Source organism: Canis lupus, chromosome 26, assembly GCF_011100685.1.
Source record: "Canis lupus familiaris isolate Mischka breed German Shepherd chromosome 26, alternate assembly UU_Cfam_GSD_1.0, whole genome shotgun sequence".
Classification (NCBI taxonomy): domain Eukaryota; kingdom Metazoa; phylum Chordata; class Mammalia; order Carnivora; family Canidae; genus Canis; species Canis lupus.
The window spans coordinates 29120715-29182978 of record NC_049247.1 but is presented as its reverse complement, the minus strand read 5'-3'; the positions used below and the strand labels follow the sequence as shown (position 1 = coordinate 29182978).

Below are 62264 nucleotides of genomic sequence, written 5' to 3'. Positions count from 1 at the left end.
TTCATTCAGTGACATAGACATAGCAGAAGAGCATAAAAATGCTGCGACACATTTTTCTATTATTTCAAATGTACAAATTTAAATGTATCAAGTCCATCACCATAGTATAACCATGGAAGTCAAGATGCATTTCTAACTGACATCTGTGCCCCCATGTTCGTGACAGCAGTCTTCCTAAGAGCTAGAGATAGATACAACCCCCAAATCCAGCATGTGATGAAAGGACATGTAAAATGTGATATGCACATTGGATGGAATGTTACTCAGCCATAAGAAGAACCCAAATGTTTCAATATGCTGCAGAATGGATAGACCTTGAATAACCAATAGTTTTTTGAAAGAAGGCATGCACAGAAAGATATAAATTCTTCAATTCCACTCATAGGAGGAAATTAGAGTAGGCAAATTCATAGAGCCAGAAAGTAGACACTTGGATGGCTGGAGGCAGGGGGTCGGGGGAGGAGGAACAGTCATCTCTTCATGGGTACAGAGATTCCTTAGGATGAAAAGGTTTGGATGTAGATGGTAGTGATAAGTACACGGCATAATGAATGTAAACAGGGCCGCTGAGCATATACTTACTTATTAATAAAAGCATGAAGCCATAAAAACCTAACAATCTGAAGGAATAGAGGACACATACATAGCAGCATGTATGAAGGCATGGAAGCTGAACTGGTCCTGTAACAGCTGAAGAAGTGGGAATGTGGCTGGCCTTTACAATGGGCAGGACAACTCAGGGGACTCAGTCATGAAATGCAAGGTGCATTGAATTTTTCCCATTTTGAGACTGATGATTTCCCACTGATTGGATCCCTTTAGCTTGAAAGCAAAGGCCCTGATTCCTTTTCCTTCCTGCTCCTCTCCTTTGTATTTCTTTGTCCACCAAGGAGGTTGGCTCAGCAGCTTGCTCACTGTTCACACCCGTGCACTGTGTCCCCGTGTCCACATCAAGCAAAACTCCCCAAGTAATTCCTGGGCAACCAACCAATGTCCTGACAGCTACTCTATCTTCTTAGATCCCATGGAGGGACCAGCTGAGGACCTTTCCAGGGACTGGGCAGAGGAAGGCACCTCATCTCTGCCTGAGGTAAGCTCGCCTCTCTTTCTCTGAGATAGAGATGTTGCTTCACTGGTTTCTTCTCCAATGAATGCAGAACAAAATTCTGATAATACACCTTAGGGATGACACAAGTATTCTCCTTTGTGGGGGGAATGAAAGTTTGTTACCAATGACAGTGGACACAAAAAGGGGGACGTAACAGGGCAGCCTCACTTAAAAAGTGTGTGGGATCCAACACCTTCGCCAGGAGAACATATTTGTCGTTCAAAAAGAATTTTGGATCTGTTGATCCGAATGGACTTCAGAGATCCGCCATGAAAAGCTCATGCATCTTTAAAAGCGTCCTCTTTCACTGGAGTGGGGGAACATTGACTCAACCCCTGTACTCCATCCAGTTTCCTGAAGGCCTCACCAAACAAAAGAGCTGTACAAACAGTATACAGGATGGTGTGACCCAGACTGTGTTTTCTTTTCTCCAATCGCAGTGGCTGCTGGGACCAACAAAAACTGTATGTATTTAAGAGTAATATCCATGGTGTTGCAATCTAGGGTAAAAAGATGTCTACCACATGATTCTTGGTTCCACCTGGGAATGAGGGGTGGGGTATAGTGAGAAGAGATTGTCCACTAAAGCACTGAGAGTTTGTTATACAAGGCCTGGAGGCACTATGGCAAGAAGGAGGTGTTGGTGTGTGTGCATGTGGGTCGAAGAGCACCTGCGCCCACTCGAGCGTGTGTGTGTGTGTGTGTGTGTGTGTCTGTGTTGTGAATGTGAATGTCGATGTGTGTATTTCCCAGGAGGTATTCCCACACTTGCAGCACAATAAAGGTGTCACCTTTCCAAAGTCATCTCATCATTGTGACACCATTACCTGCTCATCCTTCCCTCACCACAGCTGTACCTGGAGGATGTTTCCATTTCCTTTCATTAGAAGGCAATGGTGCAGAGATGAATGACCCAAACCCTTGACCCCCTACATGGACAGCCAAGGTGTGAACCCAGGTGTCGGTTCGAATGTAGCTATAGGTTCTTGACCTGCACTAATCGCTCAGTCATGGGGTCATTATCTACAAATAGCTAGTCAGCAAAGCAGAGCCAGCATCTGGGTCCATACCTTAATATACTAGATTCTACCAAAGTCCCCTACATGGCCCAACATTACACAGTGGCCTCCACGGTCACGTAAACCAGGGCAGCTATAGGTGCACATATCAATGATTTTGTCCTGTCACTGGTGTGAAGTGCACATAGGAAAGGCCATGTATTCCTGGTCAGCCCACAGATTCTGGAAAATGTGAGTCCCCATCGAGGATAGCGCAGAGCAACATCTGTCATGGCTGAGGTTATTGTGTATACATAACCAATAGCAGATAAGAAACAAGGAGGTAATTTAGTCCACTTGATCACATAGGAACTGAATGTTAAACTTGGTTGTTAGCTTTGTGCCCAACACTCCCATTGCAAATCTCAGGCACGGCTGGGTTAGAGAGTGCCAGCTCTCACCCCAGGCCTCCTCTGTGTAAGGAACTTCCCATTTGTCTGATGGCCCCAGGCTAGCCTGACTCAATGGATACACACACATAGAGCCCAAGAAAGGTGGAAGGAATGTATCAAGCTGACTGGTTATTTTGAAAAGATACGACGGCAGTAGTTTCAGGTCTTGTTTCCTTAGGACAGATGATTAGTAAAGAATCATATGAGGAAAAAAAAAAAAAGAATCATATGAGGATACTTTCCCTAGGGTTGAATTCAGCCCCACAATTAAGGCTGCTTTTCATCAAGCACAAAATCTTACAAAGACATGATGAATACAGTAGCAGTATATGGGGATCCTGGGGCAAGAACTGATTTCCAAAGAAGAAGAGAGGGACGGCTTAGCAAAACTTCAGTCAAGAGAGGTTATGGGACCGGGTCATCACATATAAGCCACTTTAGTGTTTAAACACTTTCCATGGACTATTTCACCTTGATCAGTCTCACTTAGCTACAAAGACAGCCCCTGTTCTCATTTATTTCCTGCTCCTCTCTCATTCCTTCCTCTGTCCACCAAGGAGGATGCCCAGCAGCAGTCTGTAACTTCCTAGCCAACCGCCAGTACACACTCAACTCATGTCCTCATCCATCTAAACTCCCTGATGAGTTCCCGGGCAGCCCCACCAGCATCCTCAAAGTGGCGCTGTGTCCTCGTAGCTCCCCTCAAGGGCCTGACTCAAGAACTTCTCAGTTCAAGGCGGAGAAAGAAACCCCAGCCCTCCCTCAGGTAAAGTCATTTTCTGTGTTAAATGCAACTGATGCTTTATTTTCATATTCATGGATTTAAGACATGAACTTCCAAGCATGTGCATCCCAGAAGGTATATACAATTTCCTTGGTGCTGACAGTGGCCCTGAGTTTCAATCACCAACTGACACCATATTTAGAGGGGCTTTAAGAACACCGGTTACACAACAAATGGTAGCAAGCATTTTCCAGGAAATAATCTTCCTCCATAGTTTTGTGTTTGCTGATCAAACTGGACCTGTGAGATCTGACATTTAAAGTTTCTGCAGGTCACATTGAGCTTTTTTTTTTTTTTTTTTTTTGTGATCACTGACTCAATGACTAGATCTCTGCTGCCTTACTAATGTCACCAAGAGAACAAAGGATATGTGCAGATGATGTGCACAGGGTGATGTGATCCTTATAGTGTTTCCCTCTCTCTAACTGCAGCAGGAGGCAGCCCAAGATGGTGGCTTTATGTATTCCAACATCTGTCACTTCTCAAGGAACAATCTAGCTTATGAACAAGGTGGGTCTTTCCCCTCTGCTTTGCTCTGGAGAGCTTCCCTGATCCTGGGTTCCTACTGGGAATGGAGGGTGTGGTTGTGAGAAAAAATGATTGTCCAGCTCTACAGACTCTGGAAGCAAGTAGGTCATTTAGGAGATACAGGTTGTCTATAGGAGGCTGGGTTTGTTCCTGTGTGACTGGATGTGATGTGATTGTATGAGTGGGTGCGTTGAGTGTGTGTGTTCCATCAGAAGACATTCTCACTTAGGCAAATCAATGCAAGTGTCAAATTTCTAAAAGTAAACCTCACCCCCACCAGGCACACCGCTTAGGACCCCACATTCCTCTCTCACCACAGCTGCACCTGGAGGTTTGCTTAGTATTCACTTTCCACAGACAGGGTTGGGGCAGAAATCAAGATCAGACATCTGTCCTGGCTGGGGATGTGTCTCATGCAGGGTCAAAGCAGAGAAGAATCAGGAGGATATTTCCATCTATTTCATAGCAGCATCATTAGCCTTAAAAATAATGAGTGAGAAAAAAAATAATGAGTGAAAATATCAGTGAGGGTGACAAAACATAAGAGACACCTAACTCTGGGAAATGAACAAGGGATAGTGGAAAGGGAGGTGGGCAGGGGGTTGGGGTGACTGGGTGATGGGCACTGAGGGGGGCACTTGGCGGGATGAGCACTGAGTGTTAAGCTCTATGTTGGCAAATTGAACTCCAATAAAAAAAAAATAATACTCAACATTTGTAAGCACACACTGAAGAGCGAGTGTCAAATAGGAGCTCAAAGTAAAGCTTTGCCATTAGCTTGGTGCCCACCACCCTACACGACCAGGGCCAGGGCCAGGTTAAACAGTGTCAGTGCTCACATAAGGCGCCCCTCTCCAAGTCCAGAACTTGCCACTTGCTGGTGGGCTCCTGGGAGAATGGGTCCCCACTGATGTGACAGACACCCACACATTGCACAGAAAAGGATGGATGGAAAGAAATAGCACTTTGTTGATGGTGGCCTTGTTGAAATGCAGGGACATCAGTATGTTGAAATCTTGTTAATAGCATTTTACTTATGATGATTAGTGAACAATTATAAAACCATAGGATAGTTTTTCTAGAATTGAATCAGCCTGCAGCACAGTGTTCTTGAAAGAGATGAGACACAGGTTGGAGCAGTGCCTGTTTATCCTGAGTCTTGAAGATGTCCACAATACAGTGGCAGCTTTGGTGAACTTCAAAGTGTCAGTAGGGCTCACCAGACTCTGTCAGTAACAGGTAGCATGCATTTTAGGGTTTAGCCTCATTTAGATTGACTATTTCATATGGATTCGATTCCCTGTAGGAAAGCGTCAGAGGCAGTGTTTCTATGTACTTTCCTGCTCCTCTCCTTGACCTTCCTTCATCCAGCAAGGATGGCCAGGCCTGGCAATCGGTCCATACTGATTGCCTACCCACCTAATAACATACAAAGACCCAAATTATCCACATCCTCAGCAACATTAGTAGTAGGTTTGGGTTTTGGGATTGAGTCCTCACCGTTCTAACAGATGAAATGATACTCATCGTCCTTTGGACTTGCATTTCCCCTCATGATGTGTTATGTTGTGCTTTTCGTAGGTCTGTTGGCCACTGATTTTTTTCCCTTAGGGCAATGTCTACTCAAGCCTTCTTATTGTTCTCCAATTTGGTATAAGTGTCTTTTTATTGTTTTTTTTTTAATTTTTTATTTATTTATGATAGGCACACAGTGAGAGAGAGAGAGAGGCAGAGACATAGGCAGAGGGAGAAGCAGGCTCCATGCACCGGAAGCCCGACGTGGGATTCGATCCCGGGTCTCCAGGATCGCGCCCTGGGCCAAAGGCAGGCGCCAAACCGCTGCGCCACCCAGGGATCCCCTATTGTTTTTTTTTTTCCATTTTGAAAAGGAACACCTTTTCTGATATAAGGGTTGCAAATATCTTCTCCAATATGTAGGATGCCTTTTCATTCTGCTCATTATTTTTTTTTTTTTTATCATTCTGCTCATTATTGAAGAGGATAAACTTTTCCCATCATGTGGTCTCCTCAAGGATCAATATGGCATGAATGAGTGCATTTATTTTGGGGCTCTCTATTCTGCTGCAGTGTGTCCTTACTTTTATGCCAGGACAAGCTGCTTGCCTAGTGTGGCTGTCTAATGTACTTGGAAGTCAGCAACTACCGAGCCATCACCTTGTTCTTCATTCTCAACAATGTTTTGGTACCTGTATTCCTTTGTGGTTCCATCTGTATTTTAGCAGCTTTTAGATTTCTATAATATGACATTGTGATTGAAGAGCTGCTACATTGACCCTGTGGCCATTTATCCAAGAACGGGGTGTTCACCTCATTCTCTTAGTGTGCAAAGGCCTCCAATAGTGCCTGGCATGTGTGGGTGATCCCAGGAACAACCTACATGTGAATGGTCATATCAGGCCAGCAATTAATGTAATAGGAATGAGCAGGGGTTATGTCTTGCTCATTGTTGGACGCTAGTGCTCTGCAGTCCAAGGAGAGTCTGTCTATAGTCCATTTGACACAATCATTAACTCGATAATTACACTAAAATCATAAAAGAAAATAAACCCTCCAATTGCTCACTCACATTAGCCACATGTCAGGGGTCTCCATAACTGCTGGAATTTCACATGCCACATTTGGAGAGGAACACTGTAAAGGGCGAGTAGAATGGACATGATGAAGTGGATTCCTATAGCATCTCGGTCTCACTAGAAGGTTTGAAACTGTGATCCCTGTCATGTTGAAGGTCTCTGACTCCCCCAAGTCCAGTGCACATCTGAGAACACACCAGAAAGGTCAGGCAGGTAGATGCCTCACGACCCACAGAGAACTCAACTAGAGTAGGATGAATGGGTGAGACCCTCCCTCCAATAACAGGATTGCTCATGCTTGTGTTCCTACAGATTTGTGTGTGGAGAGCATAGACGACTCCAGTGGTGGGGAGGAAGTCTCGGCAGGTAGGGAACAGGGCTCAGGTAGGGAACAGTGGCAGAGGGCTCCTGGGACCCTGGGGGTGCATCTCCTACTCCGGAGAATGGAGAAGGTGGGCAAGAAATCAAAAATGAAAGGGAAATACTGGCTAGCAATCTGATGCGTTCATCTCCTATTTTACTGACGTCATAGGACCAGAAATTGTGTCCAGGCGCCTTCCGTGTGTGCCGCATTTCTAATCCCCCTCCCTGGGTTTGCTGTTTTATTATTATTTTTTTAATAATAAATTTATTTTTATTGGTGTTCAATTTGCCAACATACAGAATAACACCCAGTGCTCATCCCGTCAAGTGCCCCCCTCAGTGCCTGTCACCCATTCACCCCCAAACCCCGCCCTCCTCCCCTTCCACCACCCCTAGTTCCTTTCCCAATGTTAGGAGTCTTCATGTTCTATCTCTTTTTCTGATATTTCCTACCCATTTCTTCTCTCTTCCCTTCTATTCCCTTAAAGAAGATGTGGTTTATGTATACAATGGAATATTCCTCAGCCATTAGAAATGACAAATACCCACCATTTGCTTCGACATGGATGGAACTGGAGGGTATCACGCTGAGTGAAATAAGTCAATCGGAGAAGGACAAACATTATATGGGTTTGCTGTTTTAATGATCTAGCCCATACAATGTGTACTTCCTACCCTTCTCTGCTGCCAAACATCAAAGCTTGGTTTTGTTGCCCAGCACCACTCAGCAGTCGTGTGGCAGAGATTGGGTATCGTTCTTGTCATTGCCCTATGATGGACATGACCTGGGTGCCAGAGCAACACTCTCCCAAATCTGAGAACCAGGAAACTAAGTTGTCATGTGAGCTGGGAGGTGGATGAGAAGGAAACTCTGAAACCACAATGAGATACTACCTCACACCAGTGAGAATGGGGAAAATTAAGAAGGCAGGAAACCACAAATGTTGGAGAGGATGCAGAGAAAAGGGAACCCTCTTGCACTGTTGGTGGGAATGTGAAATGGTGCAGCCACTCTGGAAAACTGTGTGGAGGTTCCTCAAAGAGTTAAAAATAGATCTGCCCTATGACTCAGCAATTGCACTGCTGGGGATTTACCCCAAAGATGCTGATGTAATGAAATGCCGGGACACCTGCACCCTGATGTTTATAGCAGCAATGTCCACAATAGCCAAACTGGAAGGAGCCTCGGTGTCCATCGAAAGATGGATGGATAAAGAAGATGTGGTCTATGTATGCAATGGAATATTCCTCAGCCATTAGAAGTGACAAAAACCCACCATTTGCTTCAAGGTGGATGGAACTGGAGGGTATTATGCTGAGTGAAGTAAGTCAACCGGAGAAGGACAAACATTATATGGTCTCATTCATTTAGAGAATATAAATAATAGTGAAAGGGAATAGAAGGGAAGGGAGAAGAAATGGGTAGGATATATCAGAAAGGGAGACAGAACATAAAGACTCCTAACTCTGGGAAACGAACTAGGGGTGGTGGAAGGGGAGGAGGGCGGGAGGTGGGGGTGAATGGATGACAGGCACTGAGGGGGGCACTTGACGGGATGGGCACTGGGTGTTATTCTGTATGTTGGCAAATTGAACACCAATAAAAATAAGTTTATTATTAAAAAAATAAAATGGCAAAAAAAAAAAAAGAGAAGGAAACTCTGTCCCGCGTAAGATACATGACGTGTAATAGACTTTCAGGCTCCTGACCCATTTCCCACACCTTTAAGTCAACTCCCAGCATTGGGGATGTTAAGGGACATCTCCTCTGTGGTCACTTAGGTAATGCCAGCTTCACCACACAAACCAGTCTGTCATAAACATGCTTCCATGAGCGAGAGGCCACATACTGAAGACCTGGAGACGCTCCTTGGCCACAGGGGACCTAGAGACCTGTGTGAAGGTGTGGCTGGGCCTGCTTCACACACACACACACACACATACACACATACACACACAACTTTTGACCAAGCATCCCGTGGACCTGTCACCAGGCATGGCCTAGACCTAGGGCAGAACATCTGCTAGCAGGGCTACAGGGTCACTGTTCCTTTCACAATCCAATTCTCCAGCCTCACAGCATAGGCCTTGTCCCCCTACACCCTACTTATGCCCACCCCATCACCTGTCCTCAGACCTGCCCAGGGCCCTACCACCCTGACCTCCCTGTAAGGTTCAGCACCAGCCCTGGCAGGCACCATGTATTCAGTGGGCTACCCTGTTTGATATTTTCCAGTACTTCACTTGAAAATTCAGGGGGAATTTGGACAACTGACTACCCTATCATTTCCACTTCTGCTCTATAACACTTCTGGGAACAGATGAGGTTGTTTAAGGCTGGCTCGTGTGCCAAGGAAGATCATCACGTCCCAAGAGCAAACACTGGATATGTGGACATGTGTGGCACCGTCTCATTCAAGTTCCCCAGCCATCCCAGACCAAGATAGCTTCTCCTCACACAGAGGGTTCAGGGGATTGACTGAGTGGGTGCCAGTATATCTCCTGCCAGTCCTTGGCTATCCAATATATTTTTTTTTAATTTTATTTATTTATTTATTTACGATAGTCACAGAGAGAGAGAGAGAGGCAGAGACACAGGCAGAGAGAGAAGCAGGCTCCATGCACCGGGAGCCCGACGTGGGATTCGATCCCCGGTCTCCAGGATCGCGCCCTGAGCCAAAGGCAGGCGCCAAACCGCTGCGCCACCCAGGGATCCCCGGCTATCCAATATTTAAGAACAATATGATTGGTGGAGGATGGAAAGGGGAAGGAAATGGAGAGTTGTTAGGAGAGGAGGAAGGGGAGTAGGGAGAGAGAAAGGTCAAGTCCTGGTCACACAGTCACAGGGACAGTGACCTCCCAGGGACAGTGACCTCCCAGAGGAGGGACAGGATGACACAGACATCATTCCTAGGTATGGAGAGAACCCAAGGGTGGGACAGGCAGCTGGGAGATGAGAGACCCACTTCCACCCTGTAGAGATGAAGGGACTAAGGGCAGAGAGGCCCCAGAGCTGAGGACCCATCATCTTGAGGTCAGAGTCCCTCATCCCAAGAGGAGCAAGCCATGGGTTCTCATCCCCACTAACTTTCCATTTCCTTTCTCATGGCCACGCCAACCTCATTGCTGCCCTGCCCACTGGAAGATGACTCCACGGATAGCAGGGATTCAGATGAAAGGAGCAACATTGTGCCTGTAATTAATTCATTTCCTCCTCTGTCTCTTGTACTTCCTCTCTCTGCTGCCCATAAGCACCTCTTCCTAGATATTCCCCAGATCCATCCTCTACGATGTCCCCACTGAAGACCTTTGGCTCCTGCAGGCACTTAGTCTTGGCACCTGCAGTGTCTATGGAATCACTCTACAGACCTCTTCCCCCCTCTTTCAGCATCACCCTCACCCGTCACCACTGAGTCTGGGATCAGCTCTGAACAGCCAAGGAGGGAGTGGGCCTGGGGTCAGCAGGGCGGAGCCCACCCAGGTGGGTAGGAATCAGGAAGGGGACCTGCTGTGTGACCCCAGCAAGTGCCCCCACTCCCTGGTTTGGTATCTGTAGTCATGCCTGATTTTGCTCTTCCTTTCAGCTCTCAAGAAGCATTGCTTCCACTGATATAAGGGAGGAAGCAACAGAAGAAATCGGTCACTCAGGAGAAAAAGAGGAACTAGGAAGAAGGTGAGTTTGGCAGAAAGAGAGGAAGCAACACAGACACATGTTCTCCACACCTCCCTGACATACTTGTTGGCAGCGCAGGAAAATCAACCAAAAAGCTGGGGTGCTGCTCTTCAGGGCTGAGAACGCAAGAGGAAGGTCATGATCCCTACAGGTCCTGAAGGATGCCCTGAGTACATCTCACAGGGAACAGGACCCAAACCCATAGGAGGCCCTGAGGGGGCTATTGTATGTCCTCCAGCTGCTGATGAATGTAGAGGGAGGGGACCAGAGAAGGCCTGTGCACTGTACTCCTCTGGCAGAGGGCCCCTGGAGTTGTGCACCCCCTCGCTCTGCAGGACCCAGCCCTGCCCTCCTAACTACTGATGGAAGCTGACATCTCACCCCAGAACATTATCAGTTGGGGAGGTGGCCTGAACCTCCACTTTAGATGTCTGAGGAATGAGTGACATCATACAGACCCCGAGGCCCATGCGAGCAGCACAGCTCACCTCATCCAGTGGTGCATCCCTGGGGCACAGAGTAGACCCCGGCACCATCGGGACACATAGATTGTCCCTCAATTGGGAGTTTCCCATCTCCTGGGGTCCCCTGAGCCTCAATGAAGCCTGTGGGACATGGGGGGGTGGTCACCTCATGGCACATTTCTTGGTGTGAGTGTGAGGCTCTACTGTTCTGCTCAATCTGCAGGCCAGGCCATCAGGGGGTAGGCCGCGCCATCTGCTCCCAACTTACCCATGTCCATCCCTCAGTGTGAGTGTCATGCAAAGTCACTTCCTGTGCGAGACCAGAGCACATCATCCCTGCCAGGCTGCCTGCAATGCCCATGGCCACAAAGTTTCCTCCACAGAATAGGGCAGGTTGAGGGCTCCCAGAGTGGGCCACAGTCAGGGAAGGGGCCTCCGGGACACTGGGGATATAGCCTTCATTTAGCCCCGGGGGCCTGGAGGCTTTACTTTGCTCATGCCACACATGCGTCCTGCGGGCAACCTCCACCCCAAAGCCTCAGAAGGCAGGTCCAACAAGAAACCCTAGACTCCTAGTTAGAGCTGCCCCCAAACAACACAGCGCTCCATCTCCTACAACTGCCTCTGATGTTTTCTGCAGCGGCACAGCAGGACAGTCTGACCTCGTCCCAGAAGCTCCAGATTCTCCTGAGGTCCTCAGAGACGGTGAGCCACGAGATGCCTCGGCCTTGGTCTGCAGCTTCGGTGGGGACTCAGAGGATGGAAAGGCGTGAACTGGATGCACCTGGACACGAGGAGAAGCAACACGCCTGGAGGATCTGTTCCCCCGGACGTGACATGGCAGGCCTCCCCAACAAAAGACCTTTGTGCTTCTCACAAGCAGAATGGATGCCAGAGGACATGACAAAAGGATCCTCTGTGATGGACACCACACCCAGAGTGGGGGTTCCTCATGACTGCTGATTATGGACACACTGAAAAGGAAGCAATGATACAGGCTGTCAGGCATGCATTTTTGGGGTGAGACTGGCCACCTGGGACTGCGTTCAGCAAGCAGCCCTCCTGGCTTTCCGCCTGTCTGCTGGAGGGGATGCTCCTCCTCCAGTTCTCCCCCCACTCACCAGCAGAAATACAGCTTACCAGAGGTGCAGGAAGAAGCAGGACTGCCAGGACCCCAAGGCCACCCTGGAATGTGCTGGAGGGGCAAGCTGGCTGCATCCTTTCTGGAACAGGACACACGGCTCACCTGGGGCCCCACTCTCCCTGTCAGAGCCCCTTCCAGTTACGTCCTCATATTCACTCTCCTCAGCCCCTTCCACCCAGCTCACCCCTGCTTACTCCCCAGTATCAGGCTGGACTAATCATTGGGTCCCCAAGCAGCTGCCTCTGCCCTCTGGCCCACACCAGGCAGGGAGTCTGCAGGAGAAGCCCCACCCTCGGAAGGCCAGCTCCCAAACTCTACAGTCCCTTTCCTCTCCCATGTTAAAGGCAGATGCCGGTTCCGCCTTTCCTGCTACCGCCATACAACCCTCATGGAACCCCCACGTGATGTGCCCATGGTCTCCCGTCTTGCCCTAGCACAGCTCCGCTCCCACCAGGTTCCTGCTGAACCTCCCTCTGCAAGCCTGCCACTCATTTCTGCAGGCTCTTCCAGCTCTTCCAACAACACCCCTGCAGGCTGGGACCTCACTGAGGGGGGCACTTGACGGGATGAGCACTGGGTGTTATTCTGTATGTTGGCAAATTGAACACCAATAAAAAATAAATTATAAAAAAAAACCGGATTCAAGTGCAATCATTGTTGAAAAAGAAAAACTATAAGTTCCTCTATTTAAAATAGTGGGGACTGTGTGCCCGGTTGTCATGTTTACTATAAATGTCTGATTTTCAGGAGCAGGTAATGAATATCAGGTTGAGGTGACTGTATTTCATTTGTATTCTCTTAGTCTTGAATCATTAGCATGGTGCTAGACTTATTTTTGCTTCTGTAAAAAAGCAAAGGAACTAACTAAATAACAAAGAAGAAACCCTTATAGCTTCAAAATACTTTTATTTCTCTACTTTTGCCTTACTTCACCAGCTCACACGCTTGTGGGAATTTAATTCTTTATTAGTCAAAGAAATGTGTGCTTCCTCATCATGGCTTGTTTAAAACAGTGCTCTAGAAGCTATTATCTACATACAACATAAGGAGAATATGCTCCCAACCTCTATGAAAACTTTGAATTAATGGTAGTGTTACAACGAAACCACACTGCAGATTTGCGAAGTTATTTTATTTTAGATATACCATAAACATGTGGTTTGATGTCTTCTTATCGCATTTGATTACTTATCTTGTGCAGCACGGCTGTGGCCCCTGCAACCTATGCCACCTGGCTTTGAAATATGAAAGCCAGCCCCATGGCTTCACCCCAGCTCACATACATGAATTCCCCTCTATTTCTGGCCTCTGGCTATTTCCATTTATGCCTTAAGACACTTTTGGACCTAAGAGTCAGTCTCTGTGATATTGTTCATTTCCAACTGTTTAGACTGCATCAGAAAGACTGTAGGCAAGGTTCAGTATCTACAAGTGAGTCACCATGATACACAACACCACAAACACAGGATAAAAATCATGTGTCCTATCAATAGATGAAGGAAAATGATTATCAAAATTTGACACCCATGCATGATAAACGCTCGACAAAGTAGGTTTAGTAAGAACATACCTCAACATACTAAGAGCCATATATGAAAAATACACAGCCAATATCATACCCAATGATGAAACACTGAGAACTCTTCTGTTAAGATTAGGAACAGGACAAGAAAGTCCACTCTCACCACTTTAGTTCAACATATTACTGGAAAACCCAGCCAGAGCAATTGAACAAGGAAAACAAGAGGCATCCATATTGGTAAAGAAGTTAAATGGCCACTATGTGAAGATAACATGATACTTTATACAGAAAACTCTAAAGGCTCCACCAAAAAGATATTTGGAAATAAGTGAATTTAGTAAAGTTGTAGGATACAAAATTAATACCCAGAAATTGGTAGTGTTTCTAGGCAGTAATAAAGTAGAAAGAAGAATTAAAAACACAACTGTATTCAAAATTGCACAAAAGGAATAAAATATATAGGAATAAACCTAATCAAAAAGGCAAAAGTCCTGTGGTCCAAAAACTATAAAGCACCAATGAAAGTAATTGAAGATGACACACACAAATGGAGATATCACATGAATTGGAAGAAATCAATCTTGTTAAAATGTCCATAGTACCCAAAGCACCTACATATTCAACACATTTCCTATGAAAATACTAGCAGGCTATCTCACAAAACAAGAACAAATAATATCCAAATAAGTATGAAAACACCAAGGACCCTGGACAGGGTCACCTGGGTGACTCAGTCAGTTAAGCATCTACCTTCAGCTCAGGTCATGATCCCAGGGTCCTGGGATGGAGCCCCACATAGGGCTGCTTCCTGATTAGTGGGGAGCCTGCATCTCCCTCTCCCTCTGACTGTTGCTCCTCCTACTCATTCTCTCTCTCTCTCTTTTTCTGTCTCCATCTCTCTCATGCTCTCTCTCTGAAATAAATAAATGAATAAAATCTTCAAAAATAACTACCAATGTGAGCAGCCAAAGCAATTCTGAGAAAGAAGAAGAAAGCTAGAACTACCAAAATTCCAGTTCTCATGGCATGTTGCAAACCTGTAGTGATCAAAACACAATGGTACAGGCACAAAAGTAGACACACAGAACAAACAGCACAGAAATAAACCCACAATGGATAGTCAACTAATTTATGAAAAGGAGACAAGAACATCCAGTCGAAAAAGATGATGTCAATTTATGATGTCAGAATGCTGGACAGTTATGGGCAAAAGAATGAACCTGGAACCCTTTCTAATGCCACACACAGAAGTAAAGTCAAAATGGATTAAAGACCTAGATGTGAGACCCGAAGCCTTAAAAATCCTAGAAGAGAACAGAGGGGGTCATTTTGCTGACTTCAACTGTCACATTTCTCTGGCTAGGTCTCCTAAAGCAAGAGGCGCTAAAGGAAGAATAAACTTTTAGGACTAAAACAAAATAAAAAGCTTCTGCAGAGCAAAAGAAACCATCACATACTAACATACAACCTACTGAATGGAAGGAGATATTTGCAAATGACATATCTGATGAAGAATTAGTCTCCAAATATATAAAGAAATTAGGGAACCACACCAAAAAAACCCCTAAAGAATCAAATTTAAAAATGGATACAAGATATGAACAGATATTTCTCCAAAAGGACATACAGATGGCCAACAGGTACACAGAAGGATGCTCAATAGCACTCTTCATCAGGGATATGCAAATAATCAAACATGCTCCGAGATATCACCTCACACCTGTAATAATGGCTAAAACCAAAATCACAAGAAACAACAAGTATTCATGTGGATGTGGACAAAAGGCCACCTCGTGCGCTGTTGATGGAAATGCAAACTGGTGCGGCCACTGTAGGGAAGTTTCTCAGAAAAAGATAAAACAATAACCATAACCATATGGAATTCCTCATACCGGGTATCTATGCAAAGAATATGAAAACACTTAGTGAGGAAGATATATGCACTCCTATGCTTATGGCAGGGATATTTATAATAGCCAAATTGTGTAAGTACCCAAGTGTCCTTCCATAGATAAATGGATAAAAAAGATGTGGTATAGAGATATAATGGAATATTAATAAGGCATAAAAGAATGAAGTCCCAGGGTCTTGGGATTGGGCTGGCATCAGGTTCCCCACAGGGAGCCTACTTCTCTGTCTACCTATTTCTTTGACTTTCTGTGTTCTCCTGAAACAACAAATTATTTAAAAAACTAAAACCCCCAAAATTCTAATACCTCGCCACCCACATTCAGTCAAGAATCTTGTAAATTTCATTACAAAATATATATTTTAGGTTGAGGTGCTTCAGTCCACTGCTACCACTTTAATCTTAGCCATCCTCATGTAGTCCAGATGACCACTCCAAAATCCGGACCGTAGAACCTGAGCGAGAAATATGAGTCAGACAGGAATTCCAAAAGTATCTTGTGACACACCCTCTTCTCCCTGTACAGAGATACAGAAATCATTAACAAAATATATCTTAAATGAAAACACATGGATGGGAGCACAATCATAGTAAAATCAAGCATCAGAAGGCATAAGGAAACACCAACATGAGCAAGGCTTAAACATGTGCATAATGACCACTGTGTTATGAATAAGGTGAAGGTACCTGAGATCTCAGGTCCATGGGGAAATAGAAACTGAGTAATCCAGGTGAGATAGTCAGAGGCAAATTCAGTGTTTAAAACCAGGGGCCACAGGAGGATTCTCAATTTCATGAAAGCAGAGATGCCAAAATGGATGCAGATAACTTTGCAGGGCTACAGAAGGCTTAGAGTAGCATCCTGGGATTTTTATGATAACCACTAGAAACATGATTAAAAATAGAAATCCAGCTGATCCAAGATGGTGATGTAGAAAGACCCTGAATTCACCCTGCCTGTGGACATATCCTATCTCTACCAACAGCAAGACAGACAGAGACAATGGTGATGAGGGGAATCCCCACTCCTGACATGGCAAAATACAGTGGGGAGGGATAGTACTGAGGGTCCATGAGCAGATTTATTGGCACTGGGGCACAGAAGAAAAGCTGGGGTTGAAAAGAGCAACTAGAATATAAAGGAAACTGTCTTATAAACCTGACAAAAGGCAGGGTAGTGGCCAGGACTCTTGACTGGTTGTAGGGGCTGGCAAGAGCCATGATTTACAATATCCCCCCAACTTGACAAGGTAGAAAGGAGCAGGAGCTGGAAGTCCTCATATACCTATCAACTCAGACTCAGGCCCCCAGCCCACACCAGTGCCTGCCATTCCAAGAAGGCAGCCCCAGAGCAGCAGACACTGAGATCCCTGGACAGCACTCACTACACTACACCTGTCTTGCCGAGGTGCCATAGGCATAGATAACCTCATAATACTCCATGTCCATAGAAATTTAACTCCAGAAGGATTGCTAGGTCACCCGTGGTGTGGAGTGCTCTGGGGCCTCCTGGCTCATGCCTACTTTGGCTTCAGCCCCCCAGGCAGGGCACTTCCTTCATCCAGCACCTCAGCTTCCTGGCATGACACCCACCTCAACTCCAGGCACCCCACCAGGGCATCCTCTCTGGGAACACACTAGGACCCCCAATCCCACTTCAATCCTGGCTCCAATTGCCACCCCAGGTTTCAGCTGGTGCTGAGCATACTGAGACCCCAATTTGTACCCAGTTCACATTAAGCTGCCTTATTAGGATTCCCTCTGAACAGAGATCCCTGGGACACCACCCTGGCTCAGACACACTTCATTTTTTTTAATAAAATAATTTTTTATTGGTGTTCAATTTACCAACATACAGAATAACACCCAGTGCTCATCCCATCAAGTGTTCCTCTCAGTGCCCGTCACCCACTCTCCCCCCACCCCCCGCCCTCCTCCCCTTCCACCACCCCTAGTTCGTTTCCCAGAGTTAGGAGTCTTTATGTTCTGTCTCCCTTTCTGATATTTCCCACACACTTCTTCTCCCTTCCCTTATATTCCCTTTCACTATTATTTATATTCCCCAAATGAATGAGAACATATAATATTTGTCCTCCGATTGACTTACTTCACTCAGCATAATACCCTCCAGTTCCATCCACGTTGAAGCAAATGGTGGGTATTTGTCATTTCTAATTAGCCTTAATATTCTTGAGGAGCACTGGCCAGTTATAGAATAATCCTTAGTACAGGTTTGCCTGTTTCCTCACACCTGGATTCAAGGCAGGGGCTCTTGTAGATTTACAACAGATATAACACCGTGTTTTTCTCAGTTTATCATGTTGGGGAACATGTGATATTACCTGGTAATTTTATTTTTGATTGTTTAGTTAAGATGAAGTCTGATAGATTTGATTTCACCATTCTAAAGTGACTGCTTTTTTCTTTGGTAATTGATAAACTTGCTGGAGGAAGACACCTTGAGATTACTCAAATTTACTCTTCCTCACTCAAGTTCTACTCACCAATTTTAGTATCCACTGATTCTTGCCCGAAACACTCTTACTATGATGCTCACCAAACAGTGCTCCTTCTGTACTTTCAGTGCTCCTTCTTTGTATATTAGTTCATTTTCTACTGGAAGGAAGAACTTCTCATTCTTCTCTGTGAACGTCTGTATGACTTGACTTATGTAAATGTGGACTCGTGGGTACTTATTTATGGATGATAATAGTTTACCCTCACCTGATGCTGACTCTGTCTCCTGCACATGACTAACCATCCTCCCTCCTAATGCAACTACCATCACCTGACCCTGGACTGCTGTCACTAGAACTTTGTGTTGCCAGTTTTTGAACTTTCCCTAAGTTCAAAAGGGAACTTTTTGAAAAGTTTGAAAACATTTCAGATGTTTCTACTTTCACCAATACTTAGAGGACTCTTCTGTATCCTTTGGTAGATGTCTTTTGTGAACATATGTATGAATTTTTGTTGAGGATTTACCTGGGAATAGAACGTTCCATGTCATTAGATGCTACTCATCAGTTTTGTAAGATAGCTGCCGCAATGCAAATGCCCACCATCAGCTCAAGCATTCTTGCAGCTTATGGTCTTAAGACTTACTGTTAGAGACCTCATCTCTTTAGCTGTGACTGGTAGACACTCAGTATTCACTCTAGTACCCTTTCCTTGGCATGACCTTGTCTTCAATTTCTATCCGTCTCCCTCTGTGAGGCTATCAGTACATTTGTAGCCCCGAGCCACTCAGCTATGTTTACTGGAGTGGGCAGACACCTTGGCAGAAAGAAGCCCCAATTGCTGGGACGATCTGTCTGGATTCCCACTTGTCTCCTATTTTAATGCTATTACTGTTTATTGCCTGGATAAACTGGCTAAGCCTTAAACAGGCACCCCCCTATATTCTCATTAGCCTGACTACCTCTTCTCAGGAGGAGACAGGTTCATGCTCTCCCAGAAGCTGAAATTGCAGGAGACAGTGTTAGCTGGCCACTCTCAGGAAACTTCAGAATCATTAGATTAAAAAGTTAGAACCTAGAAAATTTTAAACTCCTATTTAAAAGCTTGACCTGTGTGGTGGTGGTGGTGGTGGTGGTGGTGGGTGGGTGTGTGTGTGATGTACATCAAAAAGATTAGATACTTTAAAAAGCACATCTGTTTTTAACACTGTCAGGAAGCTCCACACCACACAGTTTTCCAGAGTGGCTTACCAGTTCACATTCCCACCAACAGTTCAAGAGGGTTCCCCTTTCTCCACATCCTCTCCAACATTTGTTGTTTCCTGTCTTGTTAATTTTCACCATTCTCACTGGTGTGGGGTGGTATCTCATTGGGGTTTTGATTTGTATTTCCCTGATGGCAAGTGATGCGGAGCATTTTCTCATGTGCTTGTTAGCCATGTGTAGATCTTCTTTGGTGCAATTTCTGTTCATATCTTTTGCCCATTTCATGATTGGATTGCAGCAATAACCACAATAGCCAAACTGGGGAAGGAGTCTTGGTGTCCATCAAAAGATGAATGGATAAAGAAGATGTGGTCTGTATATACAATGGAATATTACTCAGCCATGAGAAATGATGAATACCGACCATTTGCTTCAACACAGATGGAGCTGGAGGGTATTATGTTGAGTGAAGTAAGTCAATTGGAGAAGGACAAACATTATATGTTTTCACTCATACAAGGATTATAAAAATAAGTGAAAGGGATTATAGGGAAAAGGAGAAAAAATGAGTGGGAAATATCAGAGAGGGTGACAGCACATGAGAGACTCCTAACTCTGAGAAAGGAACAAGGGGTAGTAGAAGGGGAGGTGGGCAGGGGGATCGGGTGACTGGATGATGGGCACTGAGGGGGGCACTTGACAGGATAAGCACTAGGTGTTCTACTATATGTTGGCAAATTGAACTCAAATTAAAAAAATAAAAATAGGGAACCCTGGGTGGCGCAGCGGTTTAGCGCCTGCCTTTGGCCCAGGGCGCGATCCTGGAGACCCAGGATCGAATCCCACGTTGGGCTCCTGGTGCATGGAGCCTGCTTCTCCCTCTGCCTGTGTCTCTGCCCCCCCCTCTCTCTCTGTGTGACTATCATAAATAAAAATAAAAATTAAAAAAAATTAAAAAAATAAAAATAAGTGGAAAAATATACAAAAATAAATAAATAAAAAGCACATCTGTAAATTCATTTTGTCTTTGTCACTAAGTGATCCGAATGGACTTAGACAAATCCTAGGCAAAAAATGAAGGATTGGAATCTTATCAACCACACACACTGACCAAAGTCCATTATAATTAGAAATCATTAAACCACATACACTCAAAACCACAAAATCATTTTTAAGGAACAAGTGTAGTAGAGAGATTAGCATCGATGGAAATTAAAAGAAACAGCTATAGAACAGAGAGACTCCAGTGGTATGTATGCCTCAAACTGTGTGAAACAGCAAACTGGTAACAAGGGACCTGCAGCCATTGATGAATGAATGACAATGAACCCTGCATTTTAATGCACTAAAACAGGGTGAACTTAAATAGTAAAATAAACAATGAAAAGTAGAAACTAAATAGAGAACAATGAATAATTCTACAGATGAAAATATGAAAGTTTGACATTGCCAAGAGTGAAGGAAAAAAGTAAAAGGCTCAACATCATTAGAAACAAGAAGAGTTTACAACTGCAGATTCACTGGAGATTACAGAAATAGTAGTGGAAGCCATGGGCTAGAGGGTGGCACTGAATCTGAGGATTCAAAATGTAGTTTTTAGAAAAGTACAACCAATTAACTGTTGGTGAAGTGAATAAAAAAAAAACTGCACATAAATATGCAGATAATATATTTGAACAATGTCCACACCCTTTTATGTGGAAAGAACCTGTCTAGAATGAGAAACAGATTCCCTAATATGATCAAGGATGTGTGCCAAAATCTTCCTTAAGTACTACCATGTTAAAAAGTAACAAGAATGGCCATATTGCTGATTTTCTGAGCACAGTCAGAAACCAGCCAAGCAGGGAGGGATTTTCTTCAGTGCTCAAGGCCCAAGAAATGTTGGAAAAAACCCTACTCTGCTGCCTGTGAATGGGGCAGTTCCTCTAACTCCCAAACTTTGTTGCTCAGGGGTAAACCGGGATCCTAATTATTTGTCTCAGTAGGTTGCTAAAGAATGCTCCTTGTGCTGTGTTGATGAGCCCCATGGACAAGATATTGTTAGCCACCTGTTCTCCTGACATTCAGTTATGTTCCAAAAACATGTTTGTGGAAGGCTCTGTATCATCTTTCTATTGCTGCCTAACAAAGTATGGCAAATATGGCAGCTCAAGACAACCCTCACATGTTCCTGCACGGTTCTGTGTGCATTAGATGTCTGGCACTCCATGGCTCTCAGGGCTTTACAAGGCAGAGATTAAAATGTCAGACAAGCCATGGGCTCATCTAGAGGCTTCGGTTCCTCTTCCAAGGGCACATGGTTGTGGCAGAAGCCTTTCTTTCATTTTTTTTTTTGTGGTTGTCAGAGGCTCTTCTTTCCTGCTGGCTGCCAGCCAGCTACAGCCCAGTCTCAGCTTACACCACCTTACTTCATGCCCACCCCTCCCCCATCTGCCACCCACCAGAGCACATGGAATCCTCTTCCGCTTCACATCTCTCATTACCCTCTAAGGATTCACGGGAGAGATCTGTTCCCTGGGAAGTTACCTTGATGACTCATCCCATGTGTTCAGTGACTATAGGATTAGCCATGCTTTCCTGCCTGGACTCAGACAAAGAACGTAACTCCTCCGCAGGCCGGCTGCATGCAGAAGTGACTAAATCATCTAAAATTTAGGTTAAATGAGCAATTGCCAGGTACGTGTTTGGGATACGTGGGCAAATGTGGAGGGTGGGTCATTGTATAACCCAAGAGGCTATACAATGAACCTGGACAGGATGGCAATGACACCACCTCAAGCCTTGTCTCCTCCAATGCCCAGATTCCAGGAGAGACATCACTCTGCAGCCACCTGTGTTTGGAGCAAAAATGTAGGCACACAACACAGAAATAAGGAGAGAATGCCCATGACAGGTTGACTGGGCTTGGCTGTGACAATGGGGGAGATAGTGTAATTAGAGTGGCCATGGCAAGGATCTCACAGCTGCACAGAGGCTCATGCCTTCTGGGTGAGCAGATTTGCACAGAAGATGCGACCCAGTACCATGGGGTCAGGCCACTGGCATGCCACTATGCAAAGTTTAGTGAATACTCAAATGAGAAATACCTTCCAAGGACCTTCCATGAATAACAAATAGCTCCGTCCTTGTAAGCATCCCTAGGTGGTGCTGCAATTACTGTTCCTGTTTTATTTTATTTTATTTTTTTTCCAGTTTTATTATTGACTATAAGTTTAAGGTATACAATGTCGTAATATATATATCAAAATGATATAGATGTTGAAATTACATCTATTTATCAAAATGATTACCACAATAAGGCTGATTAACACCTCCATCTTCTCACAATTTTACAATTTTTTTAAATTTATTTTTTATTGGTGTTCAATTTACTAACATACAGAATAACCCCCAGTGCCTGTCACCCATTCACTCCCACCCCCCGCCCTTCTCCCCTTCTACCACCCCTAGTTCGTTTCCCAGAGTTAGCAGTCTTTACGTTCTGTCTCCCTTTCTGATATTTCCCACACATTTCTTCTCCCTTCCCTTATATTCCCTTTCACTAGTATTTATATTCCCCAAATGAATGAGAACATATAATGTTTGTCCTTCTCCGACTGACTTACTTCACTCAGCATAATACCCTCCAGTTCCATCCACGTTGAAGCAAATGGTGGGTATTTGTCATTTCTAATAGCTGAGTAATAGTCCATTGTATACACAAACCACATCTTCTTTATCCATTCATCTTTCGTTGGACACCGAGGCTCCTTCCACAGTTTGGCTATCGTGGCCATTGCTGCTATAAACATCGGGGTGCAGGTGTCCCGGCGTTTCATTGCATTTGTATCTTTGGGGTAAAATCCCCAACAGTGCAATTGCTGGGTCGTAGGGCAGGTCTATTTTTAACTGTTTGAGGAACCTCCACACAGCTTTCCAGAGTGGCTGCACCAGTTCCCATTCCCACCAACAGTGTATGAGGGTTCCCTTTTCTCCACATCCTCTCCAACATTTGTTGTTTCCTGCCTTGTTAATTTGCCCCATTCTCGCTGGTGTGAGGTGGTATCTCATTGTGGTTTTGATTTGTATTTCCCTGATGGCAAGTGATGCAGAGCATTTTCTCATGTGCATGTTGGCCATGTCTATGTCTTCCTCTGTGAGATTTCTGTTCATGTCTTTTGCCCATTTCATGATTGGATTGTTTGTTTCTTTGGTGTTGAGTTTAATAAGTTCTTTATAGATCTTGGAAACTAGCCCTTTATCTGATATGTCATTTGCAAATATCTTCTCCCATTCTGTAGGTTGTCTTTTAGTTTTGCTGACTGTATCCTTTGCTGTGCAAAAGCTTCTTATCTTGATGAAGTCCCAATAGTTCATTTTTGCTTTTATTTCTTTTGCCTTCATGGATGTATCTTGCAAGAAGTTACTATGGCCGAGTTCAAAAAGGGTGTTGCCTGTGTTCTTCTCTAGGATTTTGATGGAATCATGTCTCACATTTAGATCTCTCATCCATTTTGAGTTTATCTTTGTGTATGGTGCAAGAGAGTGGTCTAGTTTCATTCTTCTGCATGTGGATGTCCAATTTTCCCAGCACCATTTATTGAAGAGACTGTCTTTCTTCCAGTGGATAGTCTTTCCTACTTTGTCGAATATTAGTTGACCATAAAGTTCAGGGTCCACTTCTGGATTCTCTATTCTGTTCCACTGATCTATGTGTCTGTTTTTGTGCCAGTACCACACTGTCTTGATTACCACAGCTTTGTAGTACAACCTGAAATCTGGCATTGTGATGCCCCCAGATATGGTTTTCTTTTTTAAAATTCCCCTGGCTATTCGGGGTCTTTTCTGATTCCACACAAATCTTAAAATAATTTGTTCTAACTCTCTGAAGAAAGTCCATGGTATTTGATAGGGATTGCATTAAACGTGTATATTGCCCTGGGTAACATTGACATTTTCACAATATTAATTCTGCCAATCCATGAGCATGGAATATTTTTCCATCTCTTTGTGTCTTCCTCAATTTCTTTCAGAAGTGTTCTATAGTTTTGAGGGTATAGATCCTTTACATCTTTGGTTAGGTTTATTCCTAGGTATCTTATGCTTTTGGGTGCAATTGTAAATGGGATTGACTCCTTAATTTCTCTTTCTTCAGTCTCATTGTTAGTGTATAGAAATGCCACTGATTTCTGGGCATTGATTTTGTATCCTGCCACGCTACCGAATTGCTGTATGAGTTCTAGCAATCTTGGGGTGGAGACTTTTGGGTTTTCTATGTAGAGTATCATGTCATCGGCGAAGAGGGAGAGTTTGACTTCTTCTTTGCCAATTTGAATGCCTTTTCTGTCTTTTTGTTGTCTGATTGCTGAGGCTAGGACTTCCAGTACTATGTTGAACAGCAGTGGTGAGAGTGGACATCCCTGTCTTGTTCCTGATCTTAGGGGAAAGGCTCCCAGTGCTTCCCCATTGAGAATGATATTTGCTGTGGGCTTTTCATAGATGGCTTTTAAGATGTCGAGGAATGTTCCCTCTATCCCTACACTCTGAAGAGTTTTGATCAGAAATGGATGCTGTATTTTGTCAAATGCTTTCTCTGCATCTAATGAGAGGATCATATGGTTCTTGGTTTTTCTCTTGCTGATATGATGAATCACATTGATTGTTTTACGGGTGTTGAACCAGCCTTGTGTCCCAGGGATAAATCCTACTTGGTCATGGTGATAATTTTCTTAATGTATTGTTGGATCCTATTGGCCAGTATCTTGTTGAGAATTTTTGCATCCATGTTCATCAGGGATATTGGTCTGTAATTCTCCTTTTTGGTGGGGTCTTTGTCTGGTTTTGGAATTAAGGTGATGCTGGCCTCATAGAACGAATTTGGAAGTACTCCATCTCTTTCTATCTTTCCAAACAGCTTTAGGAGAATAGGTATGATTTCTTCTTTAAACGTTTGATAAAATTCCCCTGGGAAGCCATCTGGCCCTGGACTCTTGTGTCTTGGGAGGTTTTTGATGACTGCTTCAATTTCCTCCCTGGTTATTGGCCTGTTTAGGTTTTCTATTTCTTCCTGTTCCAGTTTTGGTAGTTTGTGGCTTTCCAGGAATGCATCCATTTCTTCTAGATTGCCTAATTTATTGGCGTATAGCTGTTCATAATATGTTTTTAAAATCGTTTGTATTTCCTTGGTGTTGGTAGTGATCTCTCCTTTCTCATTCATGATTTTATTAATTTGAGTCTTCTCTCTCTTCTTTTTAATAAGGCTGGCTAATGGTTTATCTATCTTATTAATTCTTTCAAAGAACCAACTCCTGGTTCTGTTGATCTGTTGACCAGAAGACCACAGTTCTTCTGGTCTCGATTTCATTGAGTTCTACTCGAATCTTTATTAACTCCCTTCTTCTCTTGGGTGTAGGATCTATTTGCTGTTTTTTCTCTAGCTCCTTTATGTGTAAGGTTAGCTTTTGTATTTGAGTTCTTTCCAGTTTTTGAATGGATGCTTGTATTGTGATGTATTTCCCCCTTAGGACTGCTTTTGCTGCATCCCAAAGATTTTGGATGGTTGTATCTTCATTCTCATTAGTTTCCATGAATCTTTTTTTTTCAATTTTTTAAAATTTTTATTTATTTATGATAGTCACACAGAGAGAGAGAGAGAGGCAGAGACATAGGCAGAGAGAGAAGCAGGCTCCATGCACCGGGAGCCCGACGTGGGATTCGATCCCAGGTCTCCAGGATCGCGCCCTGGGCCAAAGGCAGGCGCCAAACCGCTGCGCCACCCAGGGATCCCCTCCATGAATCTTTTTAATTCTTCCTTAATTTCCTGGTTGACCCTTTCGTCTTTTAGCAGGATGGTCCTTAACCTCCACGTGTTTGAGGTCCTTCCAAACTTCTTGTGATTTAGTTCTAATTTCAAGGCATTATGGTCTGAGAATATGCAGGGGACGATCCCAATCTTTTGGTATCGGTTCAGACCCGATTTGTGACCCAATATGTGGTCTATTCTGGAGAAAGTCCATGTGCACTTGAGAAGAATGTGTATTCAGTTGAGTTTGGATGTAAAGTTCTGTAGATATCTGTGAAATCCATCTGGTCCAGTGTATCATTTAAAGCTCTCGTTTCTTTGGAGATGTTGTGCTTAGAAGACCTATCGAGTATAGAAAGAGCTAGATTGAAGTCACCAAGTATAAGTGTATTATTATCTAAGTATTTCTTCACTTTGGTTAATAATTGATTTATATATTTGGCAGCTCCCACTTTCGGGGCATATATATTGAGGATTGTTAAGTCCTCTTCTTGGACAGATCCTTTAAGTATGATATAGTGTCCCTCTTCATCTCTCACTACAGTCTTTGGGGTAAATCTTAGTTTATCTGATATAAGGATGGCTACCCCTGCTTTCTTTTGAGGACCATTCGAATGGTAAATGGTTCTCCAACCTTTTATTTTCAGGCTGTAGGTGTTCTTCTGTCTAAAATGAGTCTCTTGCAGACAGCAGATAGATGGGTCCTGCTTTTTTATCCAGTCTGAAACCCTGCGCCTTTTGATGGGGTCATTAAGCCCATTCACATTCAGAGTTACTATTGAGAGATATGAATTTAGTGTCATCATGATAACTATTCAGTCCTTGTTTTTGTGGAATGTTCCACTGAACTTCTTCTTAAAGGGGAATTTTAAGAGGCCCCCTTAAAATTTCTTGCAGAGCTGGTTTGGAGGTCACATATTCTTTTAGTTGCTGCCTGTCTTGGAAGCTCTTTATCTCTCCTTCCATTTTGAATGAGAGCCTTGCTGGATAAAGTATTCTTGGTTGCATGTTCTTCTCATTTAGGACCCTGAATATATCCTGCCAGCCCTTTCTGGCCTGCCAGGTGTCTGTGGAGAGGTCTGCCGTTACCCTAATACTCCTCCCCATAAAAGTCAGGGATTTCTTGTCTCTTGCTGCTTTAAGGATCTTCTCTTTATCTTTGGAATTTGCAAGCTTCACTATTAAATGTCGAGGTGTTGAACGGTTTTTATTGATTTTAGGGGGGGATCTCTCTATTTCCTGGATCTGAATGCCTGTTTCCCTTCCCAGATTAGGAAAGTTTTCAGCTAGAATTTGTTCAAATACATATTCTGGCCCTCTGTCCCTTTCGGCGCCCTCGGGAACACCAATTAAACGTAGGTTTTTCTTCCTCAGGCTGTTGTTTATTTCCCTTAATCTATCTTCATGGTCTTTTAATTGTTTGTCTCTTTTTTCCTCAGTTTCCCTCTTTGCTATCAACTTGTCTTCTATGTCACTCACTCGTTCTTCCACCTCGTTAACCCTCGTCGTTAGGACTTCTAGTTTGGATTGCATCTCATTCAATTGATTTTTAATTTCTGCCTGATTAGCTCTAAATTCTGCAGTCATGAAGTCTCTTGAGTCCTTTATGCTTTTTTCTAGAGCCACCAGTAGCTGTATAATAGTGCTTCTGAATTGGCTTTCTGACATTGAATTGTAATCCAGATTTTGTAACTCTGTGGGAGAGAGGACTGTTTCTGATTCTTTCTTTTGAGGTGAGGTTTTCCTTCTAGTCATTTTGCTCAGTGCAGAGTGGCCAAAAGCAAGTTGTATTGGGAAAAGGAGAAAAAGGAGAGAAAGAAGGAAAGAAAAGAGAAAGAGAAAAAAAATGAAAAAAAAAGAAGAAAAAGAGAAAGAAAAAGAAAGAAAGGAGAAAAAGGGGGGTGGGGGAAGGAAACAAATCAAAAAGCAAAAAAAAAAAAAAAAAAAAAAAAAGAACCACGGGGGAGTATCTTCTGATTCTGTGTACTTTAAGTCCCTTGGCTTCCCCTGGAAGTTGTCAGTCTAGCTGGTCTTCTGGGGGAGGAGCCTGCTGTGCTGATTTTCAGGTGTTAGCAGTTGGGGGAGCTGCTCTGCCCCTGCCTGGTGCAGGGCTCAGTGGGGGTTGTTTACCCCGTGAGGCCCCAGGAGCAAGAGCCCTAGTGGCGGGGCCAGCTCTGGAAACCTGGATTCAGCCCCCGCAGGAACTCCGGAGCGTCTGCAGGGCCTGAGGCTCCGGGGCGGGGCCGCTGATCTGCTCAGCTGGGGCAGGAGCTTCCTTGCTGTCCTGGGCCCTCCCGGCCTCTGCCTGTCCCGGGGGGAGGCGGGATCCTGGGCTGTGTCCCGGCGCCCTGTGCTCCGGTGCCTGTGCTGTTGGATTCGCGCTCCCGGGCCGCGCAACCCCCTCCGTGGAGCCGCCGCCCGAGCCCCTTCAGCTGCTCCGGGTCCCGCCGGTCCCGCCCTGCGCGCTGCAGCCCTTAGGGAGCTCGGCGCACTCTCCTGGGCGCGCAGTTGCTCTGTTACTGTCCCGGGGAGCCCGAGGGCATCCCCGCCCTCCTGGGTCCTGCTCCAACTCCCTGCGAGCCCCTTTCCACCCGGGAAGGTCGGTGCAGCTCCTGCGTCTCCGGGAAGGGGCTCTCCTGTCCTGGGGACACTCCCCCGGCCTCAGCCCGGCTCCTCGCGGGGCCCCTCCCCCTTGGAGGCCTTTGTTTCTTTATTTCTTTTTCCCCGTCTTCCTACCTTGATAGAAGCGCGAACTCTTCTCACTGTTGCATTCCAGCTGGTCTCTCTTTAAATCTCAGGCCGAATTCATAGATTTTCAGGAGAATTTGAAGGTTTTCTAGGTAATTTGGTGGAGACAGGTGATTTGGGGACCCTACTCTTCCGCCATCTTGCCCCTCCCTCCACTGTTCCTGTTTTAGACACCAGGAAACAGGTTCCTAGAGAGGTTTGTTGATCCTACCCTGGGTCACGTGGTGTGAAGGGCAGAGCCGGGCTTGCAGCTGACTACACAGATTCAGACGCTGCAGCATCCCCACTGTGCAGTGCTGTCTCCACTGCCTTGTCACCAGTCAATATCTGTCCTATTCACCAGGTGCAAGGAGGTGTGTGCAGCATGACCAGGTGAGTAAGAACTTCAAATTATCTGCCATCTTTGATCCTAATCATTCTCAGGAAGACACACATAATATACCCACACGATAAAAAGTCACCCACTAGGAGATCCATCAAACACATCACCTGGGCACAGCTCTGCTCAAGGAGATCTTGGGGTGGGGGAGGCTTTCTGGGAGGGGGCAAACAGTGCCTCCATCGGAGGAACACATTCAGGGTACCTGGAGCATAGCCTAGGTCATGGCTGGGCCAGGCAGTAAGGGAGACGATGTCTCTTGCAGAGGAGATGGCACTTGGATGGAATCAGGAGGTGGCAATGAAGACCACTTGCCACACACACAGCTGAATGATATTGATGTTTTCAATGGTCTCCAGGAAAACCAGACAAACATCAGCCACATCCTCCTGATGGCTGGAGAGAACCTTTGGGCAACTGGGGATGATTTGTATGTATTTTAAAGATATAATATGGCTTTACAATGACTGGAAGCTTTACCTCATATCATGGAATCCCTGCATGTGTTGTTTCTTTTTCATCAAGTGCAAGCCTTATCAACATAGTATTTGATGAAACATCCATGACCAAAAATAGTTTTTTAACTGTATCCAAAACAGCTCTTTTCTGTGAAGATTAATTAAATAAAAAAGTATTTACTTATTTATTTTTAAGTAAGTAAATAAATTTTTTGTGGAAGAAGTTGTACATAAACAAAACACCAAAATCCACCACTAAAAAATTGTACCTATAATAAGTTTAAATTTTTTTAAGTTGGAGGAGGAATACAATTCAACATAACTGTGTCTAACTCAGGATGTTTACAGTAGGCTGTTGTCCATATCAGCCAGAGGTGCTGTGTCCTAATATTCACTATACAATTCTTAACACAATTTCTTTTTAAAAGACACTAACCTCGAAATAAGTCAATCGGAGGACAAACATTATATGGTCTCATTCACTTGGGGAATATAAAAAATAGTGAAAGGGAATAAAGGGGAAAGGAGAAAAAATAAGTGGGAAATATTGGAAAAGGAGACAGAACATAAAGACTCCTAACTCTGGGAACGAACTAGGGGTGGTGGAAGGGGAGGTGGGCAGGGGGTGGGGGTGACTGGGTGGCGGGCACTGAGGTGGGCACTTGATGAGATGAGCACTGGCTGTTATTCTGTATGTTGGCAAGTTGAACACAAACAAAAAAATAAATTTATTTAAAAAATGACACTAACCTCTATTTTTACCATGAATGTCATGTATGTGACCTAACAGTATCATGTGACTGCATGTGGCGTTTCACCTGAGATGATTTTTGTTTACCCCAGGGATCATGACCATGGCCTGAGAATATTCAAATGAATACGGTTTGGTCACTGACTAAGGTGAAAATGGCAGCTTAGAGACCTCCCAAAACTCTCTCTTCCAACAAAGCAATCAACGTACTGGCAACAAGTGCCACCATCATTATTTTCAGAATTCTGGCAATTAAACAAAACTTGCAGCAGTAGGGGAAATACTGAATCCAGGAAACAAAAGTTTAAAAAACCCAGCTAAGCCACAGTCAGAAAGACGCATGAGATTTCTGCTGTTGTCATTTGCTTAGATCCCATTCCCTCCCCTGCAGTCTCATGACAGTTCAGAAAAATGAGCAGCAATGTTCACAGTGCAAGTCAGCAATGTGGGATGCCTGGGTGGCTCAGCAGTTGAACCTCTGGCGTTGGTTCAGAGTGCGATCCTGGAGTCCCAGGATGGAGTCGCACATCAGGCTCTCTGCATGGAGCCTGCTTCTCCCTTGCCTGTGTCTGCCTCTCTCTCTCTCTCTCTCTCTCTCTCTCTCTCTTTCTGTCTCTCATAAATACATAAAATATTTGAAAAAATTTTTTAAAAAGAAAGTCATCCATATGGCAGCCACTGGAGAGAGCAGAGCTGGCCTGGAGCCCCCTCACCACCTCCCTCCTGGAGAATTATAGTAAATGGGCCAATCTGGTGGAAACTGTGTAAGACCCAATCTCTTCAACTGTCCACATTGAGTCTGACTGGGAAGGTGCCCAGAATTAAAAGCTTTTCCCTGGCATAACTGTCAAAAAAGACATAAAAGAGAAAAAGAAGAGGGGCAATTGTTCAACTTGTGATTGCTTAAAGTGATGGATAACAATTTGAGCAAACAATAGGCTAACAAAAGCCTTAAGCGAGCACTAAGGGGCTTTGAGAAGCTCCAACTTCTCAGGAATCCAGAACATGCACCTTGTAGGGCTGTGTGCATGCTCCGCAAACCTGACAAGCTCCCCTACACTGGCACCTCTGGCTGACCCTGATGCTGTGCACAAGCAAGAAGTGAGGGTTGCAGCAGAGTTTTCAGCTGTTGGCTCACTATGAAAGGCCCCTTGGCACAGATGGAGCCACTCCTCTGTTTGAGGCTGCTAATGCATACCCTACCCAGTCACCGACTGACCACCAGCATTCAAGCCAGGCCTACAGTGGCCACGCATGAGCAATTTGCCAGCTTGGAGAATTAGTTTAGAATAGACACTAATATCTTATTAGACAGCAATGACAAAAAGCAGTAACATCAACTCCGGGGGAGGCATAAGGTCTGATACCAAGAGTTTCCAAGTTCTATTATTTATTATTTTATTTATTTTTTAAATATTTTATTTATTGATTCATGAGAGACACTGAGAGAGAGAGAAGCAGTGACACGAGCAGAGACACAGGCAGAGGGAGAAGCAGGCTCCATGCAGGGAGCTGGATGTGGGATTCGATCCTGGGACTCCAGGATCACACCCTGGGCTGAAGGCAGGCACCAAACCACTGAGCCACCCAGGGATCCCGCAAGTTCTATTATTTTAAAGCCCAGCCTATACTTCCCTGCCTCTGGGACAACAAGAGATCTGGAAGGGAAATACAAATTCTGGCTCTATGTAGAAAAGCATTGGCACAGAGGATTGAGATTGCCTTCCTTACACAGGCCTGGCTCTTAGGTTGGCCGCCAGCTATGTCCAGTTGTAGGAGGGGCTCTGTTCCCAATGAAAGAGCTAGGGAATTATCTGTCTTTGCCTTTTTCTAGTTTTTGGTGTTTTCTGGAAACTCAGGGCTTTCCTTGACTTGAAGCTGCAGTATTGCCATCTCTGACATTCCATGCCCTTTGTCTCCGTGTCTGTGTTTCCAAACCTACAACAGCCTACATTGGACAACCTGTAAGGACAACAGCCATTCAATTAGGGCCCACCCTAGTCCAGTGTTAACTGTATCTCAACTGGATTATATCTGCAAAGATCTTATTTCCAAATAAGAACACATTCACAGGCACTGTGGGCTTTGACTCTTCTATATGGTTTGGGGGTAGGGGAGGACACAATTACAGCTATAGCAGGGCTGAACAGCAGACTTGAGCAGGAGGAAGACAGAACCAGTAAATTTGAAGGTAGGTCACTTGACATCCAGTCTGGTAAACGGCACATTAAAAAAAAAAATCTAAGAGCACGGGAAGAGAATGAGTGGAGTCCCAGAGCCCAGAGACCTGGGTACTACTATCAAGCATCCCAACACAGGCACTGAGACAGTCCCCAGAAAAATAAAAGACAGGAAGGGATACTGAGAATACATGAAGGAGTAATAGCCCAAATCGTAGCACATTTCATGCAAAACAGTCATCTAAACATTGAAGAAGTTCAACAAAGATAGGATAAATCCATCCCCTAGCACAATGTTTCAAGGCCAAAGACAAAAGCTGAATCACTGGAAGTGGCAAGAAAAAGGAAAGCATCATCATGTAGAGGCTCCTCAATAAGGTGAATGACTTATTTTCATAAACTACAGAGGCCAGAGGCATCAGGGTGACACAAAAAGGTTCTGGAGGGGATCCCTGGGTGGCTTGGCAGTTTGGCACCTGCCTTTGGCCCAGGGCATGATCCTGGGGTCCTGGGATTGAGTCCTGCATCGGGCTCCCTGCATGGAGCCTGCTCCTCCCTCTGCCTGTGTCTCTGCCCCCCCCCCCCTCTCTCTCTGTCTATCATAAATAAATAAATAAATAAATCTTTTTAAAAAAACAAAAAGGTTCTGGAGGAGAAAATCTGTCAAGCAACAAATGTGCATCTAGCACAGATATCCTTCAGCAATGAAGGACATGTCAAGACCTTCCCAGATAAATAAAACCTGAGAGAAGCCTCTGCCGTCACCAGCTCTACAAGAAACGTTAGGGGGGAGTCCTTCAATCTGAAAGGAAAAGACAACAGAGTACCTCAATTCTCCACAGAGAAATAGTCACAGAGGGAAACATACAAGCAAGTATAAATGCCTAGGAGGGTAAGATGTATATGGAATAAACATATAAAAATATATTCTTCTGATTTTCAAGAACACTACATGAAGTAAATAAAAATGGGTGTTGATCAGCACACAAGGTAAAATGTAGGGTGTAGGACAATAATGGTACAGGGAAGGGATATCAATTGGCTAAGGTCGATGAATGCCTTGGAAATGAACCTGGTCTTAAGCCAATTAGACTGTCATACATAAAGAAGTTAACTGTAATGCCCAGGAAAGCTACTAAAACTATAAGCCACAACACATGGGAAAAGCAACATGGGGATTTAGTAATTTCTCTAGAATAGAACACCAAGAAGAGCAATAATGTAGGAATGTGAGAACAAAAAGACATAATGTATAGAAAACAGATGGAAAAAATGAGAGTACGCAACGCTACCTGAAAAGTAATTAGGTAAATTTACACAGTCCATTAAGAGGCAGAGACTGGAAGAGGGAATAAAAATCTGTCATCTCTCTGCCATCGTCCAGAGTCCCCCTTTACGTCCAGGACACAAGTAGGATGAGGCTTAATGATGGGAAAATGGGCACCAAGCAGATATTAACCCAAAGAACTAGACCAGCTTTGTTAATATAAGACAAAACTTATGGCATTTTTTACAGAAAGGAGGATGATTTATAGTAACAAAAGTGGCCACTCTTCACGAATTACGAACGTGTCACACTTAACGAGAAGGCTCCAAAATACATGACATGAAAGGATAGAATTGAAGAGAGGTACGGACCCCTCAACATAATGCTTGGAGGCTACAATACTTGACTTCTGACAACTCAGAGACTGTTATTTCTTGTTATGCTCACATCAGCACCATGGGGTGGGCAGAGTGTGGGGCTGGGGGCCATAATTTAAGGTGAAGGGCACAGAAGCTTGGAGAGATGAAGTGACTTGCTCAGGGTTGCAGCACAGATGAGGGAGGGTTCTGAGGTGGGGGCAGCAGATGGTTCCCTGGTCACCTGGATATGAGCTCATACCCTGTGCACCAAACCAAGCCCTGCCCTCACTTCCTTGTCCACATCCTCCTGCCCAGCACTGTTGCAAGGACTGCAGCTGCCCAAGAGAATGACCCAGATCCCGAGCCATCTCTTGGTTCTGCATTTCAATTCCTGACACAAATGCAATGTCTTTCCACCAAAGAAGACCCCCTAGTGGACTGAGGGGAATCCAAACATGTCTCCACCTCCTTCTCACTTAACTCTGCACCCACACAAGTTGATTCTCTCAGCAGCCCTGCTCTGAGAATTCCTGATTCGGGTGACCACCCTGGATGACCAGTAGTGTTCCTGACTCCCAACTGTCGTAGAACCCAGGACATTCCAAACCAACTGCACACATGACAGTTCCCCAGAGAATTAGCTTGGATCTTCAACTGACCAAACCTCATTGTGAATCCATTAATGAACGAGGACAGGGGCTCCTGGTCAGGCTGGTGTTCGGTGGCTTACTGCTTGAAGTCTACAAGCCCCCATGTCTCCTAGACTAAAATCTGTACAGCCTAGACTCAGGCCTTGTGAGAAGGCCTCGTGCAGGAAGTAGCTGCACTAGCTCTGAGTGGGCACCTTCCCAGCTCCTTCTTTCATCCCAGCGTCTAGGCTCTGCTGCACAAACTAGTTACTTCTCTCGAATCTACATACTGATTTACCCCCACAGTACCTTCAAAGCTGCAGTCAGTGGAAGTGATACTCGTGGCTCTCCCTTGTTGATGGCCAGATGCCCCTGTGGGTGCTGTGGAGCCCACTGATGGGGAAATCCAGTAGAATTTATTGGCTGCAGGTGGTTATGCTGTGACTCCCGTGTTTCAACTCTTTATGATCTTTTTCTTCTCATAACAGGAGTCATGATCCTGGAAAATACACCAAAGATAGAACCATTAACATGCAGCTCGGGAAGACCGAGGAGGCAGGTCATCAGGGTGCCTAGGGCACGTGTGTGTGAAGCAGGCCCATCCACACCTTCACACAGGCCTCGAGGTCCCCTGTGTCCATGGAGGGTCTCTAGGGCAGCTGCACAGGGGCCTCTCTTCCACGGAAACACGTTCACACATCAGACTCTGGAGGGGTGTGCAGGCTGGCATGAGCTAAGGGACAGGGGAGCCTATGTAGTGACACCAGAGGAAATATTTGTTAACATCAACTACTCTGGGAGTCGTCTTTCAGGTCCAGCAAACAGGACAGATCCATGAAGTTTTGCACAAAGGCCTGTAAATCACAAAGGGGAGAGTTTACCTCTCCACCATCTCCTGGCTCACACTAGAACTCAGCCTCCGGGTTCTCACATACAAGAGAGGGGGGCTGTGGCCCTCAGGTCACGTCCCCTGTAGGTCAGTGACAAGCCCTACAGTCTCCCCAGCACAAGTCCCAAGAGGCTTCACCAAACAAACCCCACTTGGACATGTGGTAGTGGCAGAGGGAGGGAAGTGCAGACCTGCTGAGACCGATAATTTTCAAATAGCAAGAAAAGATGACTCCAATATAGCACAGTCAAGCTCATGAATCCAGTTCCTCTTACAATTACAGCATTCAGAAACGTGACAGGAGAAGATCAGAGTTCTGCACAAATTTCCACTACCTTTGGGATTTCTTATCCACCTTCCTCAGCCTCCAGAGGACTATGGTCCACCCCACTGTCCCAGAAGTCCTGACCCACTGCCTGCTACCTGAGGGCTCTTCTGATGTTGAGTTAGAATGCACCCTGACTTCTGTCATTGCACTAATGATGCCCTTAATACATTTAAAATTGTTCTTTGAAATAGAAAACACGAGGCAGCGTTTTGGTAGCTTTCTCTGAAGTATACAGCACCGATGTAACGATAGCAATTATCCTTGAAGTAATGAGTCAACCTCCGCAGTACCTTCATCTCTTTCAGTTTATGGGGTGTACCCGGGTGGGTGTACAGAAGCGCATTTTCTTAAATTTCCAACTGGAAGGGAGAGATGTGGCTGTGCAGGACTGCGTGACTTCTGTCTCCACCCCAACACACGTCCTGGGAAATGCACAGCAATAGGGAGCAGTGTTGGCCTACTCACTAGTGTGCTATAAGGAGGCTAAATGGGGTTTGCTACAAGTAGGGCCTGGAGCCCAGGCAAGGATGTGTGCTTCATAATTTCTCTGTAGATGTGTAGCAATTGAATGACTGGTTAAGGAGTTAGACATCTGGTCATGGGTGGATCTAGAAAGCGGGCTTGGATGGCTCCCCAGCACGGGAGGTGAAAAGATTATGAAGTTTTTCCTCTGATCTGTTAAATTGTCCCACTCCAAAAGTTTATCTTCTTCTTGTTTTGTTACTCAAGCTGGAACCCACTGGTCAGTACAGAGGCAGCGTGCTGCTGACAATGCTGCCAACCACCTGTCCTCTAAGTCACTGTGTGTGGTAGAGATCTTCAGGGATGGCCTTGGAGACGATGCTGCTTTTGGATGATGTTTTGAGAGCTGCTGAAAAGACCTCCTACTGCTTCCTTCTGCCACAAATCACACAATTCAGAACATAATCTGTAAACATTGGGGTGCAGGTGTTCCAACATTTCATTGCATCTGTATCTTTAGGGTAAATCCCCAGCAGTGTAATTCCTGGGAATCAGTGAGGGTGACAAAACATGAGACACTCCTAACACTTGGAAACAAACAAGGTGTGGTGGAAGGGGAGGTGGGCGGGTGGTTGGGTTAACTGGGTGATGGGCACCAAGGGGGGCACGTGGTGGGATATGCACTGGGTGTTATGCTATATGTTAGCAAATTGAACTCCAATTAAAAAAATAGAATAAGAAGGGAAAAAAGGGATCCAAGTCATTTAGAATCAGTAACAATTTTGCAGTCTTGTCAAATTTCAAAACAATAACACTTCATTTTTATTTTTTATTTATTTTTAAATTAAAAAAAAACTTATTTATGATAGTCACAGAGAATGAGAGAGAGAGAGAGAGAGAGAGAGACAGAGACCTAGGCAGAGGGAGAAGCAGGCTCCATGCACTGGGAGCCCGACGTGGGATTCAATCTCTGGTCTCCAGGATCGCGCCCTGGGCCAAAGGCAGGCGCTAAACTGTTGTGCCAACCAGGGATCCCACACTTCATTTTTAAAATGAAAAAAAAAAAACCACACAAACTTTTTCAAGTACTGAAGACTTTTCATCCTGAGTTTGTTACAATATGAACACCCAGGATAGAAAGCAGCTGTCATCCAAATATTACCGAGGTGCCCTCCTGCAGCCACTGGGGGGACAGGTGGAAAGACCCGGTGGATTCATCACCACTGGGCCTTGGGGAAGAGCTCACAGCAAGTGGGCATCGCCAATGGCTGTCGACACCTGCTCTGGTTCAGAGGGACAGTGGCTCCTGTTGGACATGGCTGTGAAATTCTCAGGAAAGAGGAGGGGGAAGGCAAAGACATTTGGAACTGGTGAGCATCTTCCTGTGGGATTGATCTTTGTCTTTCCCAAGTGATTTATAATCTGTCCCACCTGCCTCTATGCTCACATGCCAATCACTGTTTTTTTTTTTAAGGACAGTTAGGATCTTGTACCAAAGCATCTGGTACAATTTCATTCTCCTACATGCCAATGTGGAGACACTGCCCCCTCTCAGACGTCGTGACCCTCTTGCTCAGCTCTTGCTCTGCGTCTGCAAAGTGTGTTGACCACAGTGGGGAAGAAACAGTAGAGCCATTCTGTGAAATGCTTAATTTCCACTTACCATATGAGGGGCACACCTCAAGGCCCTGAGGGGCACACCTTAGGGCCCTGAAACACTGGCCTATGGTAAACTGTGTACAGACCCTGTCACGGAGATTAGAGCTGTTTACATCGTTAGGCATAAGTTACATCATGACCTAAAGGATGGAACCGAGCCTCTCCTTTGCCTTCCTGGGCTTCGCTTTCAGCCCAGAGGGGCAGTGCCCCCCTCTGACTATGCCTCTAGGGTTCCTTGCTTGGCTAATGGACAGTCAGACGGGCTCTCCATCAAGAACAGATCACACATTCCCTTTGTCACATCCCTGCCTCCTGACATCATCTTGTGGAGTGAGAGACATGTCCTCTTGCCATGCGAAGGGGTTAGCTAGCACTGGAGTCCTCTGGTTCCTTGGACCCCCGTGTTCTTCACCATTGCAGACCTTGAGACATTGGAGCACATATCAAAAATGAGCTTGCCTTTTTAATGTGTTTCCTTTCAGTCTTGGTTAGTCCTCTGGGGTTGGAAAGGAATGTTTGTATATGCCGCCCAGCTAGTTCAAAGACATACAGCATTGTACTTCCTTTGTGGTATCTCACCCCCTTGTGATTTCCTTTTTTCTTTTTAAAAATATTTTTTTATTTATGATAGTTACACACACACACACACAGAGAGAGAGAGAGAGAGAGAGAGAGAGAGAGGCAGAGACATAGGCAGAGGGAGAAGCAGGCTCCATGCACCGGGAGCCCGATGTGGGATTTGATCCCGGGTCTCCAGGATCACGCCCTGGGCCAAAGGCAGGCGCCAAACCGCTGTGCCACCCAGGGATCCCCAAAAAACAAGTCTTATCAAAGTATGAAGAGATTTTAAATGCTACTGATGATTAAAGAAAGTGAACACAGGGATCCCTGGGTGGCGCAGCGGTTTGGCGCCTGCCTTTGGCCCAGGGCGCGATCCTGGAGACCCGGGATCGAATCCCACATCGGGCTCCCCGTGCATGGAGCCTGCCTCTCTCTCTCTCTGTGACTATCATGAATAAATAAATAAAATCTTTAAAAAAAAAAAAGAAAGTGAACACAAAAGCATACGAGAACATCAGGCCGTGTTCAGCGCGACATCATTTGTTCTTCCAATTTCGATTTCCTAGAGTTCTGCTCTAATATTGTTATTTCTCTTCTGCTGCGTGGTTTTAGCTCCCATCGCTGTTCTTTCTCCAGCTCCCATAAGTGTGCAGTTAGCTTGTGTACTTGAGATTTTTCATTTCTTGAGGCTTCTATTGATATGTCCTCCCTCTAATACCACCCTTGCTGCATCCCAGTGGTTTTGAACCATTGTGCTTTCATTTTCATTAGTTTGCATGAATCTTATACATTCTTCTCAAATTTCCTGGTGGACCTATTCATTCTGAAGGAGTAGGCTCTTTAACCTCCAAGTGTTTGTGTTCCTCCCAAATGTCCTCTTGGCAAGGAGTTGAAGTTTCAAAGCACTGAGGTTTGAAAAATACACAAGGAGAAGTCACAGTCTTGTATCAGTTCATGAACGCTGATTTGTGACCCAGTATGTGATCTACTCTGGAGAAAGTTGCCTGTGCAGCTGAGAAGAAGGTGCACTGTGCTGCATTAGGATGGAATGTTCTGTATCTATCTGTGAAGTCCATCTGGTCCAGTGTGTCATTCAAACCCTTGTTTCTTGGTGATCTTCTGCTTGGTGACATGTGTGTCCCTTGCTGAGTGTGGAGTATTGACCTCTTCTACTATGAGGGTTTCATTATCTGTGTGTTTCTTTAATTTGGTTATTAATTCTATTGGAAAAATCAGGCATCAGATGACCTGAAGGAGGAGGAGTTGCAAAATCTGAATAGACAGAGCTGAAAGTTGGATTATTAGATCCGAATCGGACAACACGTGTGCCTATGAACAATCTACCTAATTGCCTAAAGGAAAAGGCATAAAGTGGAGAAACAGTTCTTTTTTCTTATACCAATCTTTTTTTTAAATAAATTGATTTTTTATTGGTGTTCAATTTACCAACATACAGAATAACACCCAGTGCTCAACCCGTCAAGTGCCCCCCTCAGTGCCCGTCACCCATTCACCCCCACCCCCCACCCTCCTCCCCTTCCACCACCCCTAGTTCGTTTCCCAGAGTTAGGAGTCTTTATGTTCCGTCTCCCTTTCTGATATTTCACCCATTTCTTCTCCCTTCCCTTATATTCCCTTTCACTATTGGAGAAACAGGTTTTTAATAGCATCATTCAAGCTGACAACTTCTAATTTTGCCTCCATCAGGAATTTGTCTACTGAGCCTCTCAAATATCCATCCACCTTCTAGGTTGGTAGGTCCACTTCTAGGTCTCCAAATGTTTCATCTCTGGGTGGTCAGAAGGAAACTAAATTGCAACCCCTTAATAAACAAGGTTTCTCTTCTAGTCTCTCCTACATCAGCAAATGACTCAAAAGTTATCCAGTAATCAAACCAGAGGACTGAAAGCTTCTTTTTTAAGCTCTTTTATCAGGACACCTGGGTGAATCAGTGGTTGAGCATCTGTCTTTGGTTCAGATAGTGATCCCAGGATCCTGGGATGAAGGCCCACTTCAGGCACCCCACAGGGAGCCTGCTTCTCCCTCTGCGTATGTCTCTGCCTCTCTCTGTGTGTCTCTCATCAATCAATAAATAAAATCATTTAAAAAACCCTCTAATACATTACCACCCACATACAATCAAGACATTTTATAAAATTAATTATAAAATATATATTTCAAGTCCAGGTGCTTCTCTCGACAGCCACCACTTTAATTTTAACCATCATTTTCTAGTCAGGACCACTACTCCAAATCCAGCCAGTACAAACTGAAAGAGACTTGTCAGGCAGGAACTGGGATGGTATGCTGGGAGACACCCTATTTTCTTCTACACAGATATATAAAAGATTAATAAAATATTTTTAAATGATGACACATGGATGGGAGCACAATCATGAGAAATACATGTATCAAAAGGCAAAAGGAAACACCAATGTGAGCAAGGCTTAATCCACGTGCATAATGCCCACTGTATTATGAATAAGGTGAAGTTTGCTGAGAGCTCAGGTCTACAGGGAGATAAAACTGAGTGATCCAGGTGAGATAGTCCGTCAGATGCAAGCTCCATGTTTAAAACCAAGGACCACAGGAAGATTCTCACTCTGATGAAAGCAGAGGTGCCAAAATGGATGCAGATAACTTTGCAGGGCTACAGGAGGCTTAGAGTAGCATCCTGGGATTTTTATGGTAACCACTAGAAGCATGATTAAACTAGAAATCCAGCTGATCCAAGATGGTGATGTAGACAGACCTGAACTCACCCTGTCTGTGGACACATATCTCTACCAACAGCAAGAGAGACAGATACATGCTCATGAAGGGAACCCCCAGTCCTGATACAACAATCTACAGTGGGGAGGGATAGTACTGAGGGGCCATGAGCAGATTTGTCAGCACTGGGGTACAGAAGAAAAGCTGGAGTTGAAAAGAGCAACTAGAATATAAAGGAAACTGTCTTACAACCCTGACAAATGGCAGGGTGGTGGCTGGGACTCTCTCCTTGTTGGAGGCGCTGGCAAGTGCTGTGGTTTACAATATCCCTCCCAACTTGACAATGTAGACAGGAGCATGAGCTGGAAGTCCTAGCACACCTACCAACCCGGACTCAGGCTCCCAGCCCACACCAGTCCCTGCCTGTCTAAGAAGGCAGCCTCAGAGCAGCACACACTGAGAAGCCCTGATCAGCACTCACTACATATCCGGCTGTCTTGCCAAGGTGCCACAGGTGTAGACAACCTCAGAATAGTCCACGTCCACAGAAATTTCTCTCCAAAAGGCTTGCTTGGGCCCTCCTCGTGTGGAGTGCCCTGAGACCTCCTGGCTCCTGCCTGCTTGGCTTCAACCATCCAGGCAGGAAGCTTTCTTCATCCAGCACCTCAGTTTCCTGGCATGAATCCCAACCCCAGCCACTCCACTAGGGTTTCTTCTCTGGGGAGCACACTAGGACCCCCCCTGGCTTTCCAATCTAGCCGAATTCCCACACCAGGGTGACCCTGGTGCTGAGTGCACTGACAGACACCAGTTTGCAGCCAGTTCACCTTCAGCTGCCTTACTAGGGTGCCCTCTGAACAGAGAAACCTGGGACCACCCTGGCTCAGACCCCTTTCAGTTCCAGCTATTCCTCTAGGCAGCCCCAGTACAAAATGCCCTACGCCTCCCAGCACATGCCATCCATAGCTCCATCCAGACAATCAGTCACCAGGTGCACCAGGTCTACACAGGGAATGACCATACACAAGACCATCCCTTCAAGTTAGGAGAAGATTTTATATTTATTTATTTATTTTTTTTGAGAAGGAGATTTTAGGCCTAATTGTTTTTTTTAAATTTTTAATTAATTAACTAATTTATGATAGAGAGAGAGAGAGAGAGAGAGGCAGAGACACAGGCAGAGGGAGAAGTAGGCTCTATGCACCGGGAGCCTGATGTGGGATTTGATCCCGGGTCTCCAGGACCGCGCCCTGGGCCAAAGGCAGGCAGTAAACCACTGCGCCACCCAGGGATCCCCTAGGCCTAATTTTTAAAACAACAACAACGACAACACAGGAAGTCGAAATGAGGAGAAAGAAATATGCTTCAAATGAAAGAACAATAAACTTCAGAAAAGAAACTAAATGAAACAGAGATAAGCAATAGGTCTGTTAAAGAGTGTAAATTAATGATCATAAGAGATGATCACTGGATTGGATAGGAAAGTGGAAGAACTCAGTAAGAACTTCAACAAAGAGAAGGTATAAACTAAAAAAAAAAACATTAAAAGGACTCATACATTTGGAGAATATAAAAATTAGTGAAAGGGAATAAAGGGAAAGGAGAGAAAATGAGTGAAAGTATCAGTGAGGGTGACAAAACATGAGAGACACCTAACCCTGGGAAATGAACAAGGGGTGGCAGAAAGGCAGGTGGGCGGGGGGACGGGGTCATTGAGTGATGGGCACTGAGGGGGGCACTTGACTGGATGAGCACTGAGTGATATGCAATATGTTGGCATATTGAATTCCAATAAAAATATACGAATATATAAAAAAATGAAAAAAGAGCTAAAGAATACAAACAGATACAAAAAATACAATGGAGAGAATCTAAACTAGATTTGTGGGTTCCAAAGAACAGATTGGCAGTCTAGAAGACCAAGTGATGGAAAGCTTGGAAGCTGATCAGTGAAAAGAAAAAAATAAGTATACAATATGAGGATAGATTAAAGGATTTCTTTTTTTTATAATAAATTTATTTTTTATTGGTGTTCACTTTGCCAACATACAGCATAACACTCAGTGCTCATCCCCTCAAGTGCCCCCCTCAGTGCCCATCACCCATTCACCCCCCCCACCCTCCTCCCCTTCCACCACCCCTAGTTCATTTCCCAGAGTTAGGAGTCTCTATGTTCTGTCTCCCTTTGTGATATTTCCCACATATTTCAGATTAAGGGATTTCTTGGGCATCATGAAGCAAAGAAACTTTCACATTATTGTGGTCCCAGATGGAGAAGAGAGACAGGGCAGAAAACATAGTTGAAGAAATATTCTATGAAAACTTCTTTCACAGACATCCAGATTCAGGAAGAATGAAGAGCTCAAAAAAAGCAATCCAAAGAGACCCACACCTGACAAAATAATGAAAATGTCAAAAGTTAAGGATAAAATAGACTTAGAAATAGCAAGAGAGAAAACAACAAGTGCTATGTAAGGGAAATGCCTTCAGGCCATCAGTTGCATTTTTCAGGAGAAACCTTGCAGCCCAGAACACAGTAGCAAAGGAAAAATCCTACAGCCGAGACTACTCCACTCAACAAGTTGATCATTCAGAATTGATGGAATTGAAGAGTTTCCCGGACAAACAGGACTCAAAGGAGATTATCGCCCCTAAAATGGCACTACAAGAAATGCGAAGGGACTTCTTTTATGTGGAAAAGAAAAGGTCATCACAGACTTAAGAATATTAGGAATATCTTTTAAAAAGGAGAAAAAATGTGTGGGAAATATCAGAAAGGGAGACAGAATATGAAAGACTCCTAACTCTGGGAAACGAACTAGGGGTGGTGGAAGGGGAGGTGGGCAGGGGGTGGGGGTGACTGGGTGACGGGCACTGAACTGGGCACTTGACGGGATGAGCACTGGGTGTTATTCTATATGTTGGCAAATTGAAAATTATTTTTCCTCCCTGCCACACTCCAGGCACTTGGCTGGTTACCTCTCCAGAATAATCGCAGCCCTGGTCAGCTTTTGATTCATTTCCTCCTCCTCATTTCCCCATGTATCATTGGCTCCAAACTCTTTCATGATCCCTCTTCTCCCTCAAACCTGTCTTGCTCTCCAGTCAACTCTCTGCCTCCTTCATCACTGGATTCCATGGATTCCATGTGCCAACCATCTGTTATTCCCTCTTGTAGCCTTGATCATCAACCCCTGCTACACCTTCATCCAGGATACTGCTGCATCTAGTCTCTTTCAAGAACCATACTGCACATTCCCACTTCACCTACAGAATATCTGTATTTGAGGTAAACAAACAAATATGTAGAGGATTCCCACTCAGCAAAGTTGTGAGAACAAACTAGCTCACTATGTATTTCCTCTACTGAAGTCCATTGCAATACTGAGCTTCTGTTCACATGAGTGAGGTTGGTGCATTACAGATTTTGAAATATGCCACTTAATATTTTCTTCTACATGCCAACTTGCAAAACAGTACAATATGATGGCATCTCATTTGTGTAAAGATGGCATACACATGGTCAGATAGGGGTACAATGATTGAAGGAAACAAAGACTGAAAACAACCCTGTAGAAAACTGCTTATATAGCTAACAGGATTAGCAGGGACATTAACTTTGCTTTAAATGTTGCATATATATCAGTGTTTTTTTGGATTCATTGCTTCATAATCTAGATTGCTTACATTTTACGTACTACCTGCACTCAGGTCAGAAATACTTAACAACAGAAGAAAAATATAGAGAATCAACTGAGACCCTATAGTTGTTCACAGGACTTTACCACTGGAATGAAAATCTACATAATTTACCTGCATCTGAGAACTTCACTACTGACTAACATCATTAATTAGAGTATCATGACTAAAGAAATGAAATTAAAAGTGAAAATATTTTATGCAGTGAGAATCACACTTTTCCTTACATTTAAACGATGATGTCCAAATAAAAGATTTCACAGAATGGCAAGACATATCAAGGGCAAAGTCTCAGAACATGTAGCTCAAGGCAGAAATTAAGCATGAGGGAGAGAACCAGGATCCAACAAGTTTGATGGATGCCTTTTCTATTAGCGATTTTAGTTTTTAGCTTCACTGCAGAATAATGTATGTGCCAATGCTGCACATTGAATATGTACATATTTAGGAGCGAGAACATAACACACCCTGATGCGCGAGTGGAGAAAGCAGTTTCTCCACAGACCAACGGTTAACGTAGGCAGACATTGGGATATAAACATTCTGTAAGGCTGATCTAAATGTGTCCACTTCACCAACAGCTCGTAATAGTAGAGGCAGGAGTCCAACCCACCTTGGCCTTCCACTAGGCCCTCATCCAAAGGGCTATATGTCCTGCACCACAGACTTTGGAGAGCTAGCATGGCTGGCGAGAAGCTTTAAGACTTTATATCCATGAGGCAGGATAAATACTGGCTTGTGATTTCTTGGATGTTCCTCCCATTGAGAGGTGGGGATACGCACTTCGCTGTAATCAAAGAGGAAATTGGCGCTTACTTGCCACTGCAAGGTCCCCTGGACACAACATGGTGTAACATTCAAGTTTATGCTGCAAAAGCTCATCGTTTCCATTGGCCACTTGGGTCACTGCCCTGAGGAGCCCTCAGCCATCAAGTTAGAGGTTGGCTTGCTCTGAAGAAGCCCTGACAGTGGCAGGGCTCCTGTAGGCCTTCTAGCCAAATGCAGCCTCAACGACAGACATGGAGGGAGTCACCTCCAGAGGATTCCAACCCATAGCCAGAGAGTCTTCCTTACTGAGACTCCCCCAAATCATAGAACAGAAATCATGCATTCCCAAACTATGCCCTGTTTGATTTCCTCACCATGACCAGAGTAAAGTGGGTGTCTCATGCCACCAATTGGAAGGGGGGATACGTTAAAGCACACTTTTTATAATAAGGTCGACAAAAATAACACACATCTAGAAAATATAAATGCTATCATAGACCATACACTGACATCACAGTTTCCCTTCTGCTCCTCTCTGCTGCCTTCCAGGTTCTCCTGCTGGAAGCAACAACCATTGCCCTTCTGGACATCCCTCCAGATGTATGAATTCAGAAATTAGTAGCTATGACACCACAACAAGTATTACCTAAAAGCCTCTGCTTCATTGCGACTGTTCCCCCCAAATGAGAGTAGAGTCTGAACATTTTTTCATTGCTCTTTTAATGCTGCTCCTCTGGTCAGATGATTACACTTTCTTAAGTTTCCTGTAATTGATTTTCGTTTATTCCCTCAAGTTCTCTACACAGGCACGCACTTTTTGATCTAGCTGAAGATCATATAAACTCCCTCATTCCTTTCTTTCATTCATTTATCTTTTCAGTCATTTATAAAGAATTTCAGGTAGTCCTAAAAATATTCTAGCACTATGAGTCATATAATAGATGCAGAGTATATATATTCCATGATATAACCAATTGGAATTGAGTTAATTCCTCGCATTACCTAACTGGAAGTTTGCTCATCTGATAGTACTTCAGATGGCAGTGTGGCTGCGCTTGCCCTTACTCCTGTGTCCCGCTGCCACCCTTTGTCCTTCACTCAGATCCGTATGCCTGGCTCAGTTGTCATGAGATCGTCCTTAGAGGGCACTTGCAATATCGAATCCAGCTATGGGAACTTGGGCAGATTGCCTGTGGAGAAAGAAAAATTCCCTATTCTGGATTCTCCTACCACATGTGGCTGCCACAGTGGATTTTACCATCGACACCCCGATACAAGAGTGGTTTGTGTGTGTGTGTTTGTTGCCCCTGTTCTGGCTCTTGTGTCACATTTACTCCATTCCCAGAGACCAGCACAGGGTCTGCCTAGGGCACATTAGCAGATGGGTTTTCAGTGAGTGATTCATACTATCCTCATGTGGAATACAATGTAAGCACAGCATTCCTTCTGCCATACATGGGATACTATTTGGAACCAATTTTGCGACTTACTGGCAGCTATGAAGAACCACGTCTCCTACAATAGGTCAGTTCAAGCTCATATCGGCCCATGCATCTTGGCTCTTTGGCTGGGGACCAGGCACTGCCCAATGCTGCCACTCCGTTGGATGGGTGGGGAAAAATCAAAAGACTTGAGGCCGTGGCATCATCAGGTATTAGGTACAGAGAAGCTCCCTTGCAAATTTTAAAAAAGAAAACCGTATCTGGGGGCATCACAATGCCAGATTTCAAGTTGTACTACAAAGCTGTGGTCATCAAGACAGTGTGGTCCTGGCACAAAAACAGACACATAGATAAATGGAATAGAATAGAGAACCCAGAAGTGGACCCTCAACTTTATGGCGAACTAATATACGACGAAGGAGGAAAGACTATCCATTGGAAGAAAGACAGTCTCTTCAATAAATGGTGCTGGGAAAATTGGACATCCACATGCAGAAGAATGAAACTAGACCACTCCCTTGCACCATACACAAAGATAAACTCAAAATGGATGAAAGATCTAAATGTGAGACAAGATTCCATCAAAATCCTTGAGGAGAACACAGGTAACACCCTTTTTGAGCTCGGCCACCTTAACTTCTTGCAAGATACATCCACGAAGGCAAAAGAAACAAAACCAAAAATGATCTATTGGGACTTCATCAAGATAAGAAGCTTTTGCACAGCAAAGGATACAGTCAACAAAACTCAAAGACAACCTACAGAATGGGAGAAGATATTTGCAAATGACGTATCAGATAAAGGGCTAGTTTCCAAGATCTATAAAGAACTTCTTAAACTCAACAGCAAAGAAACAACCAATCCAATCATGAAATGGGCAAAAGACATGAAGAGAAATCTCACAGAGGAAGACATAGACATGGCCAACACGCACATGAGAAAATGCTCTGCATCACTTGCCATCAGGGAAATACAAATCAAAACCAGGGGGGAGGAGCAAGATGGCGGAAGAGCAGGGTCTCCAAATCACCTGTCTCCACCAAACTACCTAGAAAACCTTCAAATTATCCTGAAAATCTATGAATTCGGCCTGAGATTTAAAGAGAGACCAGCTGGAATGCTACAGTGAGAAGAGTTCGCGCTTCTATCAAGGTAGGAAGACGGGGAAAAAGAAATAAAGAAACAAAGGCCTCCAAGGGGGAGGGGCCCGCGAGGAGCCGGGCTGAGGCCGGGGGAGTGTCCCCAGGACAGGAGAGCCCCGTCCCGGAGACGCAGGAGCTGCACCGACCTTCCCGGGGGAAAGGGGCTCGCAGGGAGTTGGAGCAGGACCCAGGAGGGCGGGGATGCCCTCGGGCTCCCGGGGACAGTAACAGCAACTGCGCGCCCAGGAGAGTGCGCCGAGCTCCCTAAGGGCTGCAGCGCGCACGGCGGGACCCGGCGGGACCCGGAGCAGCTGAAGGGGCTCGGGCGGCGGCTCCGCGGAGGGGGCTGCGCGGCCCCGGGAGCAGCTCGGAGGGGCTCGGGCAGAGGAAGAGGCTCCGTGCGGAGGGGGCTGCGCGGTTCCAGGAGCAGCTCGGAGGGGCTCGGGCAGAGGAAGAGGCTCCGTGCAGAGGGGGCTGCGCGGTTCCAGGAGCAGCTCGGAGGGGCTCGGGCGGCGGCTCCGCGGAGGGGGCTGCGCGGCCCGGGAGCGCGAATCCAACAGCGCAGGCTCCGGAGCACAGGGCGCCGGGACACAGCCCAGGATCCCGCCTCCCCCGGGACAGGCAGAGGCCGGGAGGGCCCAGGACAGCAAGGACGCTCCTGCCCCGAGCTGAGCAGATCAGCGGCCCCGCCCCGGAGCCTCCAGGCCCTGCAGACGGAGTTCCTGCCGGAGCTGAATCCAGGTTTCCAGAGCTGCCCCGCCACTGGGGCTGTTCCTCCTGCGGCCTCACGGGGTAAACACCCCCCACTGAGCCCTGCACCAGGCAGGGGCACAGCAGCTCCCCCAACTGCTAACACCTGAAAACCAGCACAACAGGCCCCTCCCCCAGAAGACCAGCTGGACGGACAACTTCCAGAGGAAGCCAAGGGACTTAAAGTACACAGAATCAGAAGATACTGCCCCGTGGTTCTTTTTTTGTTTGTTTGTTTTTGTTTTTGTTTTTATTTTGTTTTGCTTTTTGATTTGTTTCCTTCCCCCACCCCCTTTTTTTTCTCCTTTCTTTTTCTTTCTCTTTTTCTTTTTTTTTTTTCTTTTTTTTTTTTCTTTTTCTTCCCTTTTTTTTTCTCTTTCTCTTTTCTTTCCTTCTTTCTCTCCTCTCTTTTTCTCTTTTTCCCAATACAACTTGCTTTTGGCCACTCTGCACTGAGCAAAATGACTAGAAGGAAAACCTCACCTCAAAAGAAAGAATCAGAAACAGTCCTCTCTCCCACAGAGTTACAAAATCTGGATTACAATTCAATGTCAGAAAGCCAATTCAGAAGCACTATTATACACCTACTGGTGGCTCTAGAAAAAAGTATAAAGGACTCAAGAGACTTCATGACTGCAGAATTTAGAGCTAATCAGGCAGAAATTAAAAATCAATTGAATGAGATGCAATCCAAACTAGAAGTCCTAACGACGAGGGTTAACGAGGTGGAAGAACAAGTGAGTGACCTAGAAGACAAGTTGATAGCAAAGAGGGAAACTGAGGAAAAAAGAGACAAACAATTAAAAGACCATGAAGATAGATTAAGGGAAATAAACGACAGCCTGAGGAAGAAAAACCTACGTTTAATTGGTGTTCCCGAGGGCGCCGAAAGGGACAGAGGGCCAGAATATGTATTTGAACAAATTCTAGCTGAAAACTTTCCTAATCTGGGAAGGGAAACAGGCATTCAGATCCAGGAAATAGAGAGATCGCCCCCCAAAATCAATAAAAACCGTTCAACACCTCGACATTTAATTGTGAAGCTTGCAAATTCCAAAGATAAGGAGAAGATCCTTAAAGCAGCAAGAGACAAGAAATCCCTGACTTTTATGGGGAGGAGTATTAGGGTAACAGCAGACCTCTCCACAGACACCTGGCAGGCCAGAAAGGGCTGGCAGGATATATTCAGGGTCCTAAATGAGAAGAACATGCAACCAAGAATACTTTATCCAGCAAGGCTCTCATTCAAAATGGAAGGAGAGATAAAGAGCTTCCAAGACAGGCAGCAACTAAAAGAATATGTGACCTCCAAACCAGCTCTGCAAGAAATTTTAAGGGGGCCTCTTAAAATTCCCCTTTAAGAAGAAGTTCAGTGGAACAGTCCACAAAAACAAAGACTGAATAGATATCATGATGACACTAAACTCATATCTCTCAATAGTAACTCTGAATGTGAACGGGCTTAATGACCCCATCAAAAGGCGCAGGGTTTCAGACTGGATAAAAAAGCAGGACCCATCTATTTGCTGTCTACAAGAGACTCATTTTAGACAGAAGGACACCTACAGCCTGAAAATAAAAGGTTGGAGAACCATTTACCATTCGAATGGTCCTCAAAAGAAAGCAGGGGTAGCCATCCTTATATCAGATAAACTAAAATTTACCCCAAAGACTGTAGTGAGAGATGAAGAGGGACACTATATCATACTTAAAGGATCTATTCAACAAGAGGACTTAACAATCCTCAATATATATGCTCCGAATGTGGGAGCTGCCAAATATATAAATCAATTATTAACCAAAGTGAAGAAATACTTAGATAATAATACACTTATACTTGGTGACTTCAATCTAGCTCTTTCTATACTCGATAGGTCTTCTAAGCAAAACATCTCCAAAGAAACGAGAGCTTTAAATGATACACTGGACCAGATGGATTTCACAGATATCTACAGAACTTTACATCCAAACTCAACTGAATACACATTCTTCTCAAGCGCACATGGAACTTTCTCCAGAATAGACCACATATTGGGTCACAAATCGGGTCTGAACCGATACCAAAAGATTGGGATTGTCCCCTGCATATTCTCGGACCATAATGCCTTGAAATTAGAACTAAATCACAACAAGAAGTTTGGAAGGACCTCAAACACATGGAGGTTAAGGACCATCCTGCTAAAAGATAAAAGGGTCAACCAGGAAATTAAGGAAGAATTAAAAAGATTCATGGAAACTAATGAGAATGAAGATACAACCGTTCAAAATCTTTGGGATGCAGCAAAAGCAGTCCTAAGGGGGAAATACATCGCAATACAAGCATCCATTCAAAAACTGGAAAGAACTCAAATACAAAAGCTAACCTTACACATAAAGGAGCTAGAGAAAAAACAGCAAATAGATCCTACACCCAAGAGAAGAAGGGAGTTAATAAAGATTCGAGCAGAACTTAACGAAATCGAGACCAGAAGAACTGTGGAACAGATCAACAGAACCAGGAGTTGGTTCTTTGAAAGAATTAATAAGATAGATAAACCATTAGCCAGCCTTATTAAAAAGAAGAGAGAGAAGACTCAAATTAATAAAATCATGAATGAGAAAGGAGAGATCACTACCAACACCAAGGAAATACAAACGATTTTAAAAACATATTATGAACAGCTATACGCCAATAAATTAGGCAATCTAGAAGAAATGGACGCATTCCTGGAAAGCCACAAACTACCAAAACTGGAACGGGAAGAAATAGAAAACCTGAACAGGCCAATAACCAGGGAGGAAATTGAAGCAGTCATCAAAAACCTCCCAAGACACAAGAGTCCAGGGCCAGATGGCTTCCCAGGAGAATTTTATCAAACGTTTAAAGAAGAAATCATACCTATTCTCCTAAAGCTGTTTGGAAAGATAGAAAGAGATGGAGTACTTCCAAATTCGTTCTATGAAGCCAGCATCACCTTAATTCCAAAGCCAGACAAAGACCCCGCCAAAAAGGAGAATTACAGACCAATATCCCTGATGAACATGGATGCAAAAATTCTCAACAAGATACTGGCCAATAGGATCCAACAGTACATTAAGAAAATTATTCACCATGACCAAGTAGGATTTATCCCTGGGACACAAGGCTGGTTCAACACCCGTAAAACAATCAATGTGATTCATCATATCAGCAAGAGAAAAACCGAGAACCATATGATCCTCTCATTGGATGCAGAGAAAGCATTTGACAAAATACAGCATCCATTCCTGATTAAAACTCTTCAGAGTGTAGGGATAGAGGGAACATTCCTCGACATCTTAAAAGCCATCTATGAAAAGCCCACAGCAAATATCATTCTCAATGGGGAAGCACTGGGAGCCTTTCCCCTAAGATCAGGAACAAGACAGGGATGTCCACTCTCACCACTGCTATTCAACATAGTACTGGAAGTCCTAGCCTCAGCAATCAGACAACAAAAAGACATTAAAGGCATTCAAATTGGCAAAGAAGAAGTCAAACTCTCTCTCTTCGCCGATGACATGATACTCTACATAGAAAACCCAAAAGTCTCCACCCCAAGATTGCTAGAACTCATACAGCAATTCGGTAGCGTGGCAGGATACAAAATCAATGCCCAGAAGTCAGTGGCATTTCTATACACTAACAATGAGACTGAAGAAAGAGAAATTAAGGAGTCAATCCCATTTACAATTGCACCCAAAAGCATAAGATACCTAGGAATAAACCTCACCAAAGATGTAAAGGATCTATACCCTCAAAACTATAGAACACTTCTGAAAGAAATTGAGGAAGACACAAAGAGATGGAAAAATATTCCATGCTCATGGATTGGCAGAATTAATATTGTGAAAATGTCAATGTTACCCAGGGCAATATACACGTTTAATGCAATCCCTATCAAAATACCATGGACTTTCTTCAGAGAGTTAGAACAAATTATTTTAAGATTTGTGTGGAATCAGAAAAGACCCCGAATAGCCAGGGGAATTTTAAAAAAGAAAACCATATCTGGGGGCATCACAATGCCAGATTTCAGGTTGTACTACAAAGCTGTGGTCATCAAGACAGTGTGGTACTGGCACAAAAACAGACACATAGATCAATGGAACAGAATAGAGAATCCAGAAGTGGACCCTCAACTTTATGGTCAACTAATACTCGATAAAGGAGGAAAGACTATCCATTGGAAGAAAGACAGTCTCTTCAATAAATGGTGCTGGGAAAATTGGACATCCACATGCAGAAAAATGAAACTAGACCCCTCTCTTGCCCCATACACAAAGATAAACTCGAATTACAGACCAATATCCCTGATGAACATGGATGCAAAAATTCTCAACAAGATACTGGCCAATAGGATCCAATAGTACATTAAGAAAATTATTCACCATGACCAAGTAGGATTTATCCCTGGGACACAAAGCTGGTTCAACACCCATAAAACAATCAATGTGATTCATCATATCAGCAAGAGAAAAACCAAGAACCATATGATCCTCTCATTAGATGCAGAGAAAGCATTTGACAAAATACAGCATCCATTCCTGATCAAAACTCTTCAGAGTGTAGGGATAGAGGGAACATTCCTCGACATCTTAAAAGTCATCTACGAAAAGCCCACAGCAAATATCATTCTCAATGGGGAAGCACTGGGAGCCTTTCCCCTCAGATCAGGAACAAGACAGGGATGTCCACTCTCACCACTGCTATTCAATATAGTACTGGAAGTCCTAGCCTCAGCAATCAGACAACAAAAGACATTAAAGGCATTCAAATTGGCAAAGAAGTCGTCAAACTCTCCCTCTTCGCCGATGACATGATACTCTACATAGAAAACCCAAAAGTCTCCACCCCAAGTTTGCTAGAACTCATACAGCAATTCGGTAGCGTGGCAGGATACAAAATCAATGCCCAGAAATCATTGGCATTTCTATACACTAACAATGAGACTGAAGAAAGAGAAATTAAGGAGTCAATCCCATTTACAATTGCACCCAAAAGCATAAGATACCTAGGAATAAACCTAACCAAAGATGTAAAGGATCTATACCCTCAAAACTATAGAACACTTCTGAAAGAAATTGAGGAAGACACAAAGAGATGGAAAAATATTCCATGCTCATGGATTGGCAGAATTAATATTGTGAAAATGTCAATGTTACCCAGGGCAATATACACGTTTAATGCAATCCCTATCAAAATACCATGGACTTTCTTCAGAGAGTTAGAACAAATTATTTTAAGATTTGTGTGGAATCAGAAAAGACCCCGAATAGCCAGGGGAATTTTAAAAAAGAAAACCATATCTGGGGGCATCACAATGCCAGATTTCAGGTTGTACTACAAAGCTGTGGTCATCAAGACAGTGTGGTACTGGCACAAAAACAGACACATAGATCAGTGGAACAGAATAGAGAATCCAGAAGTGGACCCTGAACTTTATGGTCAACTAATATTTGATAAAGGAGGAAAGACTATCCATTGGAAGAAAGACAGTCACTTCAATAAATGGTGCTGGGAAAATTGGACATCCACATGCAGAAGAACGAAACTAGACCACTCTCTTACACCACACACAAAGATAAACTCAAAATGGATGAAAGATCTAAATGTGAGACAAGATTCCATCCAAACACTAGAGGAGAACACAGGCAACACCCTTTTGAACTTGGCCACAGTAACTTCTTGCAAGATACATCCACGAAGGCAAAAGAAGCAAAAGCAAAAATGAACTATTGGGACTTCATCAAGATAAGAAGCTTTTGCACAGCAAAGGATACAGTCAACAAAACTAAAAGACAACCTACAGAATGGGAGAAGATATTTGCAAATGACATATCAGATAAAGGACTAGTTTCCAAGATCTATAAAGAACTTATTAAACTCAACACCAAAGAAACAAATAATCCAATCATGAAATGGGCAAAAGACAGGAGCAGAAATCTCACAGAGGAAGACATAAACATGGCCAACATGCACATGAGAAAATGCTCCACATCACTTGCCATCAGGGAAATACAAATCAAAACCACAATGAGATACCACCTCACACCAGTGAGAATGGGGAACATTAACAAGGCAGGAAACCACAAATGTTGGAGAGGATGTGGAGAAAAGGGAACCCTCTTACACTGTTGGTGGGAATGTGAACTGGTGCAGCCACTCTGGAAAACTGTGTGGAGGTTCCTCAAGAGTTAAAAATAGATCTGCTCTACGACCCAGCAATTGCACTGTTGGGGATTGACCCCCAAGATTCAGATGCAATGAAACGCCGGGACACCCGCACCCCGATGTTTCTAGCAGCAATGTCCACAATAACCAAACTGTGGAAGGAGCCTCGGTGTCCATCGAAAGATGATGGGTAAAGAGGATGTGGTCTATGTATACAGTGGAATATTACTCAGCTATTAGAAATGACAAATACCCACCATTTGCTTCAACGTGGATGGAACTGGAGGGTATTATGCTGAGTGAAATAAGCCAATCGGAGAAGGACAAACATTATATGGTCTCATTCATATGGGGAATATAAACAATAGTGAAAGGGAATATAAGGGAAGGGAGAAGAAATGTGTGGGAAATATCAGAAAGGGAGACAGAACATGAAGACTCCTAACTCTGGGAAACGAACTAGGGGTGGGTGGAAGGGCAGGAGGGCGGGGGGGTGGGAGGGTATGGGTGATGGGCACTGAGTGGGGCACTTGACAGGATGAGCACTGGGTGTTATTCTATATGTCTTTATTGAACACCAATAAAAAATAAATTTATTTTAAAAAATAAATAAATAAATGAAAGAGCCTGTGAAACCCTGTGATCCTGGACTTTTGGTTTGTTTTGTTTGTTTTTTTTACAGATGCAACGCCCTTGCTGATAATCAGTCTGTTCTAATTTTCTATTTCTTCGTGTATCAGTTTTGGTAGTTTCTGTGTTTCTAGGAATTTATCCATTTCCTCTAGGTTGTCCAATTGATGACACACAGTATTTCATAACATTCTCTTAAAATGTCTGTATTTCTGTCGTGTTGGTTGTTATTTCTTTTCTCTCATTTGTGGTTTTGAGTCCTTTCTCTCCCTCCCTCTCTCTCTCTCTCTCTTTCTCTCTCTCTCTCCTTTGTTGAGTAGGCCTAGAAGTTTAATTTTGTTAAACTTTCATACAAATCATCTCCTGGTATCATTGATCTGTTCTATTGTTTGTTTGTTTTTAGTTTCATTTCATTTAATTTATGCTCTAATCGTTATTATTTCCCTCCTTCTGCTAGTTTTGGGTTTTGTTTTTCTTCTTTTCCTAGCTCTTTTAGTTGTAAAGTTAGGTTATTTGAGATTTTTCTTGCTTCTTGAGGTAGGCTGCATTGCTAAACTTCCCTGTTAGTACTTTTGCAGCATCACAAAGCTTTGCATTGTGTTTCATTTTCATTATTTCCATGTAATTCTGATTTCTTTAATTTCTTGGTTGACTCGTTCATTATTTAGTAGCATGTTATTTAGCTTCCATAAATTGTGGTCTTTCCAGATTTTTTTCTTATGATCTTTCTAGTTTCATAGTGTTGTGGTCAGAAAAGATGTATGGTAAGACTTCAACTTTTTGAATTTTTGAGACTGGTTTTGTGACCTAATGGGTGCTTTATTCTGGAGAATGTTACACCTGTATTTGAAAAGATTGTGTATGCTTCTGTTTGGAATGTTCTGAATATATGTTAAATCCATCCAGTCATTGAAGCCACAATTTCCTTGTTGATTTTCTGTTTGGATGATGTGGCCCATTGATGTAATGGGGTTAATAAGTTCCACTATTATCATATAACTAATGATTAGTCTTTTCATGTTTGTTATTAGCTATTTTTTGAGTTTGAGTTCTCCCAATGTTGGGTGCATAAATATTTACAATTTTATCCCTCTTATTGGATTGTCTCCTTTTTTATATATAGTGTCCTTCTTTGTCTCTTATTACAGTCTTGTGTTTAAAGTTTAATTTGAACAGATGAATGACTTGAACTCTACATCTAACACTAATGATACACTGTATGTTAACAATTGAATTTTTTTCTTTAACAATTGAATTTAAATAAATAAAGTTGGGCAGCCCTGGTGGCGCAGCGGTTTAGCATTGCCTGCAGCCTAGGGTGTGATCTGGAGACCTGGGATCGAGTCCGACGTCAGGCTTCTCTGCACGGAACCTGCTTCTCCCTCTGCCGGTGTCTCTGCCTCTCTCTCTCTCTCTGTCTCTATGGAATATAATTTTAAAATATCTTAAAAAAAAAATAAATAAATAAAATAAGTTGTGCTCGCTTCGGCAGCACATATCTAACTAAAATAAGTTAAAAGAAAATAATATTGGGATATCATCTACAACCTGTCAGAATGGCTGGTATCAAAAATATACGAAATAACAAGTTTTTGGTTGAAGATACAGAGAAAAAGGGCACACTCTGCACACTCTTGGTGGGAATGCAAATGGTGCAGCCACTCTGGAAAAGTATCAAAGTTTCTCAAAAAACCAAACCAAACCAAACAAAACAAAACAACAAAACCTTCTCATATGATCCAGCAATCCACTTCTAGATCTACTGACGAAAATAGTCTATTTTGTTTGATGTAAGGATTACTACTCTGGTTTTCTTTGACATCCCATTGCAGGATTAATGTTTCTCTATCCCCTCACTTACAACTCTGCAAGTGTCTGTAGGTATGAAAGAGTCTCATGTAGGCAGCACATAGGTCTTGGTTTGCTGTGGGTTTGGTTTTGGTTGGTTTTTGTTTTTTTCTTTCACCACTGTCACCCTAGCTCTTTTGATTGTAGAGGTAGTCCATTTAACATTCAAAGTAATTATTGACATGATATCTATTTATTGCCATTTTGTTATTTGTTTTGTGGGGATTTTTTGTTTGTTTCTCTCTGATCCTTTCTTCTCTTGCTCTCTTTCATGGTTTGTAGGCTTTCTTTAGTGATATGTTTTAGATTCTCTTTATTTAGTGTATATCTATTACTTTTTTAAAAAATTGTGATCATCATCAGATTTATATATAACATTTTCTGTAGATAGCCGTCTATACAAATTGATGATCACTTAAGCTTGAATTCATCTTTCCTCTTTCTCCCTCCACTCCGAGTTTAGGTATACAGTGGTCATATAGTATATGCTTTATTTTGTGAAACCCCTGACTGATTTTTTACAAATATACTCATTTTTATTGCTTTTTTGCTTCCAATGTTTTATTATGCTCTTATGGTCTTACCTTTCCACTCAAAGAGTCACTTTAATATTTCTTGCACGGGCTGGTTTAGTGGTTCATGAACTCCTTTAGTTTTGTTTTTCTGGTAAATTCTTCATGCTCTTCTTCTATTTTGAATATAGCCTTGCTGGATAGAGTAATTCTTTTTTAAAATTTTTTTTTTATCTAAATTCAATCTGCCAACACATAGTATAACACCCAGTGCTCATTCCATCAGGTGCCCGCCTAATTTCCATCACTCAATACCTCATCCCCACACCTAACCACACCCTTCCATACCCTTTTTGCTGTCCCAGAGTAGGAGTCTCTCATTTTTGTATCCTTCTCGAATTTTTCCCCACTCAGTTTTCCCTCCATTTCCTTATAAAGCCCTTTCACATTTCTTATATTCCCCATATGAGTGAATAGAGTATCTTGATGCCGATTTATTCCTTCAGCACTCTGATATACCATGCCACCTTCTGGCCTGCAAAGTTATGCTGAAAATCAACTGAGCCTTAAGAAGATTTTCCTTGTGTGTAACTACCTTTCTCTTTCTGCTTCCAAATGTTTCCTTTGTATCGCTCCTTTTGCCATTTATTACTTTGTGTCTTGCTATGGACCTGCTTGGGTTGATTTTGTTAGGGTGACAGCCTCTGGATCTGAAAGTCATCTGTTTCCTTCCTTTAGATTACCAGATTAGAGAAGTTTTAGGTTTTATTCTTAAAAAAAGTTTTTGCGGCTCCTTTTATTATGTTTCTTCTTCTGGGATCCTTATATAGCACGGTTATTCACTTGATGGAGTCACCAAGTTCCCTAAGACTATTCTCATTTGCATGATTTTTTTTTTTCCTCTCATCGCTCAGTTTGATTACTTTCTATTATTCTATTCTCTAAGGTCATCCAATTCATTCCTCTGCTGTCTTCTAGCCTGCATTGGATCCGATCAAGTGTATTTGAAATTGCATTTGGTGTTTTTTTTTTCATCTCTGATTGATTATTTTTAAAATCTCTTTGTTAAAGATCTCACGTATATTCCATCTTTTTCTCATTGCAGTGAGTTTCTTTATGATCAGGCTTAAATACTCTTCTCGATACTACTTATAGCCCATTTTTCTTAGGTCTTGCTGTGTTTGTCCGTTTGTTTCATTTGGGACAAATTCTGTCTCTTTTCATTTGGTCTCTCTGTGTCTGTTCCTGAGTGTTTGGGAAGTGAGCTCCATCTCCTCTCTTGAAGGTAATGGCCTATGATAAGACGTCCTGTAGTGCCCTGCAGTGCAGGTTCCCTGTCCTCAGGACCCTGGCAGTTCAGGGAGTGTCTCTATGGTCTCACGTCTGCCCTGCTGAGGGGTCCTGGCCACTTTTCCTTCAGTCCGTTGTCGAAGAGCTTCTCCTTGCCTCCTGGTGGGCAGTGCTGTCCTGCTGGGTGCAGTGATTTTTAACAAGACCAGTGTGCTGGTTTGGTTGCAAAATGAGACCTGCTTGCCACTAGAGAGTTTATTTCTTCATTGTGGTGTCTTCCCTACCGTTCATTGTTGAGTTTTTCTGCGAGTCTTTGGGTTTGTTCTGAGTTGATTACACTGATGTGAGTGGTTATCTAGCTTTAATCCATTGGACGAGGTGAACTTGGGTCCTCCTATGCCATCTTCCAGACTTCCCCCAGTTATGAGCTTTGCTGAAATATCTGATTCATTGGGGAAATCTGAGCTCAGCATTGTTAAGTCCCAATAAGACAAGATCCTTCCAAATTATTTTATTATCCTATTTGGTGATATAACCTTTACTTCCAATTTTACTAGAAAACCAATGTGAGCAAGGAGACAGAGAGTCTCCATAGTCACTCGGTAAATTTCACTCTGTCCTCATTTCTATGTATGTAACACTGTACCCATGCATGTGCCCTTTTGCTCTCAGTCTAGAGACTGTTTATGTCTTCAGAGAGAATCTCAATAATAAATCTTTATCACTTTGGCAGGAGACAGCATGGCATGTCATTTAGGTTAAAGAATAGGCGATAGGATAGGGTCTTGTAAACGACCTAAAACAAGGCCTCCTCCTCATTATCTTAACTTTATCCATCCTTCACATAGGTCTTGAATTCTAGGCAATCCACCCAGAGCCTTTTGGAGATTTCAAGAGGGACATAGTTTGACTTTACCCATTGCCAGTTAGAAATCCAAACTTCTGGGACATGACTAAATCATCACAGTAATCTTCCTCTGAATTTCCTTCTTGTACTCTGTCATGGTAAAGCATCAAAAATCCTTTTCTTCACTTTAGGGTGTTTCTTTTTTTAGATTTATTTATTTGAGAGAAGAGAGAGAGAGACCGGGACAGAGAGTGGAAAGATGAGAGATAAAACAAGGGAACAGCCATAGGAGGAAGAGACGCAGACTCCCCGCCTGAGCAGGGATCCCAATGTGGGGCTCTTCAATCTCAGGATCCCTGATCTCATGACGAGCCAGCAGATGCTTTCTTAACTGGCTGAGCCACCCCTTTCAGTGGTTTCATGAGAAAAGGCATAAATGTGTGTTCAAACCCACTAATTTAAAGCCGAACAATCCAACTTATCTTAGAAAGAAAAAGTCTGGCCATTGGCAAATGTTCAGTGTCTTAAGCTCAGAGAAAGATGTGGTTGTATTGTATCATGCATTTTCCCAGAATGCCAAGCAGGACGAGAAATATAATATTTCAAGATTGCTCTGAAATCATTCCACAAAAAACTCTAGTTAGTGACTATGTTTAATCGTAATGTGTCCCAGATAGCCTCCAGAGTAAAAAGCAGTCGTCCATAGACTTTTATTATTAGGAAGTCTTAGCTTAGGGAGGGAAATTTTCCATTATAAGGATAATAGGATAAATCCTGTCCAGTGTACCAGTGTATCAGTGTCTTGAAATCGAAATTACGAGGCGGAACCGTAATGGCCCAGTTGTTGCTCAACATTTAATATCTTTGCAATAAAAAATGGTAACAAGATGTAGGACAGTACCGGGCTGTTTGTGGTGAATATATATGCATGGCTTTTGAATTGGTTTTTCAGTCAGGTCAAAACAGATAATTCTTGTTAAGTAAACAGGACAATTTCTTATGTAAACTATGTTGGGGCCAATATGAAAGCTTTGAACGTTATAAATGTTACATGAACTTTAAATAAGTATGTTAGTAGGATTGCTTACTTACAGTGGATTCTGAAAATATAACTGGATTTGAGCAGTATGATCTTGTAATTTATTTATGTATTTTTGAGCAGTATCGTAATGATCTTTAAATCTGTCCCATTGACAAATAGCAGTATTTCAATGTAAAAACCTTCTCAAGTCTTTTTTTTTTTTGCAGCATTTAAAGCAACATCTGTTGAACTTTTTAAAATCTGATTGCAAAGTGATTTCCCTGATGTCTGAAAACAGCAAACCACAAACTTTTCCAATCCTCAGGTAACCGGGTCAGGATCTTCAAATTATATTGTGGCTAGCTGCCAAAGTATTAAGTCAGCAAGAAGCTAGGTAGAAAATTAAAAGATTAGAGATGTTGCTTTTTTAAAGTATTGTTCTGCAGGTCTGACACTGGATCTACGATTTATGAAAACAATAATAGGGGCAGCCCTGTGCTCAGGTTTTAGCACACCTCAGTCAGGATGTGTTGATCCGGGAGACCGCGATCGAGTCCCCATGCAGGTCCTGCATGGGGCCTGCTTCGCCCTCTGCCTGGTCGTGCCTCTTTCTCTTGTGTGCATGTAAAATCTTAAAAGAAAAGAAAGAGAAAGAAAAGAGAAAAGAAAAAATAAAATTATAAAAAAAAGTAACAAACAACTTTCCCACTGTTTTAGGAATTAAACACTGTTGTATAAGGCAAAGTCTTCACAAATCGATTTCAGATTAATGTTGC

General features: G+C 43.7%; 1 long non-coding RNA gene across 3 annotated transcripts; it reads right to left on the bottom strand.

Moving 5' to 3' along the window:
* Nucleotides 1–3336: 3336 nt before the first annotated feature.
* On the bottom strand, nucleotides 3337–35750 carry LOC119877613. Of its 3 annotated transcripts, none has more exons than XR_005379448.1 (5): nucleotides 35638–35750; nucleotides 35066–35255; nucleotides 11627–11938; nucleotides 6458–6522; nucleotides 3337–4349 (listed from the first exon to the last, which is right to left on the bottom strand). It is a non-coding gene; the product is annotated as an uncharacterized LOC119877613 (long non-coding RNA). The 3 variants fall into 3 exon arrangements; XR_005379447.1 differs by lacking the exon at nucleotides 35638–35750 and adding an exon at nucleotides 35365–35533; XR_005379446.1 differs by lacking the exons at nucleotides 35066–35255; nucleotides 35638–35750 and adding an exon at nucleotides 12105–12342.
* Nucleotides 35751–62264: the final 26514 nt, after the last annotated feature.